The 64,036-nt window shown below is 35.5% G+C and overlaps 2 protein-coding genes across 3 annotated transcripts; both read left to right on the forward strand.

Moving 5' to 3' along the window:
- Positions 1-36,210: 36,210 nt before the first annotated feature.
- On the forward strand, positions 36,211-55,347 carry LOC147382384 (vacuolar lysine transporter YPQ1-like). 2 transcript variants are annotated; one of them, XM_086427525.1, is made up of 11 exons: positions 48,640-49,128; positions 49,259-49,317; positions 51,583-51,656; positions 51,771-51,845; positions 51,997-52,076; positions 52,432-52,512; positions 54,207-54,227; positions 54,313-54,371; positions 54,503-54,593; positions 54,809-54,925; positions 55,008-55,347. In XM_086427525.1, exons 6-10 carry the CDS (start codon positions 52,510-52,512, stop codon positions 54,890-54,892), a joined length of 258 nt encoding a protein of 85 aa, XP_086283651.1. In that variant the 5' UTR covers positions 48,640-49,128; positions 49,259-49,317; positions 51,583-51,656; positions 51,771-51,845; positions 51,997-52,076; positions 52,432-52,509; the 3' UTR covers positions 54,893-54,925; positions 55,008-55,347. The 2 variants fall into 2 exon arrangements, with proteins under 2 accessions (XP_086283652.1, XP_086283651.1); XM_086427526.1 differs by lacking the exons at positions 48,640-49,128; positions 49,259-49,317 and adding an exon at positions 36,211-36,399 and having other exon boundaries at positions 50,815-51,656.
- Positions 38,389-40,974, forward strand: LOC147382385 (uncharacterized). The gene is made up of 4 exons (XM_086428553.1): positions 38,389-38,730; positions 38,814-39,392; positions 40,104-40,428; positions 40,511-40,974. Exons 1-4 carry the CDS (start codon positions 38,389-38,391, stop codon positions 40,972-40,974), a joined length of 1,710 nt encoding a protein of 569 aa, XP_086284679.1.
- Positions 55,348-64,036: the final 8,689 nt, after the last annotated feature.

Raw genomic sequence — 64,036 nt, forward strand, 5'->3', positions numbered from 1 at the left:
TTTGATCTTAACCATGAAGAATTTTGTGTTACAATGAGCTGTTGGATTGATATGTATAGGAACAAAAATCGAAAGCACCATTGTTTTTATTCCCTTTTTTTTTTTAATATCATATTAAAACACTCTACCAAATTTTCCATGTAAAACATGGTTTCAAAACCCTCTGTGCAGGTATGACTCATCCAAGATTCGAGTTGAGTCTCCAAAATTGTTAAAATATCAATCAAATTTATAAACATTTGGCCAATTCAACCAGATTCTGTATTTTGATATAAAATAATTTATTTTTAATGATTTAAATATTTATTATCTAATGCCTATAAATATAGATTATTGGAGAATGACTTCTGAAGTGGATTGATCCGTTAGCTTGAAAAAGTCCATGAAATATCAAATTTTTAATATTTATTATCAAAATTTTTTTCCTGTTCCTTTTTATAACTTCAAAGATCATAGGTTCATACACCAGCAAGTTTATAAACTCGGTATCCCATCTTGTTTTGGCACTTACCGAGATTGAGTTGACTTATCTTGTCTCGGACCATTAAATCCTTTGAGATTGAATTGTACTTATTTTTATATTTGTAATTAAATAGTTATAATTTTCTATTATAAGATGGATTCATTATATGTACCACAGAGAATATTTTTCGTTGGATACTAAGGGGTTGTTAGATTTTTGACTTGCACAAGGATTCTTTATTATAGAGACATCAATAAATAACATTACAATAAAATAAGCATATAGCGTAAAAAAACCATCACAAATACATGTAGTGACTGCCACCATGGTCGTCGGTGATTGTCACTAAAAACCCCCAACACTTTATCGACGGCCAACAATTCCCAAATTTGTCATTATACGTAAGACTTATAGCGACAGCCACTATTGACCGTCGCTATAAGAACTAAATTTTTTTGATTTTACACATGCCCCCCATCACATGTTGCTGAATATTGGAGATACCTCTATGTTTTGAAATCGATGACCTAAACCCCCACTACCAACATGAAAAGACCCAAATGCCCCTCGTCTTCAACTTTCATAAATCTAATTGCCAATCCAAATTCTAGTCTACAATTTGAAACTCCTGCAATAAGCATTCCAAATGCCACACTCAAGAAAAAATATAATCTGTATAATGATGTTTAGCCCACGTATCTGTGCTAAGTGGAACTCCTCAGCATTAACGCAGGCAAAGCAAACTTCCTTCCATGTCTTTGAGCTGTTGGCCTTCCGTGCTACATCAACCGCACCCTGAAATTACCTTAGCTTCACAAGTGTACAGCAAACTTGGCATCAAAGAACTCATCTGCCGCATCATTCAATTCCCCAAGGCTCGCATGTTTAGAAGACGCTTTTTCCACTTTTTTTTTTGACTGAATTCTCCTCCTCATTGTTCCTATTCTTAGCTTGGATTTTAACTTCAACCTTGTTGTCCTCTTTTTCACTTTGAAGCAACCCAAAGAAGGGTTGCTTTCCTAGTTTGGCTCTAAACATTTCTCTCAGTACTGCCAAAATTTTTTTTTTTTTGAAATTTTATCCATGTTGGACTATAAAGGAGAAAAAAAACTGAAACTATGCTTTGTAAAGATCTTATTTGATTGAGAATTTTTAGATGATTATTACAAATGCCCCAATAGGATATTTATAGACATTACAAGAATAATCTAGAAAGTCCCAACTATCCTATTCTAAAAGATTGTAAGAATAATCTAGAAAGTCATAACTATCCTAATCTAGAATATTATAAGAATAATCTAGAAAGTCCCAACTATCCTAATCTAGAACATTACAAGAATAATCTAGTAAGTCAAGAATAATCAAGAATAATTCGGAGATATCCTATCAGGCCCCCTCAAGATGGTGATCCAAAGGAGACACCAGTCTTGAAAACTAAGTCACGCAGTCGAGTCTGATAAAGAAGCTTTGTAAGAGTGTCGGCAAGCTAATCAATGAAAGAAACGTGGGACACGCAAAGCAAAGAGCGTTATACAAAATCCCGGACAAAATGATAATCAATGGAGATGTGCTTTATGCGATAGTGAAAAACGGGATTAGCACAAAGGTACGTTGCGCCAATGTTATCATTGTAAATAACTGGTGGCGAGGGGAGTGAGACCCCAAGTTCAGCAAGTAGAGAACTAACCCACTAGACTTCTGATGCAGCAGAGGCAATTGCTCTGTACTCAGCTTCAGTAGAGGAACGGGTCACAGAGCGTTGCTTTTTCGAGCTCAAGGAGATGGGATTAGGACCAAGAAAGAGAACATAGACCCCTGTAGATGTGCGATCATCAGAATTCCCCGCCCAATCAGCATCGGTGAAACAGTGAAGGGACAAAGAAGTGCTTGCACGAAGGCGAAGTCTAAGATCACGAGTACTGTTTAGATAATGGAGTAGACGTTTGGCAGCACCCCAATGACCTTCAGACGGTGCATGCATAAATTGTGAGAGTTTGTTACCTGCGAAAGCAATGTCTGGGCGCGTGACAAGGAGGTACTGAAGACTTCCAATAACCTGTCGATACAAAGTAGCATTCGTGGGGGGTGAAAGCGCCCTCGATCCGCGGGGTGGGCGGATCCGCTTTTGACCCTTGAGGTTTGGGAGTCGCCACCTAGTTGTTAAGGTCTAGGAACCAAACTGACTCTAAAAGAAAAACAAACTAATCTACCAAAGAGAAAAAAGGTCTGGGGATCACGTTACGGGGTTGGAAGGTGTTAGGCACCAACCCCGCCCGACCAAAGCCGGTCTCTACTAACTTTCCAAGTAAATCACATTGCTAAAAACCTAGATAGAAAAAATAAAAAATAAAAAATAAACTGATACATTTCCGATAGCAAGGATTTTGCTCCCTCAGATCTGACAAAAATAGCCTTGTTCCGTACTCCCTTGCTTCGTTCTGTCTCCGGATTTGATTTCGGATCTCCGAGATCAAGGTATCTCCTCGATTTTGGATCTAAACTCTTCAAGTTTGTTGCGGATTTGGAGGTGTTTTTGGAGGGATTTTAGGTGTTTTCTAGACTAAAATTGAAGGGGGGATGTTAGGTAAGGAGTTGGGACTCCAAAACTAGGGTTTATGGGGGGCTATGGGAGCTTCTAGACCTACTTCTCTTAGGGTTTATGATTTCTTTGATACAAAAATAGGGTGTGGAGGCTCTTATTTATAAAGTTTTTAGAAGCATTAGGGTTTGATTAGGGTTTCTTTTAAGGTTTCAATTAGGGTTTTGACTTAGTCTTTAGGGTTTTAATTTAGGGTTTTGACTTTAGTCTTATGAGATTGATTTGATTAATTTAGATTAGGGTTTTGATTTAGGGTTATGACCTTGGTCTTATGAGATTGACTTGATTAGATTAGGATTTTGATTTAGGGTTTTGACCTTAGTCTTATGAAATTGACTTGATTAGTATTTTGATTTAGGGTTTTGACTTTAGTCTTATGAGATTGACTTTAATACTTTGACTTTAGTCTTTCTTGGTTGACATTAATGTTTTGACTTTAGCCTTACTTGACTTTAGTCTTACTTGATTGACCTTAATGTTTCTTTTTACCTTTTTTTAATGATTTATTTATTAATTTTAAAATTTTTAATTATTAAAGTTGTAAAATTACCATTTTGCCCTCGAAGAGGATTTTTTACGTTTTAAGTCATTTTTCAATATTCCAGGATGTTTTAGAATCAGTTTTTCGTAAGGAATTCAATGGAAATGTTTATTTTTGTCATTTATGAAATTTTTTGTGTGAAATGATCGTGAATTTTATGAGGGGTATTTTCGTAATTTTGTCGAATTTTGTGAAAATTGGTGAAGTGGTTTATTTGGTTTCAATTTGTTGTTTTATGTGTTTGAATGGGTTTTCCTAAGTGTAATGTAGGCTCTAGGATTGTTTTGATATTAGGGGTATTTTGGTAATTTGGTCATTTTTAGTGATTTTTATCATGAAGCTTCTTTTTGGTCTACAAGATGATGATTTCTATGTTTCTGGGGTCGTATTTTCCTAGCGTAGTGTGGTTTCTAAGTTTTGTCAGTTCGAGATACCTCATCCGAATTTCTGAAACATATCTGGTAACAAAATAAAGCATTGGAATAGACATCCATCATTGGGAACTTTTGCGATCGGGTTGACAACTTGATTAATCAGGCGGATGCAAAAATGGGGTGTCTACAGATGCCCCTCTTTGGCAGAGGGTTGAAGCAAACTAGATAGCAAATCTATTTTGGTAGATAGTGCGATATCCGAATGCCAAAGCTAGTGACAGTTCATTTTGCAGCCTGATTTAACAGGTCCTTGAGCGCGAGCTCTCACTGGCAGTGTCAGATCCTTGAATTTTTAAAAAAAATTCTCCTTGACTGATGTAACAACTGTGAAAGTGTGTGGGCTCAAAATCTGAGATAGATTTCAAAGAGTTTGAATTGGAAATGAGTAAAAAATGAAGTAAATTTAAACTGAACATAATTCCGAGAAAGCCCTCGGCGGCAACTGAGCATAATTCCAAGAAAACCCTTGGCGGCATCTGAGGATAGTTCCGAGAAAGCCCTCGGTGGCAACTGAGCATAATTCCAAGAAAACCCTTGGTGGCATCTGAGCATAGTTCCGAGAAAACCTCGGCGGTAACTGAGCATATTTCCGAGAAAACCCTCGGCGGCATCTGAGCATAATTAAAAAAAAACCCTTGGCGGCATCTGAGCATAGTTCCGAGAAAACCCTCGGCGTTATCTGAGCATAATTCCAAGAAAACCTTTGGCGGCATCTGAGCATAATTCCGAGAAAACCCTCGGCGGCATCTGAGCATAATTCCAAGAAAACCCTTGGTGGTATCTGAGCATAATTCCGAGAAAGCCCTCGGCGGAAACTGAGCATAATTCCAAGAAAACCCTCGGCGGCATCTGAGCATAATTCCAAGAAAACCCCTGGCGACATTTGAGCATAATTCTGAGAAAACCCTCGGCGGCATCTGAGCATAATTCCAAGAAAACCCTTGGCGGTATCTGAGCATAATTCCTAGAAAGCCCTCGGCGGCAACTGAGCATAATTCCAAGAAAACCCTTGGCGGCATCTGAGTATAGTTCCGAGAAAACCCTCGGCGGCATCTGAGCATAATTCCAAGAAAACCCTTGGCGGCATCTGAGCATAGTTCCGAGAAAACCCTCGGTGGTATCTGAGCATAATTCCAAGAAAACCCTTGGCGGTATCTGAGCATAGTTCCGAGAAAACCCTCGGTGGCATCTGAGCATAATTCCAAGGAAATCCTTGGCGGCATCTGAGCATAATTCCGAGAAAACCCTCGGCGGCATCTGAGCATAATTCCAAGAAAACCCTCGGCGGCATCTGAGCATAATTCCAAGAAAACCCTTGGCGGTATCTGAGCATAATTTCGAGAAAGCCCTCGGCGGCAACTGAGCATAATTCCAAGAAAACCCTTGGCGACATCTGAGCATAGTTCCGAGAAAACCCTCGGCGGCATCTGAGCATAATTCCAAGAAAACCCTTGGCGGCATCTGAGCATAGTTCCGAGAAAACCCTCGGTGGCATCTGAGCATAATTCCAAGAAAACCCTTGACGGCATCTGAGCATAGTTCCGAGAAAACCCTCGGCGGCATCTGAGCATAATTCCAAGAAAACCCTTGGCGACATCTGAGCATAATTCCGAGAAAACCCTCGGCGGCATCTGAGCATAAATCCGAGAAAACCCTAGGCGGCATCTGAGCATAATTCCAAGAAAACCCTTGGCGGTATCTGAGCATAATTCCGAGAAAGCCCTCGGCGGCAACTGAGCATAATTCCAAGAAAACCCTTGGTGGCATCTGAGCATAGTTCCGAGAAAACCCTCGGCGGCATCTGAGCATAATTCCAAGAAAACCCTTGGCGGCATCTGAGCATAGTTCCGAGAAAACCCTCGGCGACATCTGAGCATAATTCCAAGAAAACCCTTGGCGGCATCTAAGCATAGTTCCGAGAAAACCCTCGGCGGTATCTGAGCATAATTCCAAGAAAACCCTTGGCGGCAACTGAGCAAAATCCAAGATAACCCTTGGCGAAAACTGAGCAAAATCCAAGATAACCCTTGACGGCATCTGAGCAAAATCCAAGATAACCCTTGGCGGAAACTGAGCAAAATCCATGATAACCCTTGGCGGCAACTGAGCAAAATCCAAGATGACCCTTGGCGGTAACTGAGCATAATCCAAGATAACCCTTGGCGGCATCTGAGCAAAATCGAAGATAACCCTTGGCGGAAACTGAGCAAAATCCAAGATAACCTTTGGCGGCAACTGAGCAAAATCCAAGATAACCCTTGGCGGCATCTGAGCAAAATTGGCGAAGGAATGAAGGACTTTTGGGAAAGAATGAATGAATTTGGAAAAGACTGATCAGAGTGAATTGAATAAATCTGGAAGATATTGAATCTGGAAGAGAAATGATCGAATCCAAGAATGATTGGATCTAGGAATGAAAAAATACCATATTAGTTTATCTTTGGGCACAGTCAAATGTGAGATCCGAAGTGCTTTTGTTTGAACCTCAAGGATTTATCCAAAATTTTTATGAATTTAAAACCTGAGTTTGAATCTCAAGAGTTTTTTCGAAAAACTGCTATCAAGAGGGTAACCTTAAATTTGGAGTTCTCATTATTTTTTTAGGATTAACATTGCTCAAGAACAAAATGTCCCTAGTTTGATAATAAACATGGCATTGAACACATCATTAAAAAATGCCCCTAGTATAAGGGGGGAAATTACATATCTGGAGGAAAAAGAAAAAATGCCCCTTGTATGAAGGTTTGAAATATTTGATTACCACAAGCGCAATAAAGATCCAACTTTTAATTTTGATTAATTTTATTAAAGATTTTGAGTCAGGCTCAAGAGAACAAAATATTTCCTTTTGAGACTCATCATAGAATTCACCATTCTCTCCATTGGTTCACTTGGGGAAGTAAGAATTTTCAGATCGATCGTAGACAAGATACTTGTGGCTTCTGAATCTATGCCTGGTTTAAGCTGAGTATTGAACTTGATTATTCGAATTTCTGATGTTTCAGCTCGAACTGCTCTCAGCTTGGGATTTTCTTCTGTTTTTTTTTTTTAATTTTATTGCTCTAACTTTTGCTTAGATCGCCTTTCCAGGTTTTCAATCTATCGAGCTTGCTCTAACTTTTGCCTAGATCGCCTTTTCAGGTTTTCAATCTAGCGAGCTTGCTCTAACTTTTGCCTAGATCGCCTTTTCAGGTTTTCAATCTAGCGAGCTTTTTCTTTTTTCTTGGCTCTGATTGTTGCCAAAGTTGTCCTTTCAAATTTTCAACTTTGCGAGCTTGCCTTAATTTTTGCCTAAGTCGCCCTTTTCGGGTTTTCAACTTAGCAGGCTTCATCATTTTTTTTTATCTTTTTCTTTTCCTCTGACCTTCTAGAATTACTGTCTGATCATGTTCTACTACCCTCCTTGACCTTTTCACACGGTACTTAGGAGGAATTTTATAGGTAGGCTTGGGACTAGGCATAAAATGAAAGGGATTTTGAGGCTCAAAACCCAAAATGCCCCTTGTGTGGCATTTCTTTTATTTTGCTTTTGAATTTTCTTCCCTATTTCTTTTTCTTTTGAATTTTTTCTTTTTAGATTTTTTTCTTGTCAGGGAATCTATTTTTTTTATTTTGATGTGGTCGGGCCTGAAGTAACTTCTCAGGTTGCCTACGTACCCCAAATTTTTGGGATCAGACCAAAACGTAGTTCGGATTTTTCCCTCCCCTAGGTTAGGTGATCAGGCTAAGAAATAAAAGGCACAATTTTTCTCTTTTTGAACAGGCTGCAAAGGGGTTGAGAAAGGAGATAAAGAATTAGGTAATAGGAAAATTGATTCGGCCAAAAATGGCCTCCTTAAATGTAGTACCGTTTGATTTGGTCAAGGTTGGTTGGTTCTGGTAACTCAATTCCATCATGATCTTGAAGCCTGACAGCTTTTCCTGGTAGTATCTCCTTGATGATGTACGGACCTCCCCAATTTGGTTTGAACTTCCCTCTAGGGTCAAAGATAGGTGCCCGATTCTCTTTGAGTACTAAATCCCCGACCTGTAAGTGACGAACCTTGATCTTTTTATCAAATGCACGGGCAACTCTTCTTTGATAAGCTTGCACGTGATACAAAGCTCTTAGTCGTTTTTCTTCAATCAAATTCAATTCTTCATACCGCTGGCGAACCCAATCTATTTCTGACAACTGACTTTCCAACAAGACCCTCAGAGAAGGAATTTCCATTTCAACTAGCAAGACTGCTTCCATGCCATACACTAAGGAGTAGGGAGTAGCTCCAGTAGAGGATCGAATTGAAGTTCGATATGCCCATAGTGCAAATGGTAGTTTTTAAGACCAATCTCGATGTGATTGACATATTTTCCTGATGATAGTCTTGAGACTCTTAATAATTGCTTCAACCGTTTCATTGATCTGAGGATGGTAGGGGGATGATTTGTGCTTCCGGATCTTCAACTTTAAATATAGAGTAATGATTTATGCTTTGAAGTACGACCCATTATCAGAGATCAGTTCAAAAGGTACCCTTATATCGACTGATAATATGTGATTTGAAACTCAAGATGTAGTGCCGATACATTTTATAACATCTTCTTTGATTCCATCGATATAGACGAGTATCTATTCCGTGTTGAACAACACCCAAGCTTGTACCTAACATACCCTCCTATGATCACACGAACAAGTCTTTTGAAATTTCTGAGTAAATTCATTATCCCCTCGTCTTCCGTTAGGGATAAGATGGTTTCTATTTGAATCTCTTTAGGAAATATTTTTTGTTTCGAGGTTAAAGACATTCTTTTCTCGATTAAAGGTTGAGCCTGACTCTTATATTCTTGTTTAGAAACGAAATCTATCAAATTATTAGTTAATTCGTTAATGTGCTCGAGGTATTCAAAAATTTCTTTTATCCGATCAATTTTAGATGGGGCAACAGACACCTCTATAGACTCGATGAACTAACTTGACTCAATAGGAAAGAGTAGACTCAATCTAAGGAAGACATGACCTTGCTAGAAAAAAGAACTCGAGCTAACCCAAATGACTCATGAAAACTCAAGACAAGTACCCACACGAGTGTGATTAGGACTGAGGACTGAGACATTACTTACAAACAACAGGATTGAGGCACGATGATCTTCATGGAACAACTGTGCGATATTGAGAAATTTTGAGGTCATTTCTGACTATTGACTTGATATGGACGTTTACTCTAACTGACCGGATTTACAACTCTAGCTAGACGATGGACGATTGAGCTTAGATACAATGATAACCCTTAAACCTCTTTGAAGGTGAACTTAACCAATTTCAGTGTCATCCCCTTGATAACATTTTAAATGAACCCTGAGATTTTATTGAATTTTGTGCACCAATCCATTAAAAAATTCGTCCATTCAATGATTATTCAGAAGAAAAATAATTATGTTGCACTCTTGAAAAATATTGGAAAATAATATTTTTATCTGATTATTTTTTTGCAACATTTTTTGGTAGTTTTCCAAGGTCCATAAAAACTTTTCATGCAAAAATAGATCTTTTGCAAATTATTTTTCCTTCTTTTTCTTTTCTTTTGGAAAACATTTTCTTCTGAAAAATATTTTTTCTCTGAAAAATAGTTTTTTATTTGGAAAGTATCTTCTCTTGGAAAATCTTGTTTTTATGGAAAATATCTTTTGAAAAACGTTTTTTCTTAGAAAACATTTTTTAGAGAATAACACTTTTTTTGGAAAACACTTCTTTTGAAAAATATTTTTTTCTGGAAAATACTTTCCCTTTGTAAACTATTTTTCTTCTTTGAAAATTTGATTTCTATTTCAATTTAAATGGCCCGATCAATCAGGATTGTTGGATCGAGTTGGACTGGGTCAAGTTTAAAAATGGATTTTTTATTGGGTTGGTGTACCCAATGATACTGTAATTTCAAATTAGGTTAAACAACAAAAAATTTATCCTTGAGGACAAACCCGCATATTCCTGATCTCATCATCCATATGCATTCAACTCATCATTCACATGCATTTTGATCTCATCATTCACATGCATTCTGATCTCATCATTCACATCACTCACATACATTCATCAATCACATGCATTCATTCAATAAACAACCCGGGAACACCCACGATAAGTTCGAGTCATGACCTATAGGGAAGGTTTCTAGACTCTAAGCTTACTACGTGCAATGCATTTTTATCTGGCCACCCTTGCCCAAGCACACCTATATACCTTTTGGTACGTGGTGACTTGGTTTGATATACTGTATATGTGATAATCTAAAACCTCAATTCATTTCTCTGAAGCCAAAAATAGCCAGTTTGATCTCCAGTTGAGAGGTGGCGCACAATGCTGAGCAAGGGCCCACTTAAATACCTCTCGTCTAGAATAGACGTAGTCTATCCCCCTCGTACAGTAGGGTACAACGGGGCAAGATCTGCTTAGGCACCGGTTTTGACCAAGAAGTGCAATTGATACACTTAGATTATCTTTTATACCTACGGGTACGAGTCAAGGGTTGTAGCTTTCATAAATGGTTTGGCATCCCACGAGGGGACCGACCACGTACTAGTACTACGTTGGCAATCGGGACATGTGACTGTGTGGCTTACAATAGGTCAAAGGCTCAGGTCGCTCCAGCCTGGGTGCATCAATATACCTCTCAGAATCACCTGATCAGACGGTATTGATGCCCCCAGTTTGATATACCCTAAGGTACGTGACTGGAGTTGTGGTTTTCATGAATGACGTCGCATCTCCGAAGAGACCGGACCACGCACTAGTGCCACGTTGGCTAAATGGGACGTGTAAGTGGGTAAAACAGTAAACGTGCTTGTGGTGTGTGCAAAATAGGGTGGGGTATGCCCGGGGCCTTTTTCAAACACGTGGGCCCATGGGCCAGATTATGTCATCACATATGGATATCAAATGAATATTGATCAAAAAATAATCTAAAACCCATCACATCGAAATTAAGATGAAATCAAACCCATCACAAATATATCTGTCAAGATCATGGCAAATCAATTAATGAGCATGGCATATAATAATTGATCAAACAAACATTGCAATAGGCATAATTTTTATAATTTTTAAGGTCCAATCAATGATCACTTTTGGGTGATCCAAAATAAATCGAGATTCCAATAGGTGTTACATTGATGATAGAATGACAATGGTTGAGATGAGCTCACTCTCAAGAACATTAATTGTGCCAACATTAGATAAATTCAGATTTTCTGTGAATTAGGAAAATACAATCTGAACTTGCATCGATGATATCTAAGGCTCCCGATAACGAAATCGAGTGAACTCAAGTTCTAAATTAATTTACTCAATGAGATCTACATTTTATTAATAGGTGCCCAGACTTAGTTCTCACCAGAATGTTCTGTAAAAACGTTTTAACGTTGCTGTCACAACCTTCATTCAGAAACAATTCCAGATTTACAGATTGAACTTGCATCGATGATATCTAAGGCTTCTGATAACGAAATTGAGTGAACTCAAGTTCTAAATTAATCTACTCGATGAGATCTACGTTTTATTAAAGGTTCCCAGACTTAATTCTCACTAGAATGTTCTGTAAAAAAGTTTTAACGTTGCTGTCCCAACTTTCATTCAGAAATAATTCCAGATTTACAGATTGAACTTGCATCGATGATATCTAAGGCTTCCGATAAGGAAATTGAGTGAACTCAGATTCTAAATTAATCTACTCGACGAGATCTATGTTTTATTAATAGGCTCCCAGACTTAATTCTCACTAGAATAGTCTCTAAAAATGTTTTAATATTTCTGTCCAACCTTCATCATTCCATCATTTTCAGAGGTCAATTTGAATCTTTCATTATTTAGGGGTCATCAAAAACTGATCCTTAATTGGAGAAAAAAAAATGCAATACCCAAAATCATCTACAATCAAGATAAAAAATAAATAAACAGAAAAAATAAATAAAATAAATCCAACTAAATAATAAAAAAAACTAGGTCATCTTGGCAATGCTCCCATACTTGGGGTTTTTCAAGTTTGATCCTCAATAGTCCCCAGTGGAGTCGCCACTGAAAGCGCCCTCGATCCGCGAGGTGCGCGGATCCACTTTTGACCCTTGAGGTTTGGGAGTCGCCACCTAGTTGTTAAGGTCTAGGAACCAAACTGACTTTAAAAGAAAAGCAAACTAATCTACCAAAGAGAAAAAAGGTCCGGGGATCACGTTACGGGGTTGGAAGGTGTTAGGCACCAACCCCGCCCGGCCAAAGCCGGTCTCTACTAACTTTCCAAGTAAATCACATTGCTAAAAACCTAGATAGAAAAAATAAATAATAAAAAATAAACTGATACCTTTCCGATAGCAAGGATTTTGCTCCCTCAGATCTGACAAAAATAGCCTTGTTCCGTACTCCCTTGCTTCGTTCTGTCTCCGGATTTGATTTCGGATCTCCGAGATCAAGGTATCTCCTCGATTTTGGATCTAAACTCTTCAAGTTTGTTGCGGATCTGGGGGTGTTTTTGGAGGGATTTTAGGTGTTTTCTAGACTAAAATTGAAGGGGGGATGTTAGGTAAGGAGTTGGGACTCCAAAACTAGGGTTTATGGGGGGCTATGGGAGCTTCTAGACCTACTTCTCTTAGGGTTTATGATTTCTTTGATACGAAAATAGGGTGTGGAGGCTCTTATTTATAAAGTTTTTAGAAGCATTAGGGTTTGATTAGGGTTTCTTTTAAGGTTTCAATTAGGGTTTTGACTTAGTCTTTAGGGTTTTAATTTAGGGTTTTGACTTTAGTCTTATGAGATTGATTTGATTAATTTAGATTAGGGTTTTGATTTAGGGTTATGACCTTGGTCTTATGAGATTGACTTGATTAGATTAGGATTTTGATTTAGGGTTTTGACCTTAGTCTTATGAAATTGACTTGATTAGTATTTTGATTTAGGGTTTTGACTTTAGTCTTATGAGATTGACTTTAATACTTTGACTTTAGTCTTTCTTGGTTGACATTAATGTTTTGACTTTAGCCTTACTTGACTTTAGTCTTACTTGATTGACCTTAATGTTTCTTTTTACCTTTTTTTAATGATTTATTTATTAATTTTGAAATTTTTAATTATTAAAGTTGTAAAATTACCATTTTACCCTCGGAGAGGATTTTTTACGTTTTAATTCATTTTTCAATATTCCAGGATGTTTTAGAATCAGTTTTTCATAAGGAATTCAATGGAAATGTTTATTTTTGTCATTTATGAAATTTTTTGTGTGAAATGATCGTGAATTTTATGAGGGGTATTTTCGTAATTTTGTCGAATTTTGTGAAAATTGGTGAAGTGGTTTATTTGGTTTCGATTTGTTATTTTATGTGTTTGAATGGATTTTCCTAAGTGTAATGTAGGCTTTAGGATTGTTTTGATGTTAGGGGTATTTTGGTAATTTGGTCATTTTTAGTGATTTTTATCGTGAAGCTTCTTTTTGGTCTACAAGATGATGATTTTATGTTTCTGGGGTCGTATTTTCCTAGCGTAGCGTGGTTTCTAAGTTTTGTCAGTTCGAGATACCTCATCCGAATTTCTGAAACATATCTGGTAACAAAATAAAGCATTGGAATAGACATCCATCATTGGGAACTTTTGCGATTGGGTTGACGACTTGATTAATCAGGCGGATGCAAAAATGGGGTGTCTACAGGGGGAGAGCCATCATAAAGTGAAAGTATAATACCAACTGCAAGAGGTGTCTGAACCAATTTAGAAAAGAGCATGTTGTGTCGAGCAAGTATGTCCACAATATATTTCTGTTGGGAGAGGAAACATGAGTTTTTGTGAGAGAGAACTTCGATACTGAGAAAGTAGGATAACGATCCCAAGTCTTTGATAGAGAACCTGACAGCCAGTTGATCAATGACGCGAGAAACAAAAACAGTATTGCTACCCGTGATAATTAAGTCATCAACATACACCAAGAAGTAAGTAGTGAGACCATTGTGGTTGAACACAATGAGAGACATGTCCGACTGGGCATGAACAAAGCCCAATTGAAGCAAAAAGCTACAAAGTTCTTGATACCACGCCCGAGGTACTTGCTTAAGACCATAGATGACTTTCTTTAGTTTGCAAACATAAGAGGCAAAATTGGCATCAATAAAGCCAAGTAGCTGTGCCATATAGACCTCTTCATCAAGATTACCATGGAGGAAAGCATTATTGACGTCAAGTTGCCGAAGAGCCCAACCGCGTGACAGTGCCAAACTCAGAACAAGACAAACAGTAGTGGGCTTAACAACCGGGCTGAAAGTTTCATAGTAATCAATGTCGGGTCTTTAGTGAAAACCCTTGGCAACAAGGCATGCTTTGTCTTTGTCAATAGATCCATCAGGATTGCGCTTGATTCGAAATACCCATTTACAACCAACTATATTCTGTGAACCACTAGAAGGAACAAGATCCCACGTACCATTCCGAAGGAGAGCATCAAACTCAGTGGACATAATAAAGCGCCATTGTGGATTAGTAAGGGCTTGAGTTACACTTGTGGGCTCAAAGTCAATAGGTGGATGGGAAGAGATAAGACAATACTTGGGGTTCGATTTGTGAATGTTATTTTTGGAGCGGGTAAGCATAGGGTGGCTATTGGAAATGGGTCTGGGCAAGGTAGAAGTGATTGGGGGAATGGGAGGGACAGAGGAAGAGTTCGACGGTGAGGAATCAACGTTGGAGGCCGTGAGCGAGACCGAGGATGAGGGTTCATTATTGAGCAAGAGAGGCGAATTGGTAGCACCACCACGTGAGGTAGACGGGACTTTAAAGAAAAGAGAGGAAGATGACGAAGGACTCGAGGGTGGGACAGATGAGACGGGCATGGAAAATGGAAAAACATCTTCGACGAACTCAACATGATGAGAAGTAAATATTTTGGAGAAATATCGATCATAGCAGATATATGCACTTTGTGTTAAGGATTAGCCTAGAAAGACATAAGCACGAGATCGAGGTTCCAATTTATGAGCGGTATACAGAAGCAGTCATGGGTAACACTGACAACCAAAGACACGAAACTTTTGAAAGTTAGGGGAATGACCAAACAATTTTTCAAATGAAGACATCATGGAGAGATTGGATTTGGGCATGCGGTTGATGAGATAGTTAGCTATGGCAAAAGTAAAGGGCCAGAAAGTAAGAGGGATGGATGCATAATGAAGGAGGGTGAGGCCGGTATTGACAATATGACGGTGTCGACGTTCTGAAAAGCCATTGTGTTCAGGAGTATGCGGAGGTGTTGTGAGATGTGTAATCCCACTAGATGCAAGAAATGAACGGAGTGCAATATATTCCCCCCCATTGTCTGTATATAAGGTAACTATTTTAGTTTTTAAGTAGTTTTCCACAAGAGACTTAAATATGATAAAGGTTTCAAGAACATCCATTTTTCGCCTTAGAGGATATAACCATATGTACTTAGTAAAGTGGTCAACAAAAACAACATAATACTTTAATCCATCAACGGAGAGAATAGGAGAAGACCACACATCAGAAAAAATTAATTCAAGGGGTGTTGAAGATGAAAGGGTAGATTCATAAAATGGAAGCTTGTGACTTTTACTAATTTTGCAAAAATTATAAGAAAAGTTTAATAGAAGACAGGAAGATAAAGAAAAAACATTAGATGAGGCTAAATGACGAATAATTTTGTGGGATGAGTGACTAAGACGGGAATGCCACAAAGACAGGGAGTAAGTGATAGACAAGAGAGCACGTGGTGGAGCTGACGAGCCCGTCGTGACCGGCCAATAATAAACTCCGTCCTTCTGTGGTCCTTGGAGAAGAAGGACTCCTGTTTGACGATCCTTCACTTGAAAGCCAGACATGGAAAATATAACAACAACATTGTTAGTGTTACATAATTGGGAGATAACGATAAGATTTTTTGTCATAATTGGAACACAAAGAGTATTTGGGAAGGATAATGAGGATGAAGTGGGTAGGTTTAGGGAGCCAGTATGAGTAATGATCAGGCCTTTACCATTACCGATGATAATGTCATCAAAACCATCATAAGGAGAGTAAAGCGAAAGGTTCGCAAGATCAGTAGTGACGTGATGAGAAGCACTCGAGTCTAGGATCCATTCAGATGGTGTTGAAGAAGCCGATGGATGAGTGGCCGTGTGAGCACTTGGCATCTTATAGGCTGGACGAGGCCGGGGACGTGACTGTTGGGTAGTGGGAGTCCATGGAATATGCTTGAAAATGGAACAACGTTTTGTAGAATGGCCGTGTTGTTCACACAACTGGCAGTGACCGAGATACGGGCGTTGTCCTTGATTGTCGACGAAAAATGGAGGTCGAGATGTTAAAGAGGCGTGTGATAATCGTGTTGACTGACCTCGAGTTTGGTTAAAGGAGTAAGGAGGACCACGTGATGGCTGGGGTAATGAAGCATAACTCTGTGGGGAAGACCGAGTAGCAGGAAAAGCCATGGTAGGGATAGAAGAAGATGAATCTATTTTGGCCACCAGTTGTACTTTATGATTGAGTAGTTTCTCATATAGCTCATCGAACGAGATGGATGTTTCTCGTGCTTGAATAGCATTAGAGAGTTCTTTATAGTTCTCGTCGAGGCCATTAAGAATTTTGATGACAAGATCTTCAGAATCAACCTAGACGTTCATAAGGGCTAGTGCATCAACAGTGATTTTAATACCTTGCATATACTCAGTGATAAACTGAGTGCCTTTGACAGGCCTTGAGACCAAGAATGCGACCACGAGTCGGCTTAGCATAGGTGTTGGAAAGAGTCGTCCAGGCATCATAGGATGTTTTTGCAGTAGTAATGAATGAGATTAGTGACGGTGTGAGAGAGCCGATGATGGCGTTGAGCAAGAGTTGATCTTGACGGATCCATAGGAGATAATCAGGATTAGGCGATGAGATACCATTTTTCATGATGGTGGAAGGTGGACATGGCTTTGTTCCATCAATAAACCCGAGTAAGTCATAGCTGATGAGAAGCGTTTGAAATTGGAGCCTCCATGCGGTGTAATTTGTGGATGTGAATTTTAGAGGTGTTGTGCCGAAACATTAATAGCAATGAGGTGTGTGGTGTTGTCTAGAGGATTAATGATGGTAGGGTGGGGGGGTGGTTAATGACGATGTGGTTGGAGTGGAGGCCATGACTTAGAAAGAATTTTTTTTTTGTGATGGAGGTGTGATCGGCTAGCGTTAAGGAATGGGTGGCGTTAGCCTTGAAGCTCTGATACCATGTAAAGATCTTATTTGATTGAGAATTCTTAGATGATTATTACAAATGCCCCAATAGGGTATTTATAGACATTACAAGAATAATCTAGAAAGTCCCAACTATCCTATTCTAGAAGATTGTAAGAATAATCTAGAAAGTCACAACTATCCTAATCTAGAATATTATAAGAATAATCTAGAAAGTCTCAACTATCCTAATCTAGAACGTTACAAGAATAATTTAGTAAGTCAAGAATAATCAAGAATAATCCGGAGATATCCTATTATGCTTCACCAATAGAAGTACTACTTGCTACCCTTTCAAGCATTTGGATGGTTCTAGCTTTTGCTTTGATTTTCGCAGATAAGACTTCCAGAATTTCCAATCAATAGCAAGCATGTGCTTTACAACCGATTGTTTCCCTTAGTGAACAGAAAAAATTACGTATCCCCCACTTACAATAGAACCAAAAAATGTAACTCATTAATACATTTTAAACAATGCAAGGACTTCAAGGATCAAATATTTGTATCGTAGAAATATAAGAAAATTCTTGAGTCAAGATGGGAGGATGAGACAAGTCTGTCCATCCTACTGGTATTGTACATGATGAAACATCAAAATTTACTTTGGGTCCAAACATGAGGTCCCATCAAAATACAAAGTCCTCAAAAAAGACACCTTACACCAAAATGCAATAGCTTTAATATGCTAATTATTGTTATTATTATTATTATCTCTTGGAGTGATTTCTCCTTCCCATCATATATTGCTTTGTCCCTTTTCCTTCCAGACCCCCTAATAAATCATAAAGGGTGTTAGGGGCCACAGAATACTCTCTATGCATAAACGCCTTTACTTGCCAACTTTAATTTCTCATCATAAAATTGATAGAAGGTGAGGGAAATAAGAGATGAAGGTAGGCAAATGTTTAATGTTTTAAGAAAACGTTTAATGTTTCTATATCCAAATTCAAAGTATACATTACTTTTAAGGCGGACACGGACGTAGCCTTTTTGGGGTAGACACCTTCTGTGAAACACAGAGTGGTAGAGAATTACTGTGACAAAAAACCAAAAGGAGTCAGTTTTTTATTTGTAGAGCTCTAAAGTCACCGAAGAATATCAAAACATTCTTTTAAATTCATAACTACCATATGTTCCATCATCCTCCCTTCTCCAATAATGCTGCAATAACAAATCTCTTTTTTTCATACCCTTGGCAACCAACTATCATGTTTTAATAAGAGGAAAATATATTAATAAATTTTCTGTAGGAACCGAGTTAACATTCTTATTTTTTATTTATTTATGGGTAAGCTGGACTTGAACTCACGACCTCAAAGTTGCTTTGCAATGTTTCAAACCAACTGAGCTATGGGTCTAAGCCCCGAGTTAAGATCTTCTCTACAAACACTAAAGAGGTTTAGGATCTGACCAAGGTAACCAATCGTCGTTCAGCTGCTTGTGAACAATATATGTATGACCATCAAGATGCTCAACCACGCTACCATGTGATTGTTCAAGCTTATCCATGTCAATCAATCAGTCTGAATGCAAATTTTCTATACCATGTGCATGTATGAATTAACCAACCATAAAATTTATAATGATATATTTATAGTAGATTTAAATTTATATATTTCTTAAGAAAGAAAGATAAGCATGCCTTCCGCAACTCGATGGGAAATTTTAATTTTTTTTATATATTTAAATCCATGTTTCTAACTTCATCAGATATAATTGTAACTAAACTTGAAAAAGGACAGCAGAAGCATGCAAGTGTATTAATTTCATGGCTACATTAAACCCTTGTCATTCCTTACCAAAAATGTAGGGCAGACAATGTTAAAAAGAAAAAGAAGCTTCCACTACATATAAATGAAATTGACATAAATGGCATCCTCAAAACCTTATCTTACCAGGAGCACCAGATGTTTATAATAGCATTTAAAACACCCCGTGATCTCATTGATTGATTGGTTGACTTTTTCAAAAAATGTCCAACATAATCAAACTCTCTCATAAGGGAACTTAGTTTAATCTTATCATATTCTATCCTAATCTTAGAAGATTAGTCGGTGTATTGGAATACACCTTATTCTAATATATCCTATAGTACTATAATACCCTTCCGCATATCACACGTTCCTTTGAATAAGAAACAAGTTATGATTGCATTTAAAATCAGCCCATAAAAGAATAACTGCAACAACCTTCTCTCATCAAGTCATTGCTGAACGGGCATGACTTTATCATTGTCATCCTTCCCCGCATTAGCCACAACTGTTGTAACTTGATTTGCCATACATTGTATCCAACATAGCTTGGAAGTACCCTTCGATATATGACTGCATTACCAAACATATTGACTTAAAGTTAGACACAAAGTGCGTTAAGATGGATTACAGGTTTATATGGACCACTTTCTTTTCTATATGTACTTAATATCATAGGCAATAACATTAGACCAATTCTCACATGGACCGTGGTTCAATGACAAGGTAAATAACATTAGACCAATTCTCACATGAGCAATATCAAGCCGACTAGATTGACTAGGTTTCGCTAGGGCCAGATCTGTATTCTTCTTGATCTAACTATTCATTGTCATAAACAAATCCTACAAATATATTTTAGTGAGAAAAGATAAACTAAATAAAAATGAAGCAGAATTGCACAATTTAATATTTCAGTACAGCAACATAAACAACATAGTACCATTCCATTAAAACCGTATGTTTCTGCTCCCTTCATAACACAATCTGATATTTTAGTTAGAGCAATGAAGAGTACATTTGACCCTATTGTTTTCATCTGCATAACAAATTATAAAACTGATATTTTCTGCCATTATAGGACCACGAAACTTACAGTTTTTCCCAGGTCACCAAAATAATGTTCATCCTTGAAAACCTTTCTTATCAATGCACTTACTGATGAATTTGAACATACTTGCCATTAACATTGAAAGCATAACTCTACCCCCTCATTTCATAAGAAGTAATTGCATCGAAACCACATAGACAATTTAATAAAGAAAAAGAAAAAAGAAACATGCAACCACCAATTGGAGTTCTCAAATTCATTTGAAGAAAATGTTTGCTAACCTCATCAAATGCTTCAAATATATCAATGCTTGGTTGAAGACAAGCATAGATGAAGTCAACAATAACTTATATGAATGATAAAATAGAAACATGTCACGTTAAAAGAAAATTACCTTATTTAGAAATTAATAATACCTTATCCCCCCCCCCCCCTTTTTATCCGGGCGGAGTTAAAAAGGGGTTAGTTACACACAAAAAACAGTTATTAGTTAAACGATATTTTACATCGATGTCGATGTTATGAAACAATATGTTACATCGACATCGATGTCATTCCTAAGAGCCTTAGGACCTGGAATGAGTAACAACAATATAAAAGAAGTTGGTTTCAAACACATCCATGGAGGCAAGTTATACGGAATCAAAACAACATGTCATGTGTTGTGAGAAGTACTCATGTAATTGAAATGAGTAAAGTCATCACTTGCCAATCCAAGTTTAACATTCCGAAGTTCAAAATCAAATGACGCATACTCCTTGTCTAAATCTTCCCACGTCATAGAGTCAGCCAGATGCCTCAACACGTCGTTTTTTATACGACTATTGGAATGCCATCTCATGTTCTCGACTATTTTTGAAGACATAAACAACCTCTTAAGCCTCAATTTTAACGAAAAATGACGCAAAATCTTTGCAGCTATTTTCTTGTCTTTTGTAAATGAACGTGAAGGTTCCTCAATTGATTGACATCCAATTGATCTCCATCTAAACTCGTCACATACTACGCATTCATTTACATTCTCATGGTCCTTCTAGTATAACATGCATTCATTCGGGCACGAATGTATCTTCATATAATATAAGCCAAGATCCCGCAGGATCTTCTTCGATTTGTAATAATTCTTTAGCAACTTTTCACAAATAGAAAATGCTCAATTCAAGTAACATATCAAATGATTTATTACTCCATCCATTAAGACATTTCAGATGTAACAACTTTACAATAAAAGATAGTTTTGAAAATTTAGTGCAACCCGGATATAACTCAACCTTGACAACTTTCAACATTTTATCAAACTTGTTTGCATTATCCTTTGGCTCATCTGGATTGTCATTATTCGACTCATTAACCTATTCATAATCAAAGTTTGGGATTTCAAATGCATCTTGTAACATTCCTTGCATATCATCACCCTTTTTAAACTCATCAATTTTATATTCATCTTCGAATGTCTCACCATGACGTGTCCAATGTATATATCTCTTATCTATCCCATACATAATAAGTCACCATGCACGTTTTCTCTATTCTTTACCAGCATGTTGAGACATTTGACGTAAGGACATTAAATCGCATTATCAAATCTTGAATGAGAAAATGCAAAATCCAAAAAATTATTAACTCCTACTTCATATTTAGAGGTATCTCTAGGTAACTGAATCCAACTTTTATCTATCGGCATATCCACTTCACGACAGTATTACTTTTAAACCAAACAATCCCTTCTATCATCAAAGACATTATCCCTCTAAATCACCTAATAGATTTATTGTTTACTATGTCATATCATATATAGATTTTAAATAAATAATATAATATATTTGAATGATTAATATTAAAATAAAACAGGGTAGCTACCATATATTTTTGGAATTTCAAGTTACAAATCCACATAATCAAATTCCAAGTGTTAATCTCCTACGTTAATAATAAAATAAAATATTTTATATTATATTTTTAATTAGAAAGAAATATTTTATATTTAAATAACTAAAAGCTTTTGCAGCAAATAATTATTTTATATTTATTGCAAAATGTAACTTTAGACTTCTTTTTAATAACTTTCTCTTCATAATACTAAATACGACAAATGCTAATTATGAATTAAATCAATTCAACAATTCATTTAGCATATATTATTATTATTCGAATTTATATCTAAATATGCTCCAATCATGTTGTATGGCAGCAACAACGAAGAAAAGAAGAAGAAGAAGAAAGTAGAAATATGATTATTAACAAAAAAAAAAAAAAAATTAACTATAATTTCAAGCAAACAGTAAGCCTCACATTGAGGTGTATGCCTTTTGGGTACCTCATGCTTTGAGGCGTAAGCCTCAATTGCTTTCACGTTTCTTTCTTGCGCTTCAGGGGATTTTTAACAAGCCTCGCTCTAAGACTCATCTCAAGGCGTAAGCCTCACATGCATTTGAAAACAATGGTGTGGAACGATGGAATAAGCCAATCCGGAATACTTGGGATACAAATTGAGGATGATTATGATATCACTAAATTGATGGAGACGAAGCCTTTAGTTTTACGGAACATCATTGCAATAAAAACACTTTGGTTTAGAAACAAAATTGGCTTTTTTTAACCTTCATAGTCAGAAGCTATAATGTTCCATATGAAGGTTTATGCCTAACTAATTTGGTATAACTTATTTTAATATGAGAGATAGAGAGATGAAGCTATATCTTCTTTTGTCCCCCGAAAAATTGAGTTGAGTTTTCTTTTTGTACACTAGAAGGGAAGAATAAATGTAAACTTTGTAGTAAATACGGACAGCTTTCTAGAAAACTACCTGTCATGAAGAATGGAATTTTCCTCAAGTCGTAACTTTAGGAGTCCGATGTGATAGCTTAACATCTACCTTATTTGATAATATTCTGTGTTTCGAGGTTGCAGATCCCGAAGTCCGCAATGCTGAATTGTGTTCAAATAGAAACAAAGTTTACGTTGACATGGTGGAACACCAAGCATCGTAGGATACATGGCAGGGGCGGAGCTACATGGGGGTTATAGCCCCCACTTAACTTCTTTAAAGAAAAAAAAATCAGCCATTAACCCCTACAATTTGATTTATATTAGAGATAGCCCATGTGATTTCTAAACTGCCACGTAGGGCATTCATGCTTTGTTTCTTGAGGGGCTGCAAACTTAAATCACACTCAGACAAGAATATTGCATTTATAACTAGTTTCATACAATTATTGTAAATTAAGTAAAAATAATAAGAGAATCAAGAAAGACATACACTGGATGATTCAAAGCTGAGTTAGATTAAAAATCTACAAGTAGTTGTTTAAAGCCAATTCATGATTCAATTAAATAACTCTAATTAGTCATATCTTCCTTACAATCATGAACTTATACGAAAGATGTGAAAAATAAATTTTCAACTCTTAAATTACTTCGAAAACTTGGAAAATTATAACACTAAGTAGCAAAACAGACATAAATAAGTTAAATTCAAAAAACTTGAAACAAAAAAATACTACAATAACTCAACAGAGATGGAGAGTAGTATCAGAAAACCCCATTTCAAGCTATGCAATTTGAGAGATGGAAAATAACTCAAATTCATGACAAACCCACATTTCGGTGCTAAATCTCAACTGAGTTGATCCCCTCTCGATATTAAAAAATTAGAAAATGAAATCAAGGGTTTAGAGTTTGATTGCTACATCGTAATCAATAGTACCACTTTCTTTGATTAAAATCTTAACTATAAAAATGAGAAATTAGGGGTTTGGTTTGAAACTAAACCAAAAATTGAATTAAAATTATAGAAATGTGAATTAGATTTGCAATTGAACCAAAATTTGAATCAACACTATAGAAATTAGGATTATATATATATATATATATATATATAGAGAGAGAGAGAGAGAGAGAGAGAGAGAGAGAGAGAGAGAGAGAGAGAGATCGAGAGTTCAACCTCACAGATCAATATAAATAATAATTAAAAAAATCACTTAGTGAGACCGAGAGTTCAAACTCTATAACAAAAAAAAAATCTAGGGTTTAGGGATCGATTCAACTGAAAAATCATCAAAATATGTAGGAAAACATATCTTTTCTATCAAAGGAAATATATTTCATAAAATTTCGGGAGGTCGAGATCGGATCGAATTTGTTTAAATTGAACCCTCACACATTTGAGAGATCAATAGAAAGAGAGAGATCGACAGAGAGAGACCTTAATTTGAAGATCTCTTTCAAAGGAGATCTTAAGTTCGAGTATGAGATGAGAAAGAGGCAGAGAGACTTCGTTTTTGAGCTTGAAATGAGAGACATAGAGATCGAGCTTGGAATGAGAGACAGAGAGATTGAGTTTGAGATGAGAGAGAAACAGAGAGATCGAGTTTAAGACGAAGATGTTTTTGTTTGAGACGAAGAGACAGAGAGAGTAAGATCCGATTTCATCTTAAATGACTTTATAGTGACTGTCAAAATTTGACCGTCACTAAAAATTGTTTCAATAAGTCATTTTTCCTGTAGTGATCATGGAATGTAAGTACATAAATTTTTTTTTACTTATTTGTTAGCATTAATTAGAAGAATTTTTTTAATGTTCTTAATTAGGAACATTGTTTTGAATAGTTTCTTTTCTGATTAGGAGAATCAGAAGGATGAGAAGGTCTTAGTTTGAATTGGGTCTTCCAATAAGCATGAAGTCCAGAGAAGTTTTGAAGAAAATGTTAGAGGCATTCTAAGATTATTCTGTTTGTCAAGAAATTTTATAAGTGTTGAATTTTTTCTTCAAGTCTTTTTCAGATTTTTCTTTTGTAATTTGTTAGCGGTATTCCCTTGGTAATCATAAAATTTACATTATAAATATATCTCTTTGCTTTCTTAGTAGTGGAAAAAATTAAATATTTTTTTTCTTCAATTCTCTAGTATGGCATGGAATATAGTGTCTTTCTTATTATTTTGAATAGATTTATTTTTATTGGTAGTGTAAAATTCTATATTATAACTTATTGTATATATCATGACTCCCCAAGACGACTAACAATTCATCAATTTTACAATCAAAAGTTTCAATTAGGTTGCAAATGAGAGGAATATAATATTGCCTTAATTTTATGCATACATGTTGTGGTTTGTGGAGCTTAATTGTATTAGTCAACAAGGATGTATTGTAAATCAAGCCACGCCTTTACACCTTCTTGGGGTATTTATATTTCTTATTTTTGGCGAAAGGGTGTAATCTGTAACCGCAAGTTTTCTCTTCAGAGTGGAATCGATGTGATCTATGGACGTACCTCAATTTTGAGGGAACCACGTAAAATTGTTTGTAACTTGAATTTTTACTCAAAATTGAGAAAAAAGCATAGTCTATCATCACCAAGAAATGCTGCCCAAAAATATGAAAAATTAACAACAGCATCAAAGATTTATACTAACAGCCAAGTATTACATAGTGAAAATCACCAGAATATCAAACTATCTAAGTTTAGCAAAAAAGAATATATATACCCTACACCTTAATTACAAATTGACACAAAGTGTCATTTGCACAAAATAAAAATAAATAAATAAATAAAAATAAAAAACACATTAGAAAACAAACAAACATAGTTTATTGGACACTTTCTATATGTACTTGATCCTTCCAGTGACTAAATTATCCCTGTATGATAGTCTTTATTGATCAAATTAAACACATTTCTTTCATTCAGACCGTTTTCAAGTTTATGCAAATGTGGGATTAAGGCATTTACAAGTCTTTTGAAAAGATCATCGTGCTCCCTCTGGAATAAATAAGAAGCAATTTTTGTTGTTTTAGAACTTAAATCAATGTGCAAAGTAAAGGAGGCAAAAGAGAAGAAAAGAAGAGGAAGCAAAAAAACATTTCACCTTTGTGATCTTTAGTGTTGTTTGGATCACATAGTGCCTGAATTCATGTCTGACTAATTGATCCAATTTTTCACTGTAGAGGAGATCCAAAAGCACACTTTCCATTCCCATAAAGGTTAAGCATTTCTCTACGACATGACTACTATATTTCTGTGTGGAAAGTAGAACATAGTTTCCTTTAAGATGTTTGCATATAATTTCTGTGAAATCTGGGTTCTTGATCTCACGGACATTCTGCACTACATAGTTCCTGTAAACAAAAAAGAAGAAAAATGATAAAAAAAAGTCTAGGAAAAAGAACAAATTTAGACTCAAAATTAAGTTTTGTTATAGGAGATTTTGTTATGTGGCGCCCTGCCAAATGCTAACACAAAGCCCCATGTTAGATCTCGAGGCACAAGGTGGTGCCTCGAAATTTCGGCATGGTCCCCTCTATTTATGTTAGCATTCCAAGGCGTTCAACCTGCACCTGATAAACGACATACAATTCTGCATATATACATATAAAATATTACAATAGCGGAAGCTTACATACATCTAATAACGTACGATAGATCAGAGTGCAGAAGGATAACAAAATATAGAATTATACAACTATTTTCTCACTTTAAAAAAAATCCTTACGCTCGAATAAAAAACCCATAATATTCCTAGACAAATATGACACCATTAGGGGTATAGCCCCAATACTCACCAAGTGACAGACTCTGGCTGTCCATCTGACCCACCAGATGATTCTCACTCGTTTTCTATACCTGTCTCGCCAAATTTCGGATCTGAAACTAAAAAATAGAGAAGGAAATGATGAGTAATGGTTACTCAGTAAGGAAGAAAACAATTTCTACCAATAACCTTTCCTAACATGAACGAATAAACGTACTGAATCATTTTAAAATAAACAAAGTTTTACAGAAGAAACTACGATTAACTGGTACATATAGTCACGGATGAGCAACTAAACGTTTTAAAACTCACATTACATCGATCGGCAGTACTCACTATAACATTTCCTTTTTAGACAAGACTAATTGATTTAGTGAAAATATTAAACATGTATCTCATTTTATATATCAAAATAAGACAACAGATACATAATACACAATGGTGGAATAGTGAAATTAGAGAGTTAGGATTTACGACTGGATCGCTCCCAGTCAGGACATGATGTTTCATAATAAAGTATTAGTTCTTGATTTTGTGGTTGGTCGTTGTTTACCACACTTGCGGGACCATTTATTTGGCTCAGGCTGGCCGTTTGAAGTGATCGTAAGCAATGGGTCTCTTTTCGATGTGTCAGAACGTTCGACTATTATAGATTGTTAGTGATCACTGACTAATCATCTTTGTCTATGCTTATCAGGCGTGCATGTGATTCCCAAACATACAAATCATTCGTATACGAGTTCACTGGTAAAGATAGAGAGGAATAATCCCAGATTCCAATTGTGACTCCACTCTCATACGCGTCCCATACCACGTATGAGCTTGGTGGTCCCTACTGTACATCTTAGGATAGTACACCACTCCGGATGATATGATGCCACTATCCCTTTAGGCATTCACGAACTCTTTAACAGCTCACAAAATAACTATATATATATATATATATATATATATATATATATATATATTATTTTCATTTGAAAACAAAAGAGAAATTAACAATACAAGGTTAAGAATGGATATCCAATTTCCTACTATGCAAGTGTGGCCACCCAGCCTAAAATAAATAACATAACGGAAACGTAAACAGCGCTTCGCGCTAATAGAAAGTAAATAAACATGCAACCAGTAATATTATCCCTGGATATCCGTTTACCAACCTACACACAACAATGTAAAATGGAGACATCACCCCTCGAAAGTGACTCTGACATTTTATCATTTCAAACATTTTTTCCCTTTTTTCAAATTTTACAATTGTCAATCTCTCAAACAAAATATCCACTTTCTGATATTCATCAACTCAATATGAGTTCATTGAATATTAAATCATTTTTTTTTCAACTATGAAATTTATTTTTATCAATAACATTGAAAAAGTACAAAACTTCGATCAAAATGGGGTCCGAGCGGTGCACAGGACCCAACTATCAGAAATAGCCCGGTGAAATATCCTACCCACGTATAATTTGTTAAAAAATACAATTAAACATATCAAATATGCAAGTTCTGATGTGAATTTGAAATAACCGATTGAATTCTATATTTTTGGAAACATATTACAAATTTTTAATAAAATCCTAAATGCAATTTTCACAATCTATGATTACTAATAGAAATTGAGAGTTCCTTACTATCTCTGTGCGAAAAGACCGAAGTGCTTGAGTGGAAATCGAGGTGAACAACACGTAAATCAAGGTGGTTCAAACTTTGAAGTGGCTGATTTTTAAATCTGACCCGGTGGTTTCAAAGATCTCGATGCCGTCGTCCTTTCTCCCTTCTACGACGGAGGACGGTTTGATCCCGAAATGGATGAAATCCGAGGTCGAAGTTTCGAAATCCATGTATATAAATATGGCTGATTTTTTACGATACATGGTGAAAAAGAAAGTGAAATAGAAAGAAGTTGGGTGGGTTTTGTAGAGAACGCGGACGTTTCTCCCTTCTGTATCGGTCGTCGACGACAAGCCATTTGTCATGAATCTGAGGTTGAAGTTTAAAAAAAATAATTTTTTTTTAAAAGTTTATTGGCTGTATTTGGACAGGTTGGAGAAGACGAAAAATAAAAAAAAAATTAAAAATTTTATTTATATAAAATTTAGGACGAAATCGGTATTTCGCCTATTATTTCGATCGACGATAACTTGACCGTCCGGACTCCAAAAATGATGAATGAATACTCTATTTCACCTAATTTTTCGTTCCAAATCTAATGGTGTAATCAATTTTTACAAATTCTATCTCTAACAAAAATTTACATTTTTGGCCTGAGGTGACTCTTAAAATTGACGTCATTTTTATTTTTGATGATAATTCGACTTTTTGTGCTCCAAAAATAACAAATAAATAGTCTATGTTCAATGATTTTTTGTTACAAATCCAATGGTATAATCAAATTTTAATAATTCTTGCTCTAGCAAAAAGTTACTATTTTAGCTTGATTCGACTCGGTAATTGAGGATTTTGTAACTTTTCTGTTCTGACTCGCATTTGAGTGTACTTACAGGCTAAAGTATTTTTTTCTATCATTTTGAATATAATGGTGAGGTTAGATTCTATTAAAAATGATCAGAAATATTCTAAAGTTTTACCCTTAAGTCCTACTTTCAAGATTTTCTCAAAATTACAATATTTATTCTTCCTCGAGATACGAATTGAAAGCTTGGGGTTTTATAGTTTAACACCTGAAAGGATCCTTGGAGAGAAACAGAGAGTTGTTCGAGATTTTCATTAGAAATTATTCCCTATAGGGGCTTTGTATGGTTTTGATGACATTGTTGAGGGTGACACAACCCTGTCATTTATCGCTAATTGGAGACCCTTCTTGATCGAGACAATGTATATGAACTCCAATCAAATATGATTTAACTTAAAAAATTTGTTAATGAGACAAAGATGAGTGATAATTGCATATTAGGAATCTAAAATTACCTCATTTTTGTTTTGTATGTGAACACATTTGTAAAGTTTAATTAGTAATTTGATCAAATACCTATTGGATATTTCACCAAACATCTTATATGCCACTCCTTCCATGACCATGTTTGATAATGGAAATAAAGGATAACCCAACTAATAGTAGCAAATGCAAAGAAAATAAAGAAGCACAGAAAGAAAGAGTAAGAACACAATACCTACAACACAAGATTTTACATGGTTCACCCAAAGGCTACGTCTACGGAGGTATGAGCGTTGGAGCTCAATTTCACTATGAAGAAAAATGTGGCAAATCTATACAAGGAAACATGTCTATCAGTTAGCTTCACCTTCTTCTAGATTTCAATCTTCCCAAATCTTTTAACCTCTCATCTCTTGGATTTTCTTCTTTTTTCTACTATCTTCTCTAGAAAAGACTTAAACTTACAAAAGACTTGGAGTTACAACAAAAGAATATAAAATCCTTTTAAAAACATCACATAATTGGGTCACTTACCTAAGTTACAAGATTAATCAAAATTACCTTGGACCGACCCAAAAAACAAACATACTTGGACATAACTTAATTTGTTTGAGTCATACCTTCAACTATCTCCACCTTGATGAAAAAAATCTTCAATCATTGGAAACGTTGGAACCTCAACATGTTTATAACACTTCCACCTTGATGAGAAATCTTTCATCTTCATGTACCTCAAGTGTGGAGATGTCCTTCAATATCAACAAACAATGAGATTAAGCAAGCTCAAGCAATACTCATACTTTTTTCTTGTAACCAATGTAGAGACCCCATTTTTACCTAAGCCGAGTCCGAAAGCTTCAAGAACCTTTCGAGAATGGGCTTGACCCTAAGTACTCTTCCAAATGTTTCAAAAGCCCATTAGTCAAGTAGTAGCATGGCTCAAAGGCCATTTTTAGAAGGATTTTTGGCTTGGCCAAACCTTAGGTTTAGCAAATTCAGTTAGGTAGTTTGAAACCCATGTGTGCTTGAATTTTTTATTAGGGAAAATAACCTTTTAACCCCCCTTCTTAGTAGTTTTTTCCTCAAGAAATCCCTCATTTTTACTCTTTTACCTCTTTTCAACTCTCCAATAATTCCACCACTTTCGTCTTCTCATAATTTCCTAAATCTTATAACAAAGACTTTTAGTCTTACTTGATCCCCACTCAAGGATAATTACCTACCTAACCCAAATTTGTTAGGACTTATCAGAGTGGATTCCCACTTCTACCTTTCTAATCTTCTTCAAAATCCACATGGCTTCCATGACATTAATATAAATTGACTATCTTCCAAAGCATATGACTACTTCACTCCCTAGAGAATTTTCTAAAATTTTTGTCATGCACTTCATAGTTCCCGTAAACAAAAAAGAAATGATAAAAGAAGTCTAGGAAAAAGAACAAATTTAGACTTAAAATTAAGTTTTGTTTATAGGAGATGTGTTTAATACCTGAAAGGATCCTTGGAGAGAAATATAGAGTTGTTCGAGATTTTCATTAGAAGTTGTTTCCTACAGGGGCTTTGTATGGTTTTGATGACATTGTTGAGGGTGACACAAACCTGTCATTTATGGCCAATTGGAAACCTTTCTTGATCGCGACAATGTATATGAACTCCAATCAAATATGATTTAACTTAAAAAATTTGTTGATGAAACAAAGATGAGTGATAATTGCATATTAGGAATCTAAAATTACCTCATTTTTGTCGTGTATGTGAACACCTTTGTAAAGCTCAATTAGTAATTTGACCAAATACCTATTGGATATTTCACTAAACATCTTATATGCCATACCTTCTAAGACCTTGTTTGATAATGGAAATAAATGATAACCCAACTAATAGTAGCAAATGCAAAAAAGATAAATAATCACACAAAGAAAGAGTAAGAACACAATACCCACAACACAAGTTTTTACATGGTTCACCCAAAGGCTACGTCCACAGAGGTATGAGCATTGGAGCTCAATTTCACTATGAAGAAAAATGTGACAAATCTATACAAGGAAACACCTCTATTAATTAGCTTCACTTCTTCTAGATCTCAATCTTCCCAAATCTTTCAACCTCTCATCTCTTGGATTTTTTTTTTTTTTTTTACTATCTTCTTTAGAAAAGACTTAAACTTACAAAAGACTTAGAGTTACAATAAAAGAATATAAAATCCATTTTAAAAGCACCACATAATTGGGCCACTTACATAAGTTACAAGACCAACCAAAATTACATTGGACCGACCCAAAAAACACACATACTTGAACAAGGCTTAATTTTTTTGAGTCATAACTTCAACAATCTCTACCTTGACAAAAAAAATATTCATCCATTGGAAACATTGGAACCTCGACGTGTTTATAACACCCCCACCTTGATGAGAAACCTTCCATCATCATGTACATCAAGTGAGGAGGTGTCCTTCAATATCAATAAACAATGAGATTAAGCAAGTTCAAGCAATACTCAAACTTCTTTCTTATAATTGATGTAGACACCCCATTTTTACGTAGGCTGAGTCCAAGACCATCAAGAACGTTTCGAGAATGGGCTTGACCCAAGGTATTCTTCAAAAGGTTTTAAAGCTTATCAGTCAAGTAGTAGCATGGCTCAAAGGCCATTTTTAAAAGGAATTTTGGCTTGGCTGAACCTTAGGTTCAGCCAATTTAATTAGACAGTTTGAAACCCATGTGTACTCAAATTTTATTAGGGAAAATGACCCCTTAACCCCCCCTTTTTTAGTAGTTTTCCCTCAAGAAATCCCTCATTTTTACTCTTTTACCCCTTTTCAACTCTCCAATAATTCCACCACTTTCGTCTTCTCATAATTTCCTAAATCTTCTAACAAAGACTTTTAGTCTTACTTGATCCCCACTCAAGGATAATTACATACTTAACCTAAGTTTGTTAGGGCTTATTAGAGTGGATTCCCACTTCTACCCTTTTAATATTCTTCAAAATTCACATGGCTTCCATGGCATTTAATATAAATTGACTATCTTCCAAAGCCTATGACTACTTCGTCCTCCCTAGAGAATTTTCTAGAATTTATGTCAATTGACCCTTGCACCCATAATTTGTTAGAGACTCTATCAAGAGAAGTGACCAAAGAACCCAAAAATCCTTCACTTATTTACATGTCATGTAGCTTGGTTCTTTCACAATTGACCAAAAGCCTAACATCTAGGACCATTCTAGCCTCCTCAAGAAGTTCTTTAGAAATCATCGGGCTTTTACTAATCTATCTCTTGATCATATGATTGGTGAGACCTATAGATAAGTGAAAGACCATCAAGACTAGTGAGAGGAGTAATTGTGATTTTTCATTAAGGTTTTAATGAAATTATTAGGAATTTGAAGATTTATGACAAATTTATCCCTAAGGGTCTTTTAAAATCCTATAAATAGAAGTCCCTTCCAAGACAAGAAGAGGAGGAGTCCAAGTGATCCAAAATTCTGTCAAATCTTGTCTTCAAAACCCTCTAGCCTATCAAAACTCTACCCAAATCTCATCTCACCTATCTAAAAAGCTCTAACCAAGAATAAGAAGAAAGAGAAGAAGACTTATTTTTCAGTTTTTCTTAATGTAATCCCCATCTCATTCACTCACTTCTATCTAATCCCCTTCTTTTACTTACAAGTAGTTTTATTTTATGTTTTTTTGCTTTCATATTGTAGACACCCTATTTTTGCCTTAATCAAGCCCGGAAGATCAAAAATCATGTAGAAGAAGGATTCGGTCTAAATGAAAACCGCAAGAAGCCCAAGTCCAAAATCCCCTCAAAGCCTATTTCAAAACCCAAGCTCATAACCTAAACCCATGACTCAATCCAATGGCAAGGCCATGCTAGATCCATGCCAACACTTAAAGCCCATGGTCCTATACCTCTCCCCAAAAGAGGACACATGGTGGTCTCTCATAAGCTCCAACACCCAAGAATGATCCTCATTGGTGGGTTAATGCTCTAATTTCATTAAAGAGTCAACTCCCTTGAGAAATCTCAAGAATGATTTTCTCAAAAAGTAAAGTCAAACTAAAAATGTGTTTTAGACTTTAGTGAAATTTCTAAAGATAATAGAAGTTCCAACTCTACCCTCAAAAGGTAGAAGCTTCAAGTACACACATGGAACTCTCCCATTGTCCCATTTCAAAAATATGTATCCAACCTTACTTTATGCGATATTTACAAAAAGCTCTAAGCTCAACATTACAAAGAAGTCAAATATTTTCTACTCCATCACCCTATGTCCCCTATGTCTCTTAACTCTCAATAAAATATTCTAAACACCATCCACATCTCATATCTTCATGTCTTCCTTTCACAAGTCATTCTCTCAACCAACATCCTAAAACTTTAAGACAAATTTCATTTCTACCCTCCTACAGTTGGAAAATTTAATGAAAAAATAAAACAAAAGTAATGTCATTTTCATTTGTTTTTAGGATTGGACCTTTTTACCCCCAAAAAATCATCCACAATTCTATAAATCCCCATCATTCTCTCAAAAAAGAGATACTCAAAAAACCCATCTATCAACTCTTAACTCTCTCAATTTTAATGCACCCAAATTCTCATCTCTCCTAATTTCAAAAAAGAACTCTTCAACTCACTACATTAACCCCATAAACTCTTAACACAAAAAAATCCATCAACCTTCAAATTCTACACTATAAGCTACTCAAGTCAAGACAAAGAAAAATACCTCAAAAATACAAAGAAGAAGAATCAAAGCAGAAAAAACAAGAATAAGGTAGAGTAAGGACAAAAATAAATAAATTAATCCCCTTTCTTCCCCCTCCATACTTCCCCTTTTCTACTTCTTCCTTATTTTCCTTTTTTTATTTTATTTTATTTTTCTTTTAGAACAATCCTAAGATATAATAGATACCTTCACCTACACCCGGTAGATTGGGCTTCTACTCGATCGAAAGGATAAGGGTTGAAAATCTTTTTAAAAAAAATATTTCTTAAAATCTTTACAGTTTTGCACCCATCATAAAATATTTTGAGTCTAAAGTTTTCAAAATATCCAAAGGCATGAACCATAATAGGGCCCCTTCCTTAATAAAGAAGCCCTCATTGGTTTAAGCCAAAATCAAAAGTCCCTCGCACTCGAGAGCACAAAACCAATTTTTTCAACTCTTTTATTCATTTTTTGAAAAACGACCGAATCTAAGGTTACTACTTATGGTGGAGGGAATAAAATGCATAACATCTTCCTTATTTTCTAAAATAGACCCCTTATCTAAATCTTAGGTAGACCAACACCATTATCTGTACAAGAGTCACTATAAAAAATGATTTTTTTTCAAATTATTTTTCTTGTGCCAATTTACACCCTCTTCTAAAAAAGAATGATGACTATTCCAAATCCAAGTAGTAGAGATCTTTGAAAATGAAAATCTCATGTCTGCAGCTTGCCAAGTCCACTGGGGAAGTAGTAGGCCCGACCTTTAATTGGATTTCGGGAACATTTTGATATCATAGGTTTTATAACCAGGCCCGTGGGTAGCCCAATCCTATGATGATAAAATGTTCAAATTCAACACCTACAAATCACAGTCAAAGGAAGAAATCAAAATGTATATATGATTTGAAAAAAAAATTGAAAATTAAAAATTGGAGTTGGATGGATAGCTTTGTACAATACCAGGTGTAGTGGATATCTATACCAGTAAAGGATTAATAATAGCCAATAAACCTTTAATCCAATGTTTGTTATTAATGGTTAAATGCAAGAACTCGCAAGTTACGCCCCTGTGTTGGCAACTTTGAAAATAATATCAAGTACACCCGCTCGCCATACAATAATATTAGTGTAGCTTGGAGTTGGAGTTTGCTATTTGCAAATGATTGTGTTAAACAACGATAAACTACTATGTGTTCATTTAAAAAACAAGAATAATGATGAATGCACACGATTTTTTATATACAACTGATGTGGCACTTTAAATCACTAATTTTTTTTCCTTCTAAAGTAACAATCTTGTTGGTTTATATAGTGATGATCTCTATGGGATCGTCTACTTATAACTAGTGAGATTGTCAATTTAAAAACAAACATCAGCAATTTCACTACTTTATATCAGTGAAATCGTTCCTTTGAAAAACTTTTGATCTCGTTCTTCATGTTTCATCAAAAGTTGATCACAGGGAATTCCTAATAAAAATACGTGACAAGAGTACGACAAAATATGTGGACTCATAAAATGGAGATGAAAACATAGTTGTGAGGCCACGTCTGATGATAGAAGTAGATTTCAAAGAGTTGAGACCCCTGTAACGACAGTTAAGTACAGTTCTGAATTTTCCCCGTCTAATCGAATTCAAAATCTATATAAACCACCGTGCGTCGTCAATCATATCTAACGACCCTCTGTCATCATACTCAACCAACGTCACTCTCTCAAGGGACCCAAAGAAGTAAGGGAAACCCTAAAGATATTTTTCTTTGCACCTATCATCTTCAATTTATTTTAATTCTTTTTCACTTGAACAAATAGTTAAATTCTCGAATTTTAATAAATAAATAAAAAAAAATTTCGACAATTCGAGTACCCAATAAAAAAAAATCAAATTTTTTTTTAATAAATAAGACATTAAAAAAAACGGCACTTAAAGTGCCGATTTTTATTTATTTATAATAATAACGTCATGAATAGCCCCTCTCATTTCATCTTGTTGTTCCTCTGACGCCCTAACCCTTCCATTTTTTTTCTTCTCCCTCACTTTCCTAAACCACACCGCAGCCATTTTTCGTCTTCTCCTCCATTCTAGAACGAGCAGCCACTCGATTTCGAGTTCGTCTTCTCCATAACTTCAATGTTGTGATTTCGTCTTCTCTAAAGCTGAAATGTAAGACAAATCTTCATTTCCTTTTCCTTTTTGTTCAATTTTTCTGTAATCTTAGATTGTGTTTGATAACAGTTCTGAAGTCTGAATGGAGGTGGTCCACCGTTCAAATTCAGACTTCAGCTTTGTTAAAGATGTTTGTTAAATTTCAGATTTCAGAAAAAGAGGTCGATTTCAGCGGAAAAAATTCAGCGATAGAAAGTCGCTGGAGGATACTTCTGATTTCTTAAAAAAATATTTTTACCTAAAATACCCTTATAAAAAAATATATTTCTATTTATTATCCCTTATAAAAAAAACGTTAAACCCTTACCTCCTCTCTCTTCTTCATCTCCTTCCTCTCCAACTCGGCCGTCAAGACCTACGCAGGTATGTGCATCTACCACCACTCTATTATTCTTTCTTGATTAATCACACCATGTGAATCTAATATTGAGAAAACCAAATCAAAAAAGAATTGATTCAGATTTTTTACCATGTAGTTTCAGATTTTTTTAACCATATTTCCAGATTTTTTAATCAATGTTTATTGGAAAACAATCCAAAAAGAAGTGATTCAAATTTTTTAACCATAATTTCATATTTTTTTAACCATAACCATAGTTTCAGATTTTTCAATCATATAGTTTCAAATTTTTTAACCATTGTTTATTGGAAAACAATCTAAAAAGTATTGTTTCAAATTTTTTAACCATAGTTTCAGATTTTTTAACCATAGTTTTAGATTTTTTAACCAGTATTTATTGGAAAACAATCCAAAAAGAATTGGTTCAAATTTTTTAACCATAGTTTCAGATTTTTTAACCATAACCATAGTTTTAGATTTTTTTAATCATAGTTTCAGATTTTTTAACCATAGTTTTAGATTTTTTAACCAGTATTTATTGGAAAACAATCCAAAAAGAATTGGTTCAGATTTTTTAACCATAACCATAATTTCAGATTTTTTAATCATAGTTTCAGATTTTTTAACCATAACCATAGTTTCAGGTTTTGTAACCATAGTTTTAGATTTTTTAACCAATGTTTATTGGAAAACAATCCAAAAAGAATTGATTCAAATTTTTTAACCACAGTTTCAGATTTTTTTAACCATAACCATAGTTTCAGATTTTTTAACCATAACCATAGTTTTAGATTTTTTAATCATAGTTTCAGATTTTTTAACCAGTATTTATTGGAAAATAATCAAAAAAGAATTGGTTCAAAATTTTTAACCATAGTTTCAGATTTTTTAACCATAACCATAGTTTTAGATTTTTTTAATCATAGTTTCAGATTTTTTAACCATAGTTTTAGATTTTTTAACCATAACCATAATTTCAGATTTTTTAATCATAGTTTCAGATTTTTTAACCATAACCATAGTTTCAGGTTTTGTAACCATAGTTTTAGATTTTTTAACCAGTGTTTATTGGAAAAACAAACATATTGGGCTGCGTGCCATACATAGAAAACATATGTGTTTTCTTAATATATGGGTGAAAATCATCTATGATAATGTGCATGTCTATTATTGTGATTCTTCCTATATTCCAATATCATTATTTGTTGAGACCACCATGTTAAAGTTTACACTCCTCACATATATAAATTAATCTTGAAATTTGAATATTATTGGGATTCTTCCTATATTCCAATATCTATTATTTGTTGAGATCATCATGTTAAAGTTTGAACTCCCCACATATATAAATTTACGATGAAAAATTAAAACAAAGATCCATTAAAAATAAAAATCTTCTAAGATTTGTAATTGTGAAATAATGAAACAATAACAAAAATCAAAATTTCAACAAAATCCCAAAATTTCAAACAACCAACCGAACCTATTATGGAGAAATCGAATAAAAAGTAGAAATCGAACCCTTTTTAACATCTTTCATTCTTTCTTTTTTGTTTTTCTTCTTGCATAAAGCTCGGTCATTAGATATATTGTTGTGGTATTGGCTCCATTTGATTTATACTTCCATTTCATTGTTATTCATAGATATGGCTCACAAAAATAAAGATAAAGAAAAGAGTGTTGATAGAGCAGACTTTTCTACAGACCAATCGAAAAGGAAACACTTTCTTGAGTTGTGCTTAAGTGAGGTGAACAAGGAAGGGTACAGAGGAGTATCTCTTACCAGTGCTTCATGGAAAAGATTAGAATCTGAATTCAATAAGGCATGGGGAGTGAATTTTAGTCATAAAGTGTTCAAGAATCAATATGATTACTTGAGGGCTGATTACAACATATGGCGAAAACTTGTTGGATTGTCCGGGCATGGACTTAGTGCGGATATCAATACTATAAATTGGCCTCCGCAGAAGTGGGATGATGTCTTAGAGGCAAGTCTCTAATCTTATGTACATATTTTTAACTTGATTAACTAGACTTAGTCTAATTATTTTTATATTATTGTTTGAAATAGAGAATTCCCGAAGCTAAGAAGTTTAGGAACAAACCTCTTGTAGATGCTGAATTGATGATGGGTGTATTTGAAAGTACTCTTTCAAATGGCGATAAAGCATGGAGCCCCTTCTCATCGATCCCACGCCCTATTGTTGATAGCGATGTGAATGGTCCTGAACCTATGGAGTACACAAATTTGGACGCTGAAGACACTTATGGTGACTCATTTTTAGGAGAAGGGGATACATACTTCCAAGGTGTAAGTGTGGAAGGCACCCCTAATACCCCACTTGAAGAGAATACATCACAAGGTCCGATGAAGAAGAAACGTAGGAATTCGAATAGTGGTGACACTATTGAAAAAAACTTGGAAAGGCTTATTAATGTCATCGAAGAACAGATTAATAAAGAAGAGGCTAACAAGGGACCTTGTTTTAAAGATGTGAATGAAGTTATGAAGGATTTGAAGAACTTAGGAGTGATAAGTATTCATACTTATCATGTTGCTATATTGAAATTTGCACAACTACCGAAATTGGAATACGCATTTATGGACTTGGATAATGAAGCAGAGAGGGTTCAATTTTTGGAGTTTATTGTAAATAATTAGTTGAAGTCAAACATTTTTTTAATAAAAATCAATGATGTATTGGTTATTTTGATATTTTGATATTTTTGGATAGTTACTGTGGATGGTTATTTTTAAATTTTGATATTTTTTTATAGTTAATATAGATGATTTTTTTGGAGTTATTATCATTGATGATATTATGAAATTTTTGATTGTTTAATTGGAATTATTATCTTGTTACCTAATCGAATATGCATGTTTTAACTTACTAAATAAATTGCATGTTTGAAAAATCTTTTTTTACAGCTTCAATTAATACTAACTTTTTTTAATTTTTCATTGTGTTTAGTGATAATGACGCCAAAACAATGGTTGTTGATGAGATTGGTAACATTACTTTTTATGCTTAAACTTAAAAATCGTATGAATGTTCGACAAAGGTTGTGCACATCATCACTTTCTGGCAAAGCATATGTGCGAGAACTTTTGGAAGGATCTTCAACACAAATGTACGAGATATTTAGGATGGAGAAGAATGCTTTTGTACAATTATGTCAATATTTTCGAGATAAAAATTGGTTAAATGATAGTAGATATATAGACATAGAAGAGAAAATGACAATGTTTTTTATGACAATATGTCATAATTGTCGGAATCGATTAGTAAAATATCGATTCCAACATTCTGGAGAAACCGTAAGTAGGTATTTTCATGAAGTGTTGGATGCAATGATACAGTTTGCACGAGAGATAATAGTCCCCCCAGCATTTGACAAGCCAATGGAAGAAATTCGATCTCATGTACATTTGAGAGAAGGGCCATTTAAGGGTGCTGTCGGTGCATTAGATGACACACTAATTGATGCGCACATTCCGCTTGATCAACAAGTCCCATTTAGAGGAAGGGGACAGGGAAAATGTTTTCAAAATGTAATGGCGGTGTGTGATTTTGATATGAAGTTCATATATGTGATGGCTGGATGGGAAGGAATTGCACATGACTCGAGGGTATTAAATGAAACACTGCGTAACCCGATTAACAATTTTCCAATACCTCCTCTAGGTATGTATTTTCAAATTATATTTTTGAAATTAATCTTATAATCAATAATATAAATTTTACATATGTTTTATATTTGTTGCAGATATGTATTATTTATGCGACGCTGCATACACGCACACTAGAGGTTTTATGACTCCATATCGTAACACACGCTATTGGCTAAGAACATATCGAGGAACGCGTGCAATGGGTAGAAAGGAGAAATTTAATCATGCACACGCTCGATTAAGGAATGTCATTGAGAGGACCTTTGGTGTATGGAAAAAAAGATTCCCAATTTTGAACAGAATGCCTTCATATGATTATCACACTCAACGGGACATTGTTATTGCATGCATGGCAATACACAATTTCTTACGTCGTGTTTCTCTCCATGATGAGTTGTTTCAACAATATGAAGTTGATGTCGACGAAAAGAGTAATTCTTTAGTAGAATCCGAACCATCACATGATCCACCATGTTATAATGACATATTCTCATCGCAAGCACAAGCTGATATGATCACTTTACGTGATCAAATTGCAATTCAACTAGAAAATGAATGATTGTTTATTGTTTGAGTATTACTTTGTTAGAATGTAATTTCTCAAGTATGAATTCAATTTAAAAACAATACTTTTGGATTATTTAATTTGAAATATGTTGATAGTTTCATTATGCGTAACATGTTATGGTTTTTGGTAAAAACAATTTATTAGAATTATAAAAGGGTAATGTTGTCAAAATGACCATTATGTTTTAAAATTCTATTTGTAACCAGAAGCTCTTAAAAGTTATAAACAAACAACTTTTCCAGAATAAGATTCCAGATTTCAGATTTCAGACTTCAGATTTCAGACTTCAGACTTCAAACTTCAGACTTCAGAAGTGTTACCAAACATACCCTTATTGAAATCACATAGATCTGATTACACATTAAATAATCTGGTACTGCTCTATTTTTCCTCGATCTTTGTAGTAAAATATCTTCAATTAGTACTTGAAAATTATGGAATTTTTATTTGGTCAATCTATAAATCTGGATAAGATAGGTGGAAAATTTCTTTCCAAATAGACCATCTGAGTTAACAATGTTATTCCAAGGACCGATCCATCAAGACTTTCATGGATACCCAATATACCACAACGCCATTTGTACACAATCCTTCCATCGGTTAGGTACAGTAATTCCCTTTTATTGTATTGCATATATGAAAGAAGTTCTATGAAAATTCCATGGATTCTTCCATCAATAAGGATTACCCTACACATCATTTTGGTTCATTTCACATGATTTGGGATGTTTTACCAAAACAGTATACTATATCATGTATTGAAAACCAGGTTTTCAATTGACAGGAAATGATTGCTCATTTTGTGGCCGCAAATCATCCATATTTAGCTTGTATCGGCTGCTCATGCTGCTATTGCCTACTCTAACTTTTTGATTTGAGGATTTGTAGGAGAGGAAAAAGAGTACATATAACACTTGGATGGGTTTCTTTTCATTTTTGAATCTGATTAACATGTACTTTGTACACCCTTTTTGTCATTTTGGATGGGAAGTGAAGCATGTTTGTTGACAGAGACTTTAGGTGCACACCTTTTTTTTTTTTAATTAGAAGTTGAGAGGAAACTAATTAATGGTTCTCTCTTGTTATTGAATTTGATGGTTGAAGAGGAATACTTTGCAAGAGCACGACCACAATTATGCCCTTTAAATTAAAATCACAGTATCTGATTCAATAATCAATTTTTCCTAGACCTTTGACAAATCTTGAAGCTACATTTTTTTCCAGATCATATCTACTGGACAGGACTTCTGAAGCTACATTTTAGAGAATGTCGAATAGTATTCCATAGGTGTCCATTGATATAATATAATTTCACACTAGTTTTTTGAAGAAAATTGACTAGATGGAAAGGCATGCCAAAGCAGTCTATCCATGGGAATAAATAATAGTTGGGGGGCCAATAGCAAGTCTCTAAATATAATTCAGAAATCAATTTACATGTTAGTAAGTGAGCAATTTACATCCACATCCAAAAAACTATTATTAAAAAGAACCCTATGACCCGAAGAATAAATCAACAAGAACACAAGAATCTCACAAGACACAAGATATACGTGGTTGGGTCAATGCATTGACCTACGTCCACGGGCGAAAATGACGATTTCACTATGATAACCAAAGAAAAAAATTAGGTTACAATTTCTCTCCGCCTCTCGTATATCTCTCTTACCCTTTTAAGGTTTCATCTTTTACCCTTTATATACTTAGGGTTACAGAGAGGTTAAACGGGTCGGATCCAAATCCAAACCAAATGGGCCCAATATTTTACCCGAGAGAGAAGCCCCGGGGACCCAAGGTAATGGTGGGGAAACCCCACATATTACCAATAAAATGCGTCATATGGGTTGTTAACATATCATCAAAAGATCCGGGTTGAATCCACGACAACTCTCCATATACAAGAATACAAGACATAACCCAACAAATCTCCACCTTGGCTTCAATTCCAAAAAAAGAAACCGTTTTCGCCTTGCCCTACTAGGGCCTCAAGAACTACAAACATCTATCAAGTTCAGGTTGTCCCTAAACTTGATACTTGGGATGACCTTAGTCATTAAATCTGCTGGATTATTCGTTGTATCATTCTTTTTCATTACAATAGCATCTTGAGCAACTACATCTTGGATGAAGTGCAATCTAACATCAATATGCTTGGTCCTCTTATGATACATTTGATTTTTGGTCAAATATATGACTTTGGCTATTACAAAATACCATAGTAATACCTTGTTCCAAACCCAAATCAGTTGCCAAGCCCTGCAACCATATTTCCTCCTTTATTGCCTGTGTAGTTGTCATATACTTAGCCTCTATGGTAGACAATGCGACTGTTGACTCAAAGTTGCCTTCCAACTGATGGTACTACCACAAAGAGTGAAAACGTAACCCGTCAAAGATCTCCTCCTGTCTAGATCACCAGTATAATCAAAATCGACATACCCAACAATACTCTCAGAAGTGTTATTGCTTTTATCATATAGCAAACCAACTCCTATAGTACCCTTTAAGTACCTCAGTATCCATTTGACTATTTGCCAATGGATCTTCTCAGGTTTATCCATTTATCTGCCGACTACATTAATTGCATGTAAAATATCAAGCCTAGTACAAACCATGGCATACATAACACTGCCAATAACACTAGCATAAGGAAGATGAGACATGTGTTCCACCTCCTCCTCTGTTTGCGGGGACATCTGAGCTGAGAGTCTAAAGTGAGCTGTTAGAGGGGTACTTACAGACTTAGACTCTTGCATCCAAAAGCAATCCAACACTCTTTCAATGTATTTTATTTGTGATACATATAATCTACCCGCTCCTCTATTCTTATGAATCTTCATACCCAAAATCTTCTTTGCAGCCCCTAAGTTTTTCATCTCAAACTCATTGCTGAGTTGAGCCTTCAGCGTCCTAATTTTAGATGTATCTTTGCATGCAATCAACATGTCATCTACATATAACAGTAAGTACAGAAACGAGCCATTTGTGAGCCTCCGATGATAAATACAACTGTTGTACTTACTTTTCTTATAGTTGTTTTCTACCATAAAAGAATCAAATGTCTTATGCCACTGTCTAGGAGTTTGGTTCAAGCCATATAAAGATTTTTTCAACAAACACATAATCTTCCTTCCCCTGAATAATGAATCCCTCTGGCTGATGCATAGAAATCTTCTATTCTAACTTACCATGTAGAAAAATAGTCTTTACATCAAGTTGTTCAAGCTCTAAATTGTATAAGGCAACCATGGCAAGGAGTACTGTGATAGAAGTATGTTTCACCACAGGCGAGAAAACCTCAGTGAAATCCATACCTTCCCGCTGCGTATACCCCTTTGCCACCAATCGTGCTTTGAACCTAGCATCTTCAACACCTAGAATTCCTTCATTTTTCTTGAAAACCTATTTGAATCCCACAATCTTTTGACCCTTTGACTTCTCAACAATCTCCCATGTTGGTTCTTGTGAAGAGACTCGATTTCCTCGATCATGACAACACACCACTGTGTTGGTTCCTCACATGTGATGGCCTCTTGATAGGTACATGGCCCCTCATCATCCATAGTCTCTGTCACACTATGTGCATTAGCCACCAAATCTGCATGAGCAAATATTTGAGGTGGCCTAACTCGCCTCATTTGTCAGTCTCTAGCCAAGTTGTACTGTTGTAACTGAACCTCATCCCCAATTGTAGGATCCTATCGTGATTTTTCATCCTTTTGTTCTAGATCATCTGTACCATTATTTTTCAAAATAGGAGCTTTTAGCTCCACCTGTTCAACGACACCACGAGGTCTCTCAGTGTCGAGTATCTCCTTCGCACTGAACATGACAGACTCATCGAATGTCACATCCTTACTGATAAGAAACTTTCCATGTTGCATCTGGGCACCACAATCTATAACCTTTCACTCCAGCCTGATATTCAAGAAATATGCATGTCTTTGCCCTCGGTTCAAACTTACTATCATTTACATGAGTATATGCTCAACATCCAAATATCCTCAACCCAGAATATGTAGTAGGAGACCCCGATCACACCTCCTCTGGAGTTTTGAACTCAATAGCATTGTTAGGAGACCTGTTCATTAGATAACAAGTTGTGTTAACAGCTTCAACCAAAAATTGTTTTGGCAAACTAGAAGTTGATTGCATACATCACGCCCTTTCCAATAGAGTCCTGTTCATTCGTTCTGCAATCCTATTCTGTTGTGGTGTCTTCCGTACTGTGTGATGCCGCACAATACCCTCATTTTTATAAAACTTGTCTAACTCTCCAGAGTAAAATTTCAAACTATTATCAGTCCTCAATCTCTTGATTTGTTTTCCAGTTTGTTTTTCTATCAGTGTCTTCCATTGCTTGAATTTGACAAAACCTTCATATTTGCTCTTCAAAATAAATATCCAGAATTTCCTCGAAAAATCATTGATGAACGTCAACATTTATTTGCATCCATCATGTGACACAATCGCAAGTGGACCCTATAAATCAGAATGGATATAATCCTCAGTACCCTTGGTTTTGTGAATACTCGTATTGAACTTTACTCTGCACTGCTTCCCAAAAACACAATGCTCACAGAAGCTTAATTTTTCAATTTTCTTCCCGTCAAGCAAATCCTGTTTGCTCAATATTGTCATCCCTCTCTTGCTCATATGCCCGAGGCGCATATGCCACAATCTGGTGGTGTCTAAATCTATTGTTGATATTGACGCCATACCTGTAATTATCTCTGTCCTTGCAATGCGTACAACCCATTCTTCTTCAGCCCTTTCATTACCACAAGAGCACCTTTAGAAATCCGAATAACTCCATCCCCTTCCTTGTAACAACAGCCATTTGAGTCTAGTATACCCAAGGAAATCGAATTTTTCTTCAATTCTGGAAGATGCTTGACATCTGATAATGTCCTCACAATACCGTCAAACATCTTCACCCGAACTATGCCTATCCCCACTACCTTACAAAACAATATTGTTTTCCATAAGAACTTCACCCCCATCAAAAGGCCGATAGGTTGTGAACCAGTCCTTATTGGGACATATATGATAGGTGCACGCCGAATCAAGAATCCTCTTCTCACTGGAGAGATTGGTAGAAACTGAGAGTACATCACCGTTATCACCGTTTCCATCTGCCACTGCTGCATCACCAGCAGCATGGTCATTATCATTTTGTTTTCCCTTCCTTTTATGCTCCGGACAATCTCTTTTAAAATGTCTTTCTTGAGGACAATTGAAACACTTTAACTTTCTAGTCTTTGATTTTGATCTAAACTGTCATCTTCCATTATGGTTTCCTTTATGATTTGATCTCCCCCTAACGAACAAACCTTTGCCTGGGCTTTCTGTAATTCTATCTACTTTCTTCTTCAAATCCTTAGAATTTAAAGCAGATTTAATCTCATCAATCGAAATAGTAGTTTTACCATACATTAGGGTGTCAACGAAATTCTCATACGAGGGTGGTAGAGAACAAACCAAAAGTATGGCCTGATCTTCTTCATCAATTTTAACACCAACATTCTTTAAATCCAAAAGAATACTATTATATTCATCAAGATGATCAGGAATAGAAGTACATTCTCACATCCATAGGATGTAAAATCATTTCTTTAGATACCACCGATTTGTGAGAGATTTTGTTATGTATCGAGTTTTTAGCTTTGTCCATAGTAAATTTGCCGTGTTTGAACTATTGACTTCTTGCAAGACTTCATTCCTCAAAGACAATAGAATTGCACTGTCTGCCTTCTCCATAATCTCCTCTTTCTGTTCTGGTTTCAATGATTCAGGCAAATTATCACTTCCCAATAGCGCCATATATAAATCTTGCTGAACAAGCAAAACTTTCATCCGAACTCGCCATAGATTAAAATTGTTCCTTCCATTGAATTTCTCGACATCATAGTTTGCAGTCATAACTCTGATACCAGTTTGTTAGAAAGAACCTTATGATCTGAAGTATAAATCAATAAGAACACAAGAATCTCACAAGACACAAGATATACGTGGTTTGGTCAAAGCATTGACCTACGTTTACGGGCGAAAACGGCGATTTCACTAAGATAACCAAAGAAAAAAGTAGGTTACACTCTCTCTGCCTCTCGTATATCTCTTTTACCATTTTTGGGTTTCATCTCTTACTCTTTATGTACTTAGGGTTACAAAGAGGTCAAACGGGTCGGATCCAAATCTAAACCAAATGGGCCAGATATTTTACCCAGGGGCGATGCCCTCGGATCCCAGGTAATGGTGGGGAAACCCTTCATTTTACCAATTAAACGTGTCATACGGGTCGTTAACAGATCATCAAAAGATCTGGGTTGAATCCACGACAACTCTCCATATACAAGAATAGAAGACATAACCCAACAACTATATTTGCACATCTTCAAACATTACAGAGATCTATTCTAGCCCTTAATTTCTAATTTATCTAATTTTTCTTTCTAATTATTACAGCGATCTACAATATTGTCACAAAGGTCTTCAATATCTTTTTTTTTTCTCTCAGTTAGTTCTTTTCCTTTTTCTACATCTATTGATATTGTAGTCTTTCCCACATGAAAAAACCGCATTCATTTTTTCTTGATTAGAAAAAGATTCATATAAGACATAATTTAACAAAAAAAACTTTAAAATACATGTTGATTTAGTACAAACTTAAATTAAATTAATTTAAACTTTAAATTAAAGTTAAACTTACAGTTGATTTAGGACAACAATAAAAAAATTTCCCTTTATTTCCATTTTTGGTGGATGTGGTAGTTATTAATTTGCAAGTTCCGCACCCACATCTACACCATTGTAGTTTATCAATCCAAATCCAATATCCACATCCATTGTCATCAACATATTCACCACTATCAAATCCAAATTCAGTTTTATAATTTAAAGAAAAAGATAATCATAAAACACTAAATATGTGGCCTCTTTCAAGTTTGTATCCATTAACAATGATTGATGCTGTCGATTTTCTCTGACATCCAACTTAGCGTAATTATGTGGGAGAGTTCTATTGAGGTACACTATTAATTTTCAAATAAGTTTTGCATGGATGTAATGAATCCACATGTCAACAAGGTTGGCTTAGTAATGTGTACATCTGATTAAAGGAGACCATAGACACCATCCTCACCAAAAATCAGCTCATTCTGAAACTTCTAACGCATATAGGACAAAAACCATTGGCTAAGGTGTGGGTGCCCTAGCTAAATTGCTAGGCACAAAAACACATGCCCAAATGATCAAACTTACCAAGATTTTAATCAATGGACCCAAATGGATTGCTACGTTGGAAAAATTACAGCACAATCTTCTAAAATTCATTCTCTTTGAAAATGGATTGACCCACCAGTCGGATCGCTTTGGATGGATCAACTTGGTCAATCATACTTGTCAATGACGGGTCCGGTTTTCAAAACATTGGTTTGGAGACAGAAATTGTCTGATTTTTTCTGTATATTTTGAATGAAAACAGTGTGACTCGGAATTACTTTGAGAAGCTGGTCCGAGCACTGGAGAATGGTCTATCAGATGTGGACTCACACGGTGCATGCAGCAGGGCTGCCATTTCCGAGAGTTTGGGTGGTGGTAGGGGCAATGGCACAACCACTACGTGAAAATTCCGAATTTTAATCAAAAAATTTGTTGGGCCTGGCCCGACGAATTTTAAACCTCAAAAACCATGGCCTGTGAACCACGTTTCCGGTCTCACTCTCAGTCTCTCTCTCTCTCTCGATCTCCTCTCTTTCTCACTCTCTCACTCACTGTATCTCATTCTCTCTTGTCTCTCACTGTACTCTCGATCTCCTCTCTCTCTCTCTCACTGTATCTCGTTCTCTCTGTCTCTCACTGTACTCTCGAACGACCTAGCTCTTTCTCTCTCTCTCTCTCGATTGATCGATCTCTCCATCTCTCTCTCTCTCGATCGATCGTCTTCTCCATCTCTCTCTCTCGATCTTATATTCCCCTCTATCTGATCGATCGATCGATATCTCGATCTATCTCCCTCGATAGATCTCATCTCCCACTCTATTTGATCGATCGATCTCAATCTCGATCTGATCCTCGTTCTCTCTGTATCTCATCGCTACCTATCTTTGATAGCTCGAAGTGACCTATCGACTTTAGTCCGCAGAGGTTTGTCTCTCCTCCATTGACAAATCCCTCCAAATCTCTTCTCTGTTTGATCTCAAGATTAGGTTTAGGGTTTCATATTTTTTGAAGTTCGTTAATAGAGGTATCAACCTGTTTCTGGTTTCTCCTGCAGTGGTTGTCCATCTGAGGGCAATTGGAGATGTTCCGATACTTAAGCAAGCCAAGTTCAAGGTATTTATTCTTCCTTTCCAAGTTCATATTTATCTATATACCATCATGATTCATGATTGAGGTTTACTTTTGCTTCCAATTTTCTTAAACTGTCTGAGAATTGGGGATGTTTGAACTTAATTTTTGGAACCCTAGAATCATTTATTTCTCAATTTGATAGTTGCAAGTTGTAACAATAAAAAACCCTGGATAGATTCCAACAAAGTTTCATTATTCACTTTAATTCTGAAGAAAATTTTAGAACGCTTACCTTGATTAGATTAAAAAAACAGTTAATTAATCCGATTATGGCAATTAGCTGATCAGTTTAAATTGATCTTGAAAATCTTCCAGACTGGATCATTAGAAATTTCATTAATAATGTGCCTATGCCTGCTAATAACTATTGGATTGGTAGATAGCGGGATCAGACAAGTTTGCCAAAGTAATTGAATTTCTTCGCCGAAAAATTCATAGACACATTGGTACTGTTTTTTTTTTTCTCTCTTTTGTTTTTCTTGGAAATGTAGCATAGTACCAATCACATATTCTGATCTCAACGAATTAATTTATGGTATTAATTTACATGGGGTTTATGTGATCAATGCACAAAACTATGTTCCTGGTAGCGTGTTGGTTGGACAACGAGTATTCAATCTTTACTTAACCACTGCAAATATATGAGCATAACCTCTTTGAGCTTTCATCTTTGACCCAAAATAAATTCTCATAGAATTTTCTTAGATTAGGATTGAGTTTTTGGGCCTTCGGATCGATTTATTCTTTGTCCTTGTTATTGGAGTTTTGGGTCTTGTCTTGTTTGTAGAGGTTGTTAATGGAGTTTTGTTTGTTCAAATTTCTGTCCAAGCTCATAGATCTAAATATTCATGGGTGAGTAATTATTTATTTTGCACATTCAAAAAGTAGGGAAATACATATCTCTTATTTAAAATGTAGATAGATAGCTGAAACTGTTCTACATAGAAAAAGGTACATTTATTTATCAATCTCAATTTATGCAACTTTATTTAAGTTCATTGAGTCCAAAACCACTTAGGCTAGCATAATTTTTTTTTTGATCTCGGCCTTAGTTTTCACTTGAAGATGGAAGTGATGATCCAACTTCCATCAAGAGGTTTGTTTTTTTTTATTTAGATGAGTGGTTTTGTGAATAGATGCAGTTTCTTTCTAGAGACATCTTATTTTAAAATGAGAAGGAAAATATGAAGAGAGCATTTTAAAAAGCGAGGAATAAATAAAAAGTTTGTTGGTTTCATTGAGATTATTGTGTATTTGGAAGGGACAAAAGAATATTTAGAAATGAAGTTGCATTTCGAGCAAATATTGTTAATTGAGTTAATTGGTTGTGTTCTTCCTTTTAGTTCTATCTATAGCCATGTCTTTCAGTAAAATAGAGTGGACTTTGATGGTGTGAAATTTTCTTTTTTGGGAAGGCAAGAAAATAGAGAAGTTGCATTCTAATACAATTGATATCTCCACCTATTTATGTGTATTCAGGTCCCTGTCAACCCATATGAAAAAGCCAAGAAGATGGCTGAAGACATCATCCTGGATTTCTCGAGCAATTCCGACATGGCTGTCATGATATTAAGGCTGGGTGATTTGGAAACATAATACTTATATATTTGTCTCACTTGAGTGATGTCATACTCAATTTTCTTTTAACCATTGAAAGAAATAAAATAAAAGAAAAGAAAATCATATTCTACTTTGAATTGGCCTACATCCTACTTGGTCAAAGCAAAACGGATTCATTCGCATGCTTGAAAACCGTATCTGGTGTGAACATTTCCATTTTGTTTGGTCTTAGTTAGGTATGTTTTGCAGTTACTGATCTCAAGTACCTCCAAAACCCTTGAGAGGTCTCACAGACCAAAACACTAAATAACCTAAAAATCAAGACTTTTATTGCGAGTCCTTGCCTACTCTGATCTATATGCTTCTAAGTAAATAAACAGAGGTTATTGAAAGATGGTTGCATATAATCTTCTCTTTTTCTAAAATAAGCCACTATTCTATTTGATAATGCACGATATATGCTGTCGAAACTTGAAAGATCTCTGGATTAGCAGAATTACTTGGTCATTTTACGCAAGGAGACTAATTTCAGTGTATGCAAATTTGTTAGATACTTTAATGTGATCGGATCCGATCCAGAAGGAAGATTAGGGGAAGCTCCCAGACCTGAACTGCACAATTCTTTATTAGACAATGCCTCCTTTTGATTCTGATTTTCTTTGGGTGTTATTTATCTTGGGTGGGCAGGTCGAGAAAGCTCATAATGCTGATCTTCACTATGTTGATTGGAACCCTCATGATGTAAACCTTATTCTAACTGGGTATGGGATAATTTTCTTGGCTTATCTCTTTCTTATGATTGCATTGTTATTCTGTATTGATGCTTGGATTTTCACCTCCTTTCTTTTGTAACTGAAAATTTATTTATTATTCAGTGGTGTCCGGACAGATCGTCTGTTTTTGGCAGTACTGCAGAGGATGGTCTCTTAAATATTTGGGATCATGATAAGGTATAGCAATCTATAGACATGTAACAACCTTTCCCCATCTGATTGTGTTCAAGGGTACAAGTTTATCTTGAAAATCAACACAATCATGAAACAAACAATGTCCCCCCTTTATATTTCAAAATTAAAATTAAAATTACTTCTTGTGTTCCAGTTCAGTAAAAAGAAAGAACGTGTTGGAACAAGGATGATGCCATATACTCCAGGCTTACTCTTCCAACATGCTGGCCACAGGTACGAAAAAACGAACCTCGTTCCTTAATATCTTCTAGTATAGAATTTGGTGATGTTTTAAGTTTGCGGAGGGGGCACATTACATAATTTCATATATGTCATGGACATGCGATGTTTATCTTCTGATGGAGTTCGTCCTGCTTTTCTTTGTTGACCAAATATTAACTATTTGGTGTATGCATGTAGGGATAAAGTGTATGAAACCATAGGTTGTGCGAGTCTAATTGTGTGCATGGATTTAGTTATACCATTGCTGCATTTATAGTTTATGGTACTTTGTATGTTATATTTTAACATCATTATAAATACTACCACTTTTGAATTAATGGGTAAAAATGGGCAAATGGCCTTGCAGATTGGCAAGTGGGCGCAGGACAGACTGATGGAATCAGATCAGTAACTAGATTTTACCCAAAAGAGACTTTTAATTCTAATGGTATTCATTGGGACTAACCTTCGTATAAATTTACTTTTATTGATTCCCTCAAATTTGGTTTCAGTTTTAATATACTCATGCATGACTAACCTTCGTATAAATTTATCAAATCTGATGGCTGGGGTCACTATCAAGTATCAAGTCAAGATATGGGTAAGAATTGGCCCAAAACTGTGAACCACTTGGCTACATTTGGTTGGTCATAACAAGTGACCAAGTATTTATGACCAACACATCAAGTTTTCTCCTTTATAATTAGGCAACTAAGTATTCAGATTGATATTCTGAATTTTCTAACTTATTTTTCACTTGCTTTCCAACACTATCTAGTCTCCACAACCCACATCAAGTAAGTGCTTCATCTTAAATTTATTCAAATGAAATATCTCAAGGATTTATAATTTTAACAATGGAAAACATGATTGGAACAATTGACATTTTTACTTAATTGCCTATTTGGAGATATTCCTAGCTATTTTTAGACAGTCTGGAACATTGAATGTTTCCAGGTCCATGTTTTGTGGGGCAATGTTGCAAAGAAAATAACCTGTTTAGTGGAAGGTAATATGCAATCTCAGAGGCAATTGAGCAAGAACGTCAGTGCTCGTGCTCGTGGCTCATGGCTTGTGGGCCCGTAACATTGACTCTTCTGAGAACTAAGATAAAGAATAGTTTGCCCAAGAATAACATGTTTTGAGATTTCTTTTTATATGAAATTTTATTTTTGATTATTTAAATGTTTGTAGTTGAGTTGAACATCTATCGAGTGAATTCTAATTAGTTACGTTTGGAATTTTTGAGAACCCAGTTGTACACCATGCTTCTAGTCTAGCTAACAGTTTACATACCCAGTTGGAATTCTCCCATTCCTTAAAATTTAGTATTTTTGTTCTGTGTTGTGTTCATGCCTCGTATTCAGTTGGTATATGGGGCTTCTTGAGCAACTTTAACTTCTGCTATAGGGCCAATTTTGAATATAAATTCATAATAAACTCATTTTAGGGTTTTTGTTGAGTAAATTTCAATTTTGGCTCATGTAGGTGAGACAGTGATGGTAATTAGTAATCCTGTTTGACACATAAATAGTAAAAAGGATCCCATCTTCCTGTGGAAGTACGCAATTTTGCCAAACCATATAAATTTTATGTCTTGTTCCCTTTACATTTTATTACTTATTTGATTGCTCTCATTGTTTCTTGTGACTAACATTCTACATTTTGGACTACAATGCTAATCTTGATCATTAATCATTCGATTACCCTTCCTTCTGTCTATGGTCTCTCTTTTGGACGTGATAGCATTTTCTCCTTGAGGGAGATCACTTTTGAAGGTTCTTGTGATTTGGACATTCTTGTCACTGAAAGTGATCACTGTGCTTTCCTCAAGAACAACTTATGGAGTGAATAGTAATAAAAATGGAAAAAGTTAAAATAGAGAACTTAATGGCGTCTGTCTGTTCTAACTAACTGATTGCAAATTAGCAAACTAGTAATGCATCTTAACCTAGAAAATAACATAAAGATTGTCTACACTGCTACATATATATACTTTTAACTTTTTCACAGATTTACTTAAATGTGAGGTTTACATTTTTTAGTCTTCCACCAATAAAGTTGCAATTTTGTATACTAATTGTCATTTATTAAACATATGATTGAATATAACTTGATGTTTGGTTTCTAATCAATTTGCAGATCCGAAAGGGCAATGTTGAGGTATTTCCTTTCAATCTTGAGTTCTTTCATGTGTACTATGGAAGCTGTGAATATTTCTGACTTCTGATATTACCATAACATGCAGGGGCTTAATCCATTAATGTTCATCTTTGCATTAGTTGGAAATGGGACGTATGTAACGAGGTGACTCTTCCCTTTCAATTCAACTTCAAATTACAACAATATAGTTGTATATAAAATGATTCCGGTCTTCTATGGATGAAATATATACCAATATATTTTTTGTTTTGTTTTGTTTTCATATCTTTTTGTAGCATTCTTGTGAGCAGCTTGGACTGGTATAAAATCAGACCAAATCTACCATGGCTGGTAGATGCAGGAGGATGTATTCTTCTTGACATTTTTGTATCCTTTTTTTTTTTTTAAGTATATATATTATGCTGATTCCATTTCATTTCTATGGAAATTTAATTATCGAGTCTTGTTTCAGATCTCTATTGTGGGATTTTCAACTCTTCTCGATTGTAAAATAATATATATCTATTTCTATATATATATATATTTAGAAATTTAGTGTGTAAGTGGCAAACAATAATATAGAACCTTAACAGTTTTTCCAGATACTTACTCAGTTCGTCTATTTCCGTAAGCTGAAACCCCGGGATCTTCAGAATAGGCATGGTGAATTTTTACTGCTAGCTTAGTTGATTACAAAGTCAAATTGCAACATTTCTGAGGTTATCTCTCTCTCTCTCTCTCATTATTTACTCCTCGTAAAATTAAAGATGAGTAATGGGCTTTCCATCCTTGTAAAATCAGACACGGTAAAAGGTTGGTCATTTTCAAAGAGGAGAGGAGGTTTACCAAAAATGAATTCTAAAGCAGTCATCTCAAACAACCATATGTCTGACATGGCGACGAAGTCTTCAACCATCTCAAAATCGAACCAATAAAAAGTATCTGATCTAGGAAACAGTGGCAATGTAGGGAAAATCAAAACCTTGAGAAAATAAGAGGACACGATAGAGCAAAGAGAGCTAGAAGAGATGAAAAGCATCACTACCATTTGCTTCTAATTGTATTTTATTTCTAAGCAATTATGTGACTAAATTTCATTTGTTAGTGCCCAATTACTTTTATTAGAGCTTGTTTAATAATGGAATTTCAATATATGATATGAATTTTGAGTTGTTTAGTTTAATTTGGAGCTTGTTTTATGATTTTTTATTTATGTTTTTATTTATTTTTTATTATTTCGTTTATTGTGATTGGTGAATTAGAGGACCGTGCTATTGTTTGTTAAACCTCCAAATTCGGCGGTCATACTGGATTTTTTATATTTTTTTTGAAGTTCATTCTCCAATAATTTGATAGTCCAAGGCCGTAAAAAAAAAAAAATTCTACAAGAGAATATTTGACGGAATGGTCCGTCAAATTTTGAGAAATTTGATGGGCTAAGACCGTCAAATATGGGCTTTTTTCACATAGTGAACCTCCTCCCGATCTATCGGCCCAAGTCAGAGTGTGGATAACTCAACCCATTGGATTTGCGAGTATTGCACCTTCGCCAATGTCAAGTCTTCGACCACTTGCCAGATTTGCCATCAGCACCGGTAAGTGCTCCAGTCTCCGTACTCCTCCACGAAGGTGACTGCAAACCATATTGGGAGACGTTGAATCGGCCTTGCTTTTGGCATTTTCGAGTTAAAATTTCCCGGGGACCCATTACGACCAAGAAGGATATTCATATTATTGGTCAGTCACCTCTGATGCTGCAAATGCAATGAGAAAGCAAGAAAATGGGGATAATAAATAGCAAAAGAGGAAACCAGCCTTACAGTCTTCAATGTTTTGTGTGTTTGACATGATGAAGTGAACACTTGGGAGTGTGTGATAGCTTGCTCTCAAAAAATTTGTATGTGGTGTCTTTATCTATGTTGGGAAGTGGTTCTTGGTTCTGTTACACTGACTATATAAACATATCAGTGGGCACAAATGCGAATGACTCATTTGTAATCTACCTTTGCTAATTAACACCCCTGCTCCCCCCCTTTAAAAAGATGGTTTTTATTGCCTCTTTTAAAACAATCTCATTGTAATGGAAATGGCCTTTTCAGCTGGAACGATTCATCTGTATGCAAGGATGGATCATTAAGCCAAAGAATCATCGGTAACAGCTATAATTGAATATCCAATTATGCAATCATGACTTGTTTTTGTTGATAAGATCTGATTAGAGTTTTCCACGCTTCATCCCATAAAGATGAGGGTTTTTTATGCATGTGTTTCCGATTTACGCGTATCTTGGTAACACATATCTTGGAGATACTTATTCCGAGGATAAATCTCAACCATTTGATTATGGTGTTTGAACGGTTTGGATATCATGTGTTTTTTCAATGTCTTTCTTCCCATTGCTGATGATTGAAGCCTTCCCTATCATTTAAAGTTAAATGCATGTTACATAAATTGTGAGCAATTCTCCTGATCACCCACTCCTCAAGGTTCGTTCTATGACAAATGACTGATTTCTAATCATTGGTTGATCTTCCGCTCCTCTTTTACATCATGATGGTTGAAACAACTTGAGTTCTAGAGACATTGGTGTGGTGGCAATCAGGTCAATGAGCAAATAAGTTGCAGAACAAAGTAAATATTGAGAAGATGAGAGAGTTCAAAATCCTTTAATAGTGGAACACTTGACTTGAGTCTTATGATCGTGTTGTGATGTGGGACAAAAGGGAATTCGGACTGCAAGGGTGAAAACGTTGAAGAATTGTTTGGATGAAGCTTTAGAATGAAATTGATGGAGAATAAGGGCTGACAATGGACAAGATGGTGGGTCATGGACTGATTTGTGAGCTGATTACAGGGGATAAAAAATGAAGTAAAGATGAAGAAAAGGTGGTGGAGACAATGGAGATCTTTGTGGCCGGGAATTGGTCAAGGAAAATAGAAAAATAGAAAATAATAATCAGGAATCACTCAACAACCATAGAAGGGAATCACACCTTCAAAGAGGAGACACTCAACTCCATCACTCCAAAGCTATGGCGTGTAAGTAAGAAAAAAGCTTCCTTTTAATCAAAATCAACAACCACTTTTCCATTTAATTCTCAAGCTTATAAAGAGATTACAAGGAAAATTTCCAGCAACTAGTAATTAAGTTCTCTAGTAAGGACTTGTTCATTTGAGTTTCAGGAGTCAATTTTTTTTTTGTTGCTTTTAAGTCAAAAAAGTCAGATGAATGATGTTTGTTTGGATTTTTTTTTCTCCCCCGGATTTTAACTGAAACCCAAAAGTAGTTCCTAACAGAAGCCACTCAAGAGAGGCTTCTTCAAATGATTTTTGTGAGAAGTCAAAAACATAAAATGACTCAAGTGTATTTACCAAAATACCTTTCATTTTAAATCAAATTTCCAACCAAACTTAATCTTAAAAAAATGAAGGAAATTACTAAAATACCTTCATCTTTACTAAAATACCCTTCATCTTCCAAATTACCCTAGGTTTCCAAGTAAAACTGAAGTTTCAAGAGAGAAGGGATCACTTTCCAAGACAACAACAAAATTCAAGAGATGAGAGAGAGAGAGAGAGAGGTCAAAGTTCTCTAGCATGGGACTTACTCAATGTTTTGGGTCAGGGATTGGCCAAAAGTTGGACCTAATGGGTTTCCTTTTGGATTTAGATCAGAGAGAGATGGATATGGGTTGTAGAGGGTCCATATAGGCTTAGTCTGAATTTGTATAGCTTGGGTGGCCACTACATTTTGGAGTTTGGAGGATCTAAGTGAGCCACGTAGGTGGCACTTTCCTATTGGATATATAGAGAGGTTCATGAGAGGAACCTTGCACTATGTTAAAAAGAAAAGGGTAAATTCATCGAGGTCAATTTAATTTAGCCACATTTGACGGACCTTGGCATAGATTCCATTTTTTCAAGTAGTGTTTGTGGTTGAACCCTTGAGGCTTTAAGATCAAGTGATGCATGAGACCAAATTGAAGGCCAATTTATAGGACCTAAGATCAAACCAATGACTGCTAGGGACTAATTGTCTACCCATGGCCTATGGGAGTATGGGAGTGTAGGGTTCTCCTTGGTCTATTTTCACATATCTCAAGGATTTTTTGATTTCATTGATCAACTTTAATTGATCTCGAGGATCTCTTATTAGAACTTTAATAATCCCGTGCAATGTGTCTTTTTTGATCTTACATAATTTTTCTATTTGAGCCTAACTATGAAGATTTTAGTGTTATAACGAGCAATTGGATTGATATATAAAGAAATTGTTTCAAAAGCACCATTTTTTTTATTCTTTTTTATATCATATTCAAACTACTTTAATGCACATAGACAAAATTTTCCATATAAAACATGGTTTGAATACCCTCTGAGGCTGGTATGACAAGTCCAAGATTAGAGTTGAGTCTCGAATATTTTGAAAATATCGATCAGGTTGCCTGATCCATTTGCTTGAAAAAGTCCAAGAAAATTAAATATTCCTTTAAAGATGGCTTATAGCTTACTTTTGGTATTTGTCAATATTTTTTTTTTCTTTTTATAACTTTAGAGCTGATTGGTTTACATACCATCATGTTTATAAACCTGGTATCTCATCTTGTTTGGGCACTTACCATTGAATCCTTTGTGATAGATTTACAGTTTTTATATTTCTAGTTGAATAAATTTTTTTTTTTTTTTTCTATCATAAGATGGATTCATATATAGGTATTCAATCACAACTTATTTTATATAAATCACAAGTGTATAATAATTATTAAAAAATCGATTATTTATAAGGAATACAACATAGAACTAGTTGACTCGGTTGAATTTTCAAAAAAATGAGCCAATTCATATTTCAAGGATCCTTTTTGGTTCTATGTGGAGAGAAAAAGAAAGAAGGAAAGCAAACTACTTTCCTTCCCTAACAATTTAAGTATCGCTTCCCCAACAATGTAAGCATCGCTTCTTTACCCTAATCCATACTCCTCACTACCAAGTCGGACTTATATTTAAGAAGGAGAAGAAGAATAGCACAATGTAATTAGGTGAATCCAAAGAAGGAAAATGGAGAAACAAATTTGTTTGAATGCAACATGGGATGACGCCAAGTATTCTTCCCCAATGCCAATAATTGGCCTATACATAGCGGCAGGTACTTCAGCATGCCTTCTATTTATGGTTTGTGATTTATTTCATGGATTATATGATAGGAAGCCATGGATACCATGTAGATTTTTAAAACTCAATTCCCTTACACTCTCTCTTATTGCAATTGCTTTGAAACTCCCAGTAGCACTTCAATGCCATCTGCTCAAGACCAACTGTCCAAGCTTAGTGGCACTGTCTTAATATGCATCTCTATGTGTATTTTCTTTCCTTCACTCGGAACTCAGAGTCATTCTGAACGTCTTTCAAACATAGTTTCCTTGAGCATCTTTGTAGTAACGATTGTTGTGAATGTCTGTATGCAGATGGTTACTGGTGTCATATTCTTGTTCATAGTTGAACATGTCATAGTCATGTCATGCATGCTATTAATGCTTGCATTGTTGTGGATCACTTTGGATTCTTTTAAGTGGGAAATTTCCCACACTTCTAGATTTGTTCATGAACTTGAAGAAAAGGACCCTCAAAATTCAGAGAGTAAGAGTATAATACAGATGTTGAAGTCATTTTATATATCTAGTTGTACACAAAACCATGAATTGGTCTTCGTTACTTCCCCAACGTGTTTAGTTGTGTGCATGCTTTCTGCACTTTGTGCCCTAGTTCTATCACAGGCTGCACTTCGATCTGTTGTTCTTAAGAAGGTGGATTTTCGATGTGGAATTTCTGATTATAAATGGTCAATGTGGATGGTTGTAGTGACTCAGATTATCACTGTCCTAGTAGGAAGTATAACCACCATGTTCAGATTGTTGTCACTAGCCCTTATAGCATTTAAAGACGGAATAAATGTTTACGAAGTTTTATCAACTTTTTCAAAGCTCCACATTTTTATTTCGTGGGTTTTATCAAATTTGTCAAAGCTCCGCACTATTTCATTCTTCAAAATCCCTCTAATGGTTTTCATGACCATCTTCCAAACTATTAAGAGGAATGTTTCTATGGTATTCATCATGGTGGAAATCATTATGGTCATACTGGGTGTTCTTGTTTATGTGATGCTCAAGATACCTTTTCTGTGTGCCAAAAAAATCAAGAAATTTTGTTTTGGTGTACAAAGAAACGATGAAGACCGTGACATGAATCTGCAAGAGTGGATACAGAGAAACTGTGAATATGACATGAGGAGATGGATGGACAAATATCAAAGGAATTTCCTGACTGATCATCTCATCCAACTTCTTTCCAAAACTTGTCAATCTGAAGCCAACAAAGTTTCTTGTCTTTCAGTGGTAATTTTTATAAGAATAGCCACAGTTGCATTACCAGATGCCCTTGGTGCTTCTCTAATTCGTACATTCGACGAAGTCTTTGGAATCATTTATTTCATTGACTAGAAAATGAATACCACAGCCGAAGATAAAAATAAACTTGCAGTGGGAAAAGAATTGTGGATGGAGAGGAACAACCCCTATCATTGGTTCCATAATACATTCATTAAACCGTTGGTAATAAAATTGTATTCTCAATCTCCATTTCAACCTCCATTGGACTTATATTTCGCACTTTGGCTTACTGAAGAATTAAAAAGATGCAATGGACATTCCAATACTTTTTATAATGCAGAGTATTTAGCAATTAGTGGTAGGCAACACGACAAAAAAGTTAAGTATGCAGTTATTGAAATTCAAAACCTCTGTGAATTGATGTTCGGACAACAGCCAAGACAAACCTACTCATCAATTGATGAACTATACGGTCACATGGAGCAACTATTTGTGGACATGTTGCACTTTTTCCTCTCTCAACTCTTACTTGCCATATTCAAGCATCTTGTTGAGAGCCCCATTCAAGAACGTGAAGAAAGAGCAAGACTTGGGCTGAAATTTCTTTACAAAGTTGGACCGTTGGAGAATAAAGTTAATTGGTCATTTCCTGATGGGACTGGTATCATTAGCTTGATAACCCCTCAAGTTCCTGCGACATCTATTCAACTTTATCATTCATTAGTTGCTGGAATTGGTGCCAATAGCTTGACCACCGCTCAAGTTCCGGCTATAGACACTCGGAGTATCGAACCAGTGGAAGACAATTTTGATGCAGATGATGAAATTCACGAGCTTGTTTGAGTAGCATGGAATGTAAGTACATTTTTTAACTTATTTCTTAGCATTAATTAGATGAATTTTTTTAATGTGCTTAGAACCATTATTTTAAATATTTTCCTTTCTGATTAGGTGAATGAGAAGGATGAGAAGATCTTAGTCTGAATTGGGCTCTCCAATAAGCATGAAGCCAAGAACCATTATTTTAAACATTTTTTTTTTTTTTTGTGTCTATGAGAGAATACGATAATGCATTTTTTTGTGATTGAACATAAAAGGGAATGCCATCAATCTAAAAAAAAAAATAGGGTTTCTCAAATATTGATAAAAAATGTTTGCATGTGATTCAGTTTTATCTAAGAGACAATATGCGGAAATGACACTAATACACCAAACTTCAACCTAAAATAACAACCTCTACTTTGATTTCTCTTCCCAAAATCAGTCATCTTCTATCTCTTGGGGGAAAAGTTTTTCCTGATTTTGATCCTTAAGATTAATCTAGTATAACTTTCTATCATAAGATTTTTTTAAAAAGAAAATTCCAAGTTGTACATAGGAATAAGGTAATATTCAAAATGATGAAATGAAAATGAGGTTAAATACGTTAAAATTGATTTTCTATAAAAGTTGAATAGTTGAAGATAATTGATTTTGGGATGAAAACTAAATGAGTTTTAGTTAGAAGTTGAAAGATATAAGTTATTTATATTATATTTTCCGTTAGTGCAGACAAGAAGAATAATGTCAATAGGCATACGATTTGTTTGAAAATGAGTGATGCTAAATGCACATTGTTTTTGGCCAACGCCCAATGCCCTTTTATCTCTCCTGCCCATAGTGAAAAAAAAAAAACTTTTTGATTTGATAATCTTGTGATATTAAAATCATGATCTGATGGAGTCGTAGAGGACAAAATTATATGAACTTAAAAAAAAAAAGTTATTTTTCACTGTTGAATTCTTTCTTTCAAATTTGGATGCACTGTGGCTGTCCACTTTCTACAAGTTCAAAAATTAATATTTTTTTACTTTCTTTTTTTCATATATGAATATTTTCATGAAATCTAAAAGGCTGTGTCGTTAGATTGTCAATGTGATAATCAATGTGGGACCAATGACCCTTTTAAGATTTGAAATCTAAAAAAATAAATATGTGGGCAGCGGCCAAGAGAGAAACTCTCTCTATTGCTGATGTCATTGCGCCACATGTCAAAGGTTTGTTGGGCTGTGATCCAATACGTTATAGGGCGTCTGGAGTGTTGGCCAAAAGCAGCGTCAATTTAGCATTTCTCTTTAAAATATCCATCAACGTTTGAAGGGGTATCCAACTAGGTTAAAATATTGGGTGGGAGGGAATATTTTAAAAGTTGGGTGGGTGATAAGATCAAAGGGGCATGAATCATTCCTCTTAAATCTTATGATCATGTCGAAGCTTGGAGGATCTGAGTGAGCAATGTAGGTGTGTAACGGCCATGTACTCTGACACCTAGAGTTTAGGTGTAGCTCGCCCCGGAGTCACCCGGGAGCACCCATGTAATACTATGTAAGGCTCGTTATGAAGCCATGTCAGCCCCCGTACCAGGGCATATCTGTTAGCTTAGGGTACATGTCAGCCCCGTGCCAGGGCACCCTTATTAGCTTAGTGGCATTTTCGTAATAAGGGAGTATGACCGGCCTCCACTTTTGATGTTTCCTTCTGGAAACCTGGATAAGGAAAGATATCTACCTTGTAGGAAGGGTGTCAGTGCTATCCCAATCCCCGGCCTACACCCACGTTGTTGAATCCCAGCTCCGTGGAAGTCCCGCGTGTCATAGGATCATCAATTGCTTGTAACGCATCTATTGCTTTTGTAACGCGTTGCACCGTGTAATCAATATTATATCAACAAAGTTGCTTCCGGGCTTTGCCTCGTGTTGCCTCATTTACTTGTTTGCTAGCTACGTGTGTGTGGTGTATGATCATTTTACAGGCTTGCAAGTAGATTTGACCCCCTTGCGCTGCACGACCTCGCTTCGAAAAGAATAGGGCCGTGACAGTTGGTATCAGAGCTACAGTTGTTTGAGCACAGTTGGTTTCCCCTTAGCTCTTCTCCCGAGATTCCATTAGTTCACGCGAACAATGGTAAGAGGAACTACTAGTACCGCGGACCAACCCGCTCCAATCACACCAACACCAGCACCACGTACAAACAAGGACCGCATTGAGGTATTGGAGGAAAAGATAGGTATGCTATCCGGTATTGTTGATGGTATTGCGCGATTGGATGATCGACAGAACACGCTGGAGGAAAGATCCGAGACATTCCGAGCTAGAGTGACTGACCTCGAGGAAGATACCCGAGGAACCATAGCCAATTTACAGGAACAGATCACGGAGCTCACTACAAAAGTAGGCCTCCTGGTAAGAGCCGTTGGTAACGAGCGGCCTACCGGTAGTGATGCTCCTCCCTCGCGCTTGCGAGTCCCCGAGCCACGCGCCTTCAGTGGTGCACGCGATGCGAAAGAGCTTGAGAATTTCCTGTTTGATATGGAACAGTACTTCCGTGCAGCTCGACCGGATTCAGAAGAGGTAAAAGTAACAACTGCTTCTATGTATCTTGCAGGTGACGCTAAACTATGGTGGCGA

This window comes from Akebia trifoliata, chromosome 16, assembly GCF_017979445.1.
Source record: "Akebia trifoliata isolate Shusen 1 chromosome 16, ASM1797944v1, whole genome shotgun sequence".
Lineage (NCBI taxonomy): Eukaryota > Viridiplantae > Streptophyta > Magnoliopsida > Ranunculales > Lardizabalaceae > Akebia > Akebia trifoliata.

Bases quoted from the DNA above. Each gene is read 5' to 3' on its own strand.
- LOC147382385 (XM_086428553.1), top strand. From the start codon at position 38,389: ATGGCTCACAAAAATAAAGATAAAGAAAAGAGTGTTGATAGAGCAGAC. The intron at 38,731-38,813 runs GCAAGTCTCTAA...TGTTTGAAATAG, and splicing joins AGTGGGATGATGTCTTAGAG to AGAATTCCCGAAGCTAAGAA. The intron at 40,429-40,510 runs GTATGTATTTTC...TATTTGTTGCAG, and splicing joins TTTTCCAATACCTCCTCTAG to ATATGTATTATTTATGCGAC.
- LOC147382384 (XM_086427526.1), top strand. The intron at 54,372-54,502 runs GTGACTCTTCCC...ATCTTTTTGTAG, and splicing joins AATGGGACGTATGTAACGAG to CATTCTTGTGAGCAGCTTGG. The intron at 54,594-54,808 runs GTATCCTTTTTT...CAGTTTTTCCAG, and splicing joins GTATTCTTCTTGACATTTTT to ATACTTACTCAGTTCGTCTA.